This window comes from Chiloscyllium plagiosum, unplaced genomic scaffold (genome assembly GCF_037043375.1).
Source record: "Chiloscyllium plagiosum isolate Xiang-an unplaced genomic scaffold, Cpla_swu_hap1 HiC_scaffold_6, whole genome shotgun sequence".
NCBI classification, from domain to species: Eukaryota; Metazoa; Chordata; class Chondrichthyes; order Orectolobiformes; family Hemiscylliidae; genus Chiloscyllium; species Chiloscyllium plagiosum.
Genome location: NW_028270144.1, coordinates 30,761,274 through 30,833,362, shown reverse-complemented (window position 1 = coordinate 30,833,362; position 72,089 = coordinate 30,761,274). Strand labels below are relative to the sequence as shown.

At 39.9% G+C, this 72,089-nt stretch overlaps 1 long non-coding RNA gene across 1 annotated transcript; it reads right to left on the bottom strand.

Annotated features, from left to right (window-relative positions):
• Nucleotides 1–23,789: 23,789 nt before the first annotated feature.
• LOC148149735 (uncharacterized) lies at nt 23,790–50,294 on the bottom strand. The gene is made up of 3 exons (XR_015757341.1): nt 50,257–50,294; nt 28,098–28,490; nt 23,790–23,818 (listed from the first exon to the last, which is right to left on the bottom strand). It is a non-coding gene; the product is annotated as an uncharacterized LOC148149735 (long non-coding RNA).
• Between the last annotated feature and the right edge of the window lie 21,795 nt (nt 50,295–72,089).

Below are 72,089 nucleotides of genomic sequence, written 5' to 3'. Positions count from 1 at the left end.
TCAGGCCCTTTGGCCCTCCAAGCCTGCACCGACACATTTTGCCTTTTCATACTAAACCTGCCTTCACTAACTGGATCTGTATCCCTTTATTCCCTTCTTATTCATGTACTTATTCAGATGCTTCTTGGATGCTGCTATTCCACCACCAACTCTGGCAGCGCGTTCCAGTCACCCTCCACCCTTTGTGTGAAAAACTTGACTCGCACATCTTTTTTAAACCTCCCGCCCCACACCTTGAACCTGCACCCCTTAGTAATTGAGCCCTCCACTCTGGGGAAAAAGCCTCATACTTTCCACTCTTTCCGTGCCATTCACAATCTTAAAACTTCTATGTGGTCACCACTCAACTTCCTGCATTTCCATGAAAACAAACTCAGTCTATCTAATCTTTCTTCATAGCTGAAATCCCTCATACTAGACAACATCCTGGTAAATATTTTCTCTACCCTCTCCAAAGCATCCACATCCTTCTGGTAGTGTGGTAACCAGAACTGTATGTAATATTCCAAGTGTGCCCTAACTAAAGAAAGTGTGAAGGAGCTCAAATGGGATGTTAGGAGGTCTAAAAAGGGCTATGAAATATCCTTGGCTAGCAGGGTTAAACAGAATCCTGAGATATTTTCTACATATATTAGGAGCAAGAGGGTAGCTAGGGAAAGAGTAGGCCCACTCAGGAATAAAGGAGGGAGATTATGTGTCAGCCAGAGGAAATGGGTGAGTGGGTGAGATCCTTAATGAGTACCTTATATCAGTATTCACCAAAGAGAGGGATGTGAGAGATGTTGAGGTTAGGGAAAGGTGTGTGAATACTTTCAGGCAGATCAACATAATGAAGGACGAAATGATAAGTATCTTGAAATTTATTAAGGTAACCAGGTCCCCAGGGCCAGATCTATCCCAGGATGCTGTGGGAGAAAATAGCTGGGGTCTTAACAGATATGTTTGCATCCTCTTTGTCCTCATGTGAGGTTCCAGAGGACAGGAGAATGGCCAATGTTGTTTCTTTGTTTAAGAAAAGAAACAGGGATAACCCAGTTAGTTACAGGCCTGACATCAGTGGTGAGGAAGCCTGTTTGGAGAAGATACTGTGAGACGGGATTTATTCACATTTGGAAGTGAATGAACTTGTTAGTGATAGGCAACATGGGTTTGTACTGGGGACCTCATGTCTCACCAGCATGATTGAGTTTTTTGAGGTGACAAGAATGATTGATGAGGGAAGGGAAGTGGATGTTGCATAGATGAACTTTAATAAGGCATTTCATAAAGTACCTCATGGCAGGTTGGTACAAACGTGGAGTCTTATGGGATCCAGAGTGAGCTGGCTAGATGAATACAGAATTGGCTTGGTCATATAAGACAGAGAATAGTAGTGGAAAGGTGCTTTTCAAAATGGAAATAAGTAACTAGTTGTACTCCATAGGAATCATTAATGGCACCTCCATTGTTTATAATATATTTATATGACCTGGAGGAAATGTAAGTGGTCTGATTAGTAAGTTTGCAGATGACACCAAAATTGGTGGAATTGTAGATAGTGAAGAGGATTGTTGAAGGATACAGTGGAACTTAGATTTGGGCAGAGAAATGGCAGATTCAATTAATCCTGACAAATGTGAGATGATATATTTTGGGAGATCAAATTTAAATGAGACTTATGCAATAAATGGCAGACCCCTTAGGAACATTGGCATACCATGGGATCTGGGCATAGAGGTCCTCTGATCCCTCAAAGTGGTAACACAGGTGGATCATGTGGCCAAGACGTCATACAGCACACTTGCCTTTGTTGGCCAGGGCATCGAATATAAAAGTTGGCTGTAAAAGACTTTAGTTAGGACACATTTAGAATACTACACGCAGTTCTGAGGGCCACACTAATGGAAGGGCATGGATACTCTGGAGAGGGTGAATAAACAGTTTACAAGGATGTTGCCTGGTCTGGAGGGTTTTAATTATAAGGACAGGTTGGATAAACTCAGATTGTTTCTACTGGAAAGACAAAGGCTGAGGGGAGAGCTGATATAATATTGAGAGTCATAGTTAGGGTGGATAGTCAGAGGCTTTTTCCCAGTATGGAGATGTCAACTATAAGATGACAGAGGTTCAAGGTGAGAGAGGGAATATTTAGGGGAGACGTGTGGGGAAAATTATTCACACAGAGGGTGGTGGGTGCCTAGAATGTACTGCCAGTGGAGACATGTTAGCAGCACTTTAAGATGTATTTTGAAAGACACATGAACGGGGGTGGGGGGGGTGGGGGATACAAACAAAGGGATATAAATCATATTTAGGCAGTAAGTAGCAGGTATAAATAAGGATTAAGAATTGGTGCAGCTTGGTGGGCCTCCTGTGCTATATTACAGTGTATTATATCAACAGATCAGATGTTTGGGTTAGTTTGTAATCACATTGAACGTGGTTGGCACACACTGGTTTGAGGGTGAGTGGCCTTATGAGGAGTGGGGGAAGTGAAATCAATGGGCTGGGGTGAATTCAGTGAGGAAACCTGGGTGGGAGGTGTTGACATTGTGGCAGTGTGGGCAGCCTCCCATTGACACCAGCGACCAAGAACAGAGGCAGCTGCCCCCCCACATCTCTCTGACCAGAAGCTAACAGGGTCCAATGTGCCAGGCTATAGGTTAGCTACAGCCTCTCCTGTCATCTTCCATCTGAGCCACAATATGATGAGATCCTTAAGTGGGCATTCAATTGGGCCACAGATGGGCAGCCTATCTGGTGCCTCCCTCACTGCTCACAAATCATGGCAAGCACCTGCTAATTCTCCAGTGCCCAATGTCAACTCCATTGGCCTGCTTTCTCACATGCAGGGGAGCTTTAATCCCAGTTTGTATTATGAAGAATGTTACAGGGAGACTGACATTCTTTGGGTCTATCTCATGACTAAATGCTTCTCACCACTATGTTTCCCATGGTGATAGGCTAGATTACAAGCATTCCACAGCTCAAAAACTTGCCATTCTCAAATATTACAGAATAGTCAAAGGTCTTTGGTTCAAATGCTGGCTCTTTGCTAACACAATACAATTAAATCCACCAGTTAATCCTTCTCTTTCCCCATACCCCTGTGAATTATTTCCACTTGAATTCTATTGTCCTTGCCTCAGATTTTTTTTGGCTGTTGCACAGTAAGTGATAAAGGTTTGGGGATTGTGACTAAAAAAATAACTTCATTGTTCTAGCAGACAATGGCTGAGAAGTTAAAAGGTGAACTAGATGGAAATAACCTTTTCTTCTCTACCAACTTCTATGTTACTGCATTGAACCATTTAAAGCATGACATAATATATTGGATGTTTCAGTGAAACCATTAAACATAATAATTAGTCAGGCATTCATATCCTGTACCTTGTAATTAGCTCTATTCCATAGTCTCCTTTGGAAATAGTCATCTTTCACATACTGATTGGCAACCAAAATTGTTCATGTGCATTTGTGATGGTTTGTATTGGGCAAGATTACCAGAGGGTGAACATTGAACAGTTTGGAATTTCTCAGTTTATTATTCTTAAAAAGTTGAGATGAGAGACCTTTCAATGCAGGTAGCAGTGGAAAATTGGAATCCACTGAACAATTAACAGACTCTATTGATAACGATCAACAATATTATGAAAAGTAGTTTAAGAATTTTTTCTCCTAAAAATATGTAACACTGTTTCCAAAAGATTTGTTAAAGCACATTATTCTCTCTTTAAGGCAATATGATTCTTGCAATCCCAGTGGGGGAATCTCAATGCCACAAACTCACATTAGAATTGTAGGCCTATGCTGAACATAAATTGCTCACTAATTATCTTAAATGATCATAAAATTACCTGCAGTGCCCACCTGAACATGCTTCAACTGAGAAAAGTTTCCTTCAGGAAACACAGGATCTGAAAATTATCTTTAATGGTTTCTACTGCAATGCTGCCATAGGCATTTGGCATTTTGACTCATGCGATACTGCAACAATGTTTCTCTTGGTATTTAAATTCACTGAATTTAAATTCAGAAGCAGAAGAAAAGATGATGGGTCATATTTGATGCTTGTGAGCTGAACCTTCCAAATATATGGATTGGTCCTCATTGGGGATGTTGACAAATTACTGCTACAAAACATTTTATAATGGTTCATTCAATGATGTTCCTGATTCCATAATGTTCAGAGTCTTATAGAATATAGGAACCAGTTTGTCAGAAATTATTTATTATGTACAATTGGTGCACATCACTGTTGCATTGTTTCTATTTTGGTCTCCCCTTTGATTAAGCTGTGCATATCATAGGAACTTAGCTTTCTGCCTGTTACTCCCATATAGACCAATACTCAGGCGATAATAAACTGCAAAAATAGATTGAAATACGTAATGGAAGATCACTGTCTTAGGTAAAGTAAATATTTCCAGGATTGCTGCAAGGCAAGAACAGAAAGCGCCCCTTCATTTTAAGTTTTGAAGACTGAATGTGCAATTATCTGAAACTGGTGTGTGCAGGTCAGGATTTCTCAGCAAGGTGTCCAAGATTGCTACAGTCTACAAAGTCCTAAGAAATTTCTTTAAAGGACACAGTAACATGATATATTCTTACAGCTCAAATAATGGCAAAACATAAACATGAATGCAGACTGAAATCACACAGAAGATTATCAAGAAACAAAAAAGTACAGAGAAGTTAATGTTTCAGCTCAACGCCATTCATTAGGATTGACAGCAAAGTAGCTGAAAAGTAATACATTGTACATCTGGGAGGAACTTGCACATATTTATGCAGGTGATGCATCACACCAAGCAAACCTCAGAAGAGCCAAAGAAAGAAGGGAAACACTTTTATTTTCACTTAGCATTTAGTGGAGCCAAGAGAAGTAACCATTACTCCTGCTGGCACAATATTACCAACAAGGAATGCTGCTGGTCTGTGCTGGCCTCTGCCAATTCTTTTTTGCCTTTGCCTGTGCTTAGAAGAGGTGGCCATTCAAACTGGTGCAAAGCAAAAGGACACGTTGTCTCTGGAGGTGTGTCAGGTGCCAGGAGCTCATTGCATTCATTAAAGTGAAGACCTTGGCCTGATTTTGGTGAACCTCAGGCCTCGCACATGTGCGTACATGAGCCAACCTTAGAAATATAAATGGAAAATACTGAAATCACCCAGCAAGTCAAGCATCATAAAATTTCAGGTCAATGATCTTTATGAAGTTCTAATGCACATTCATAAATCTAAAGTCTTAACTCTGTCCTTCTCTCCACAAATTCTGCCTGACCTGGAGCACATTTTAAATATTTTCAGTTCTTTTATTTTTGACTTCACTGGATTTGTTTGTATGTAAAATATTGAACATTTTGATTTTTAGTTGGGGACCTCTGTCACCCTTAGAAACATGCGAACATGAGTAGCCTGCTCATAGCCAATCAAATGCTTCAATACCTATTACCCACATTATCATTAATAACCATAACTTTATCAGTCTCTATTTTAAATATACTCAGTGACTGAGCTTTCAAGGCTGCCTGGGTCGAAAATTTCAAAGATTGGGTGGTATGGTGGCTCAGTGGTTAGGGGAGAAAGTGAGGTCTGCAGATGCTGGAGATCAAAGTTGAAACTTTATTGCTGGAACAGCACAGCAGGTCAGGCAGCATCCAGGGAACAGGAGATTCAACGTTTCGGGCACAGGCCCTTCTTCAGGAATGGGAGGAACTTGCACATATTTGTGCAGGCCATTCCTGAAGAAGGGCCTGTGCCCGAAACGTCGAATCTCCTGTTCCCTGGATGCTGCCTGACCTGCTGTGCTGTTCCAGCAATAAAGTTTCAACCTGGCTCAGTGGTTAGCACTGCTTCCTTACAGCACCAGAGATCCGGGTTCAATTCCAGCCTCAGGTGACTGGCTGTGTGGACTTTGCACATTCTCCCCCCGTGTCTGCTTGAGTTTCCTCCGGGTGCTTTAGTTTTCTCTCACAGTCCAAAGATGTGCACGTTAAGTGGATTGGCCATGCTAAATTGCCCATAGTGTCTAGAGATGTGCAGGCTAAGTGGGTTAGCCACGGGAAATGAGTGGTTACAGGGATAGGGTAGGTGCTGTTCCAAGGGCCATTGTGGACTTGATGAGACAAATGGCTTGCTTCCACACTTTAGGAATTCCATGGATTCACAGTCCCTCACTTTAACTTGGCACCAGGAGCTGTTTCCCACAGATACCAAATGAAAACATGATTATTGAATATTTACTAACAGAATCAGATATAATTGGTTTATATACTTCCCTATCACATGTGTAAGAAAAATTCAAAAGTGATCCATTTAAGGAATTACTTCAAAATAGAGTAACTGTTATTATGCAAGGACAATAGCAAAATCAAATTTGGGAAGGATAGCAGATGATATAGGAATCTTTGCCATTTACATAAGGGCACTGGAAGGATGTGATGAAATCAGCATTCTCACCCTCCTGCCTAAGTTTTCTTACTAGATATCACCACTTGTCCATTCCATCCTAATGCAATGTCCTGGCCAATTTCAGAAAAATTCTGAGAAATTCTTCTAAACCCACAAGACAATCAGAGTTCCCAGTGAATCACTGAGGGCCATGGCTCAGAATGATTGGAGTTTTATTCTTACATAGAATGTAGACTGGTAATATTAACACTTGTTGCCCATCCCTAATTGCTCTCGAACTGATTAGCTTTCTAGATCATTTTAAAAGGCAGTTAAGAGACAGCCATATTGCTGAAATTCTGGAGCGATATATATTCTATGTCAGGCAAGAATTGCTGGTTCCTTCTGTAAAGGGCATTAATGAAACAAATGCATTTTTATGACAATTGACAATGCTTATATGGTAAAAACAAGGATTGCAGATGCTGGAAACCAGAGTCTAGATTAGAGTGGTGCTGGAAAAGCACAGCTGGTCAGGCAGCATCCGATGAGCAGGAAAATCGACGTTTCGGCAAAAGGCCTTCATCAGGAATAGAGGCAGGGTGCCTGCAGAGTGGAGAGATAAATTAGAGGGGGGTGGGGGTGGGGAGAAAGTAGCATAGAGTACAATAGCTGAATGGGGGTGGGGATGAAGGTGATAGGTCAGAGAGAAGGGTGGAGTGGATAGATGGAAAGGAAGATAGGCAGGTAGGACAGGTCATGAGGGTGGTGCTGAGCTGGAAGGCTGGAGCTAGGGTAGGTGGGAGAAGGGGAAATGAGGAAACTAGTGAAATCCACATTGATGCCATGGGGTTGAAGTGTTCCGAGGCGGAAGATGAGGCGTTCTTCCTCCAGGCGTCAGGTGGTGAGGGAGCGGCGGTGGAAGTGGCCCAGGACCTCCATATCCTCAGCAGAATGGGAGGGGAGTTGAAATGTTGGGCCACAGGGCGGTAGGGTTGATTGGTGCGGGTGTCCCAGAGATGTCCCCTAAGGCGCTCTGCTAGAAGGCGTCCAGTCTCCCAAGTGTAGAGGAGACCGTATCGGGAGCAACGGATACAATAAATGATATTGGTGGATATGCAGGTAAAACTTTGATGGATGTGGAAGGCTCTTTTGGGGCCTTGGATGGAGGTGAGGGAGGAGGTGTGGGTGCAGGTTTTGTAATTTCTGTGGTGGTAGGAGAGGATGCCAGGAAGAGAGGGTGGGTTGTTGGGGGCATGGACCTGACCAGGTAGTCATGGAGGGAATGGTCTTTGCGGAATGCGGAAATGGTGAGGTCCGTTTGGAGGTGGTGGAAATGTCGTTGGATGATGTGGTTTATGCGAAGGTTGGTAAGGTGGAAGGTGAGCACCAGGGAGGTTCTGTCATTGTTTCCACTCTCCGCACCCCACCACCAGGGATATATTTCCCTGCAGCTAACAATTTGCTGTGCACAACTGGAAATGTTTTCTTTACTCATGAACGGTTCACCTTCCCTGTTAAAGGATCACAGGAATTCTATACTGCCATATGATTCAGTAGTCTCTACCAGAGGACGAAACAAAATACTTCTTGCTATCTAGCCTTTGCCTAAGAATTTTATGTTTATGTCTTCTAGTGCTATTGCTCTCATCTATTCCAAACAATATATGTTATCAGATTGAACCTAGTCCCTTCCTAATCGCAAAAGTCTTTGCTGAACAAAGAGACATTGGGATGCAGTTTCATAGTTCCTTGATAGTGGAGTCCCAGGTAGACAGGATAGTGAAGAAGGTGTTTGGTATGCTTGCCTCTGCTGGTCAGTGTATTGAGTGTACACGTTGGGATATCATTGGTTAGGACATTGGTTTGGCCACTTTTGAAATACTGCATTCAATTCTGGTCTCCCTTGAAAAAGGAAGGATGTTGTTAAACTTGAAAGGATGCAGAAAATATTTACATGGATATTGCTGGAGTTGAAGGGTTTGAGTTATAGGAAGAGGCTGAATAGGCTGCAGCTATTTTTCTTGAAGGGTCAAAGGCTGAGAGATGACCTTTTCGAGGTTTATAAAATCAATAGCAGCGTGGATAGGTTGAATAGACAATGTCTTTTTCCCAAGGTAGGGGCGTCCAAAGCTAAAGGTTTAGGATGAGAGGGGAAATATTTAAAAGGGACTGACAGGGCAAACTTTTCACACAAAGAGTGGTGCGTGTATTGAATGAGCTGCCAGAGGAAGTGGTGGAGGCTGGTACAATTATAACATTTAAAAGGCAAGTGGATGTGTATAAGAATAAGAAGGGTTTAGAGGGATATGGGCCAAATGCTGGCAGTGGGACTAGATTAATTTAGGATATCTGGTCGGCATGAATGAGTTGGACCGAAGAGTCTGTTTCCATGCTGTACAATTCTATGACACTAATTAATGCTAGGAGTAATTAATCAATTAACTACTCTTAAGGCTGGGCATGAATCTGATGGCTATGTTCTGTATTTACCCAAGAGCTTAAATATTCTTCACTATGTGGGGAACTAAACACTGGACACAATATCTGGAAACAGTATCCATCCCAAGTGCAAACATTTCAATGTTGATATTACCTACTGCTCTTTATTTTGCACTTGGTAGTACTTGCAAAGCAGCCGTAATTGGCATCACAACATATTGAGATCATGTGTGGAATTTCCCCATTTCAATACACTAGTTAACAATGAAGGGACATCTGTTTACATGATATAATTCCTCCACCTTATCTAAATTGATTTGCAACACAAAATTTGTTCCAAAACATTTCCCCGGCACATTTTTGCATGATCTGCAAGTTTTTATGTAAGTGAAATGGACAGTCTTGGCATCTGTGATTTAATGCAGTGGTTTGCTCTTGTCTTGACTGACATGGGTAGTGCATGAAATCAAGTCCAGTTATTTCCAGAGCTATCACAAAAGTTAAGAATATTTTAAAAGTGCACAAAACTCTCTGATTTACCTGATTTTCAGACCTTGGTTGATAGAAAGTACACACCAGGTTGTTTTGTACTTTACACAAATTACTAATTATTTTATGTAGTTAGACTCTAGCTACAGGTAAACAGTTATCAATCATCAACATTTAAACTTCAAATAGAACTCTAATCTCCTAATAAGAGATTATGCACACCTATGGACACACACACAAAGGTGGATGGACTAAGGGGAAAAAACACATGGATGGAAGGAAACTGGGACAGCAGTTCCAAAGAATTTACTCACAAGATCTATTGAGTTGGTTCTTGCTCATCAGAAAATTTCTTTATGGCTTTCCTTTACCAAATACTTTCACTGGTTTGCAAGACACACAGGATGGCTGGTTCACTTATAAAATATCTCTGACTTATCAATTAAAAAGATACAACTTTCAGCAATGCTGAAGGAATGAGTCTTGCTTCAGGTTAAAGTGAGTTTTGACTGCAAACAGCAGAGGAACAACTCTTGTGCTGATGGAGATCTAATGACTTCTCTCTGTATGTTGTTCCTAGCCAAAGTTGTTCAGTTACATGAGGAACAATCATACAGTTGTTGCCAGGCAAAAGGCCCCTGTTGTCATAATTGGTCACTGGTCCATACATTGACCAATCAACTTGTTGTTGCCAATCAAAGCTTCACCTGTAATTAACCCATTGGCTCTAGTCCGACTGCAAATTAATCTTCAATTACTGCTTGATCAGACAACTGTTTAAACAATGTTTTCCAAGAGTGTCAGGCCATTGCTTTTCAAAACATGCAGCAATCTTTATAACATTGGTTTTACAAACAGTTCTTTCTCATCTCAGTCCACAATTTTAACAAGCACAAAAATAGATATACATGGTCTTTAAGTTCTGTATAGAAGCAAAGGTATGAAAGTACACACTGATAGGAAAAGCATTGAGGGTGTGGATAAGCAGAAACACAAAATTTACATGATTCCTGATGTAAAATATATGAATATGTGCAGAAACATAAGCTAGATGACGTTTGGGGAATTATAAATCATAGTGCAGAAAACAAAACGAAAGAGGTAACACTAAATTTGTGCCTAAGGATGGTTATAGCTAAAGCTGTGACATCCCGTTCTGGAAATGCACCTCCTCAGACAAAAGTGGAGAAAGCAGAAGGTCAATAACTACATGACAAGTAGGCCAGTGAAAATATTTTCGATTGGTCTGACAAGGAACTAGCAGAGATGCAATGATCCACCTGATCTCCTTCTGTGCTATAAAATTTTATATATCACCTTCAGTGCACTTGCTCTGTCATGTGCATTAACCTAACACTGCACAGTGAGATACCAGTCTACAGTAATTTTAGCTATAGGTGTCTGCACGTACACTATCCCTGAAGTTGTTTGCTCCTTATTATTAAGTAAAGCTGTTCAACTCCTTATTTACATAGTAGGTTATCAAATACAGCTTTTTGGTGTAGTGTCCATGATCTCTCTTTCTCTTTCTCTCTCTCTCTCTCTCATCCTCTCACATTCTAGAGTGGTGTCTTCTCTCTTCCTGAATCAGTCATATGGTCAGTTAAACCATCGTGGTGGGGGGGAGATATACATGAATATCATTATCCTACACTTCTATTGATCAACCTCATGAATCGCGAAAGAAAGACATAAAATTATTTAATAGATTGCAATGGTTCTGAACTTAAACAACAATAGCTGAGCTTTGAGAACAACTGCTTTGTTGTTGGGCATGCAAGGAACAATTTCATTCTTTCACTGAAAGCTGCACACAAATTTCATGGTAATCAATCAGGTCTCCGTGTTATTGGGGTCACATAGCAGTAGTCCCTGATGTTCATAATGTTTTTCCACTTACAGTGGCAAACATACTACCTTGTGTTCTGTAATAGTAGTGAAAGTGAAAGAAGTGGATAATGTAAAGCAGGCAATACCAGGTCAGACAGTGTGCCTGAAAAAACTAAAAATGATTTTCATTTTATGAAAACAAAGTGAAAATCATAGAAGATATTTGAAAGGAAGTAATACTATCACCAATGAACGAATTCTATAGAAGTCAGAGCTAACATCCAGTTGTTGAAACTCATTGTCTGAACTCATTGTTTTTTATTCCTATGAGATTGAACACTTAAGTGACTGTAACACACCTAGACAGTAAACATGCCTGTGGGATCTATTCCCTGCTCATTTATTGTTTCTGCTTTTCCAGACAATCAACTTTTAAGAACCTGTCTGAACCTATGAATATTCTGTGTACACGGAATAGGATTTATGCATTTGATGTTAAATGTAATTTGTCATTAATCCCAGAATCACAATCCTTTCAGTACAGAAAACACACATCTCAGACTAATGCAATGGTTGGCCAAAGGCACATGTATCACAGAATGACTATAATCCCAGGTCAGAAATTGGCTTTTAATGATGGAGGTCAGGGTTGCACCCAATACCAGAGAAAGCTAATCATCTTCTCAACTTCTGATACACCGAGCCTCCAATCACTCCAATCCTCCTTCCTATGCAATTGCCCAATCTACAACTTTTTTTCCTTTAATTTTAATATACTCATTGCTCCACTAACCCCTTTTTCTGTCATTCCCAAACTATGACCTGTTATATCTGCCATTGTGAAAGAGAGCTACAACATTCTCGTACAACATTTCAGCATGTCTATTTTATAATTCTTTTGTGAAGTCCCCTCACATGTTTTATGACATTAAAGGTGCTACAGGAATGAACATCATTGTTGTTAAATGACTTCACAAATCCCAGTCGGTTACCTCCCATTCAAAATCTGAACATTAAGTTCCTTCTGGACATGGAGGGATTTATTCCTTTGGATTCAATTTATCCCCTGGGGACAGATTCCCTCCCTGGTGAAAAAGTCAGAGGCTTGGCCAGTTCAGTTCAACAAACATTTGGCGACTTTTGATTCTTTAATTAGCTTGAGGCAAGCCAGCTGCCACTATCTAGAGAGGAAGTCACACGTCTGACAACTGCAGGCCAAACAAATATCTGACAGCTCCCTGGTCCCAGGAGTGTGGCAGATAATCACTGCTGGAACTGTATCCAGGCCCTACATTGTGAAGCCTTGGAGTTAATGTTCAGTGGAGTGGGCTAGAGGTGAGGGTGGGGTGATGCTTTAGCAGGACCATGCTACAGGCTGCATTGAGAGGGGGCAGTGAGGAGCATGGTCAACAAGGAATGGGACAACGGGGAAATTCATTGGGGGAGAGGGAGAAGGTGCATAGGACCTGGGGCAGTGCACTTCTGATGGACCTTGTGGATGAAGTAGACGTATTCCCCTGCCACTAGCCAATGACCTGAAAGCTACCAGGCAGGGACATTGGGATGAGCTTCTCCTTCTAAATGAAAGAATTATTTTATTGTCACATATATCTAGGAAGATACAGTGAAAAGTGTTTTGTCGCCTTACTGGTTATATCTAAGGTTATAACAAGATGAACCTCCTAAGCGGTCACTATTAGGTCTTTAGGGGTCTTAACAGGCACAAGGGTGGCTGGGTTCCCAACACCTCCCCTGACATTAGTAAAATTACAGCAGGGGCAGGTATATCGGTACACGTAATAGCTCCCAGGTCATGGTGCACAATTTTAGGGACACCTCCCAGCTGCTATCCTACTCTGGAGCAGAAGGCACTGTCAAATCTAGCTCCTGTTACTGTTCACTGGTTTAAAACAAATGAATAAAATGAAATAAATTCTGAGGAAGTGTCACTGAACCTGAAAGGTTAACACTGATTTCTCTCCACAGATGCTAGCAGACCTGCTGAGCTTTTCCAGAAATTTCTGTTTTCGTTTCTGATTTCCAGTATCCGCAGATTTTTCAGATTTTATTAAATTAATCCGAATGTTTCCCAACCAGAAAGCATGGATGGACCAAGAGATCCACTTCCTGCTGAAGTCCAGGTCTGGGGGATGCGAGTCAGGCAACCCTGAAAATCCAGGTATGACCTTCGCAAGGCCAGAGCTGCCAAGAGGCAATATCAAACTGAGGTTGAAACCCAGACCAACTATACCGGCACCTATTGTTTGTAGCAAGGATTACATGACATAACAGGCTACAAAATGAAGTTGAGCAGAATCTCAGACAACAGTACATCCCTATCCGACGAGTTTCATGCATTCTATGCTCACTTTGGATGTAAGACAATAAGAACTAAGAACAGGAGTAGGCCATCCAGCCCTTCGAGCCTGCTCCACCAATCAATAAGATATGGCTGATCTTTTCATGGACTCAGCTCCACTTACGCGTGTTTTCACCATATCCTTTAATTCCTTTATTTTTCAAAAACGTATCTACCTTAGATTTAAAAGCAATGACTGATAGAATGTCAACTACGTCCCTGGGCAAGGAATTCCATTGATTAACAACCCTCTGGGTGAAGAAGTTCCTTCTCAGTTCACTTCTAAACCTGCTTTCTCTAATCTTGAGGCCATGCCCTCTTGTCCTAGTTTCACCTACCAGTGGAAACATCCTACCTATTTCTATTTTATCGATTCCCTACTTAATTTTATATGCTTCTATAAGATCCCCCCTCATTCTTCTGAATTCCAATGAATATAATCCCAATCTACTCAGCCTCTCCTCATAAGCCAATGCCTCAACTCCAGAATCAACCTAGTGAACCTCCTCTGTACCCTCTCCAGTGTTAGTACATCCTTTCTCAAGTAAGGAGACCAAATCTGCACACAGTACTCCAGGTGTAGCCTCACCAGCACCTTGTACAGCTGTAACGTTACCTCTCTGCTTTTAAACTCAACCCCTTTAGCAATGAAGGAAGGTCAGTGAAACAATGTCACCTATCCCAACATTCGTGGAGGCACATGTATCCATGGTCACAGCCACAGATGATAAATCAGCCTTCTTGGGAATGAACCCATGGAAAGCAACTAGCCTGGATGAGCTAGTTTTGAGAGGTTTGTCATGGCTCACATCAACTCCAGCCTACCAAATTGCCTTGATCCATTGCAATTCACCTACTGATGCAACAGGTCCACACCAGATGCCATCTCCCTGGCTCCACACTCATCCCTGGAACATCTGGATATACCAGGCTCCTACATATTGACTACAGTTCCACCTTCAACACCATAATTCCAAGCAACCTCATCTCTAAACCCCAAACCTAGCTCTTGGCCCCCTCCTCTGTAACTGGATCCTTGACTTTCTGACCAATAGACTGCAATCGGTAAGAAAAGGAGACAACACTTCCTCTACCATAATCTTCAAAACCGATTCCCCGCAAAGCTGCATACTCAGCCCCCTACAATACTTCTTAAACAAACACGACAGTGTGGGCAAATTCCACCCCATCTCCATTAACAAGGTTGCTGATGATACCACCATTGCAGGTCGGACCTCAAACAATGACGAGACAGAAAACAGGAAAGAGATTAAGTGCTTAGCAGCATGGTGTGAAGGCAACAATCTCTCTCTCAATGTCAGCAAAACAAAGGAGCTAGTCATTGACTTCAGGAAGTGGAGTGGAAGACATGCCCCCATCTGCATCAATGGTGCAGAGGTGGAGATAGTTGAGAGCATCAATTACCTGTGAGTGATGATCACCAACAATCTGTCCTGGTCCACCCATGTTGACACGACAGTTAACAAAGCACAATAATGTCTCTAATTCCTCAAGAGGGTAAGGAAATTTGGTATGTCCACAAGGACACTTACCAATTTTCACAGACACACCCATAGAAAACATTCTGTCTGGATGCATCATGGCAACTGCTCTTCCCAAGACCACAAGAAATACAAAGATTAATGTATACAGCCCAGTCCATCATGTAAACCAACCTTCCATCCCTGACTCCAGCTATACTTCATGCTGGCTCAGGAAAGCAGCCAACATAATCAAAGACCCCTCCCACGCCAGTTATACTCTCTTCCACCTCTTTTGTCGGGCAGAAGATATAAAAGTTTGAATGCACGCAAGAACAGATTCAAGTTTTCAGACTTTTGATAGATCTTTCAAATGTTAATTCTGATTTCTCTCTCTGCACCTTCTCTGCAACTTTAACATTGCATTCTGCACTCTGTTCTGCGACCCTGATGCACTTTGTACGGTACGATCGGCCCGTTTACCATGCAAAAGAACACTTTTCACCATATCTTGGCACATGTAACAACAATAAATCAATCAGTCAATCAACTCTTGTGTCATTCCAATAAATTTCTTCGGCAGTGTCTCTAAGACCTTGACCCTCTTTCTAAAGTATGGTGCACAGATTGGACACAATACTCGAGCTGAGGCCAAAACTAGTGATTTGCTTTTATACTGTAAAACCCAAGCACCATCTTCCATGCTATGTAAATTGGTGTTCCCTTTCTAAGTTTTGTTTCTTGAGTCCAGATACTGATGAGTATAAAATAGATTTGATTTTGTGTCTCTTTTTAGCCATGTTTAAGACCTGTACTAATCAGTTGTAACAACTGCAGCGTTTTAAAATTTCAGAACAAATCATCCAATTCCATGTGTGATCCCATATTATTGTTTCATTGATGTGGGAATGGATAGTAGTTAATATATTATTGTTTCTTTGCTGTGAGGGATTGAATAAAGTCTGCCTGACTGAAAGATGAAATTATGGATAGAATTGAATTTTCCTCCAGAGGTGACTTTGTTGATGGTGCAAAGTGAGAGGGGGAGTGGGGCATGGAGATTCAATACTGCCTTCTGCCTCTGACCTGATAAAGGCCTGTGGAAGCCCTTCCCATCCTGATGCCAGTTGAGCAATCTTCGGTCAGGGACAGGCATTGTAACAGCAGCAGCCACTACCACCCTGGGGCATGGCCTAGTAATGAAGAGCTACCAGCCTATGTTTGTCTGACCACCTTCAGATGGGTGGGACATCTACCTTTGTAGTACTTGATCCTGGAGCCATCCTGCCATTGTCCAGTCCAGTATTTGGTTAGGCAGGTCTTCCCGAAAAGAAGCAACAAGGGCCTGTCAGTGATTGTCTGCATTATGGCACACCCTGTAATTCTGCACTTGCATACATTACTGCTTGAAATGACAGTTTCAACATATATGCCAGTGGATTTAACCTTGTTGCCAGTAATAGTGTTTTCTTTTATTCTGTGGGCCTGTTTTAACTCTTCTAACAAAATACTGTCAACTTTGAGGCTTCAGATCAAGTCTCCATGCAACAGGTTTCAGGTGATCTGACTTCTCTGTAAAGCAATCTTGACAGATTGTGGGAGCATGTTAATCTGCTGTCATTCTGTCTGACCATTTAACTGTGGATCTGACAAGCAATATGAGCTTTGATGTGATTGAAGTCTAAGTACAGTAACAGGAGCTGGAATAGGGCATTTGGTCTTTAAAGCCTGTTCTGCCATTCTATATGGTCATTGCTGATTCTGTATCTTGGTTGCCCCTTGCTGCACTGTTTGCATAATTATTAACTCCACAGTAATCCAAACATTTATCGACCTCTGTCTTGAATATACTCAATGGCTGAATATTCACAATTTCCTGAGGTAGAGAATTTCAAAGATTCTCCACACTTTGAGTAAAGAAATTTCTCCTTATCTTAATCTTAAATTATCGAACTCTTGTTCTGAAATTTAACCCCTCGCTCTCGACTTCCCAGCCAGAGGAAGCATTCTCCCAGTGTCTACACTGATCCACTTCTTATTGATATTGATATTTTTCAATACAGAATAGTAGTGCAAAACAAGACAACAGGAAATATGTTCATTTTAGTGAAGCCTTTTTCTCAGTTGGTTGTGGTTGGATTGTACAAATGGTTTAATCCTAAGAGCATTCTATTGAGAATGCATTTATACTTTTACATCATGTTTTTAAAGAACTAAAATGTTCAATTTACTTTTTTAGAATAATTAACTAATTTACCAGTTCTTCCACCAATAGCTATTGTTGCCACATTACAAAATAGCATTACAAAATCCTTTCAGTAGCAGAGGGTTTCACAATTCAGTTAATTTATAAGCCAACTATTCTTTTTGTATAATCCAAAATAAATTTGAATATATTTGTTCTATCTCCTATTTGAATTATTTTATTTTAAATTTGATTTAATTCTACTTTCCTGTTTATTGCACCAGTGTGATAATGTAAAATGTAATTTTATTGATCATCCTGGTTTTATACTTATTATTAATTGCATATCAAAGTCAATAGCATTTCCACTAACCTATGTTTCCATTAAAAACAAAATACAGCCATGAAACAGAGGTTCGTCACTAAATGTTGAGGTGACATGAGCTAACCTCATTCTCTAAATATTAACACGCTTTGTATTTTTGAGAAATGGGTGTAGATACTGTGTTTCCTTGCAGTTCATATTCGGAACTTCCAACAAAGCAGAGTCAATGAAATTTGATTCATAGCATTTGTCAGTATTTGTTCTTGTTCTCATTTATGTGAGGCACACTGGGGAGTGAAGCAGTTTTTATTTCTGCTGACAGCTAAGATGTAATGCAGAGTTACCCTATTACTGCCATATGAATGCTTAAGATTGTCCCGATTGAATTTGGCATTTGGGTTGATATAGTGCAGATGGGGATATTGAGAAAGGATAAGGAGTCACTGTAATAAATATGCACAATGGTATAATTACTGTCCAGTTTAGTATATAACTACTGCCAACATGGACTGCCTACTCTGTTTTAATGACCTGTGGTAATGTTTGTCATTGAAGCTTATGATAGGGAGCTCGGTTACAACTTCTTGTTAGGAATTCCAGCTGGTTGTGTTTAGCTGCAGTGGACCCTGACCTTCGACTTTTCAGAATGCAATAGAAAGTTTCAGAAATAAGTCCAAGTTAAATCATTAAGCCTTAAAGGTGGCAACGCAGTAACGACTTTGGTATCTTGTGTTAAAGGAAAAAGGGATTTATTTTGTTTTTGGAGGGTGGAGAGATGGTTGGGAAACATAGATTAGGTTTTTAATATGCAGAAGCCCAGAGTTCTATGTTTAAGTGTCTCTAAACCAAGTCACTTTGAAATTCACACAGGTAGTAGACTGAATCTTGCATCGTTTTGGTCAAGATTAAATTGCGTCGGGTTTATCAGCAGGATTTCCACCTCAAAACTTCACCGAATTTCCCACCGCATCTTACTAAATTTGCTTAATTAATTATCTATCCCACCCTCTGACATCTGTCATGTCTTATTCCAGCCCCATCTTACCACATGCCATTTTCACGATAACCCACTGCACGGTAGATATCCCAGAATTCACTAGCACCCTTTGTGTATGCGCCATCATTAAAAGGCCACTGTGCACCCAGACATCTCTGGAGCTGCCCTGTACTGTTCTTAATATTTACCCTAGCCATGGCAGTCAGGGAGAAATTGATGTCTTCTATGCAGGCCGTGTCTTTGGGGGGCCTACTGGAAAGGATGGTGCAAATGCAGGACTAACTCCTGTCCCAGGACCAGCAACAAACAATACCTGTGTCAGCCTGAGGTTGCCACCCAGGTTAAAGCGGTCTCAGTTGTCTGAGGGAATGCTCAGCACTGCAGGAACAAAGTCATTGGCCTTTTATATGCCACCAGCATAAGTGCTCCCATATTCTGTCCATGCTTCATATTCACTCTATTTCAGCTACTGCAACCAAGGCTCATGCTCACCTAGGCCTACAGCATCTTCTCTCACTCGTTGTCACCCACTATCACATCACTAACCCTGTTTGCTCTCTACACTGCCTAAACATTCGCTTGGAACACCTCTCCAATGAACAGAACACAACAGCTTGCATCTTTCTGAAATTCTGCCTCTCTCTCATATCAGGAGGAAAACAGCCCCCTGTAGGGAGGAAGAGTCCAAATGAATGGCTGGCTGACATTCAGTGACTCACCCCTCATATGGAGAGCATCATGACTCTGACCTCCCTGACTGGCTGACATACGATTTCAAAGCTCCCTGGACTGATGTCAGAGGTCGCCCTTGACTTATTGTGCTTCTGAGTAAAGGCTATCCTTATTGACCTAATGGTGGACTCCCCTCAACTATGACAAGCTTCCTTGCTTTGTGTCTATGTTAAAAGCAAGACAAGAATAGAAATAATATGAGCCTATGGCTGAGACGGAAAAGTGCAAAAAGGCAACTAAAGGCAGTGCAAGACAGAGGTGCCCAGAGCATCTAGGTAGGCTCAGCGTGAGTGAGCACTATGACAGTGAGTGAAGAGCCCCGAGATGCAGTGTCTCTGAGCACTCAGGGTCCTACAGTATGACAATGACAGCTACTTGTGCAACCTGAAGTGCATCATTGATGGGTAGAAGCGTACAATAAGTAGATTGGAAATATGCCGAGTGTTTTTAGAAGCTGCACATAACGAATGCTGATATGCATGGGCCTGAGGTGTGTAGTACCAGTGTCCATTGAGCCCAGATGTTGCTTTCCAGTTTGCAACATGGAGGCGCTTCACAACAGTGAGTTGAGTTCACCTGCATCAGTTTCACGATGAGTTTTCTTGACGACGACATCCAGCTTGTTTGGACAGCTTGGTAAAAGAACTAAATATTAATGAGGTGAGTTGAGCTATCAGCAAGACATTTAACAAACAATGATCCCTTTTAATTGGCACCTCACTGCTCAGAATCCCAGCTTGCTGTTTGTCAAAGCGTAAAAGATAAAGGAAGATGCTCTGATGTCAAGACAGTTGTCACCAGAATCTTGTCCAATTCAACCACAAATCCTGCAATTGCTCGCATTATCCTGTCCTCGTAAGAGCTGCCCAGTGTCTCTGTTTGTTGATAAAGAAGTGTACACACTTTCCTTCTAATGATACACATTATGCTTGATTTCTATTCCGCCATGACTCAGGAATGGCTTTTATGCCCTTTGACACACTTAAATGTACTTGCATAAAGATAGTTCCATTAGCAGTGCATTTGATTTTCATCTCTGATCTTTTCGAAAGCTCATGCTATGCAGGAATATAGAGGCAAGAAACACCAAATTGAACATAACACTGTCAGCTCTAGAAATGCTAGAGACAAATTATGAATGTTATAAAAATTAAGTATTTTTCTCCATCTAGCTTTAGTTTAGAGGTTGTTCTGTTAATAGCAGATAGCTGAGCATACATTGAATGCTGGGTTTGCGTATGTTTAAAATCGTGAAAGGCTTAGATAAATGTAAGAGAAGCTTTATCAGATGGCTGAAGGCTTAATACTAAAAAATCCAGATATCTAGGTTGATAGACAAAAGTATAAGCAGTGACATGAAGAAAATCTTTTTTTAAATGCAACAAAAATTAGGAATTAAAGTGCACTCCTTGACAGTGGGCCTTCAAAAGGGAATTGGATCAATACTTGAAGGAGAAAATATGTTACAGGGAGATGGATAAAGAATGAGGAATAAATGGTCTGCTCCTTAAAGGAGTTAGCACAGATATGATGGGGCTGAATGGCCTGCTTCAGTGTTGTATATTCCATGATTCTATGACAATATTAATTGAATTTTTAATGTGCAGCTTATATGATAAATATTTTCAGATTTTGTTCAGCTTGTCTTCATCGCTACTACTTTGCGTGCAACCAAATATTTCATCTGAGCTGAAAGCTATCTAAGTGGTTCAATTTGTATATGACTGACAGTTCTTTTTTAGTTCAACAGTTCTTTATTAAAATCACAGTAACCGACTTGGTAAGCAATATCTAGAAAACATACAGGTTCCACTGAAGTATCTAAAATAAATGTTCTGGAACATTAAATTTAAACTGTACTGAACCAATTAGTTCATTATTTGCTGTTCAGTGTCTGTTACAAAAATACACTTACTATTTGAAATTTATAATAAGATCTAATATGGCGATGCTCTTTCAGTTGCTGTAGACTGGAGAGGCATCCTATGAAGAAACAACATAATTTCAATAGTTGAAAACAATTAAGCAATTTCCCTCTTGGACATGTTTCCTATCCTAAAATTACCTAGATATCCATGAAAGGAAAATAAAAGCTGAGAAGGACAATGTCACAAACAGGAATAAGAGAGAACTTAAACTCTAATATCCTCCCACATACTCCATGTAATCAGCTTTTTTTTTAAAGAAAGATGTGTGAGTTTCTTAAGTAGTGTTTATGGTCAATTTGAATAATCAGCAGCAACCTTTTTGAGTTTAACGAAGATTGTTAGTTATTCACATGTTCACCTCTAAAATCAAACTCTCACCATTCTCATACACAGCACAGTAAAGAGATTAGTGGACATTTCCAAGCTGCAAAAAAGGATTAGTTTATAAGTCACATGATTGATTCATCCCATGCCAGGCTAGGAAGAAGAGGTTCATTTCCACTTATGAAGTGTATCTGAGTGAATTCAACAAAGTTTTTGCAAGATTCCCTTGAAAGGAAAGATTTTCAGCAGATCACCAACTTAAGTACTTGTAGTCTTTCTACAAGGTGATTGATTTTCTGTATTGTTGGACTTCAAAACCTTAATATTTCTGAGGACAGGGGTTCACATTCCACCTTAGCAGATGGTGAAATTTAAATTCAGAAAAAATCTGGAACAAAAACTGAGCATAATGGTACCCATGTAACAATGATGGGACTGGGACTAGATTGGGTTGGAATATCTGGTCGGCATGGACAAGTTGGACCAAAGGGTCTGTTTCTGTGCTATGACTCTATGACTATGTTGATTGTTAATGTAGGGAAGGAAATCTGTTCTACGTGTGACTGCAGACCCACAGCAATGTGGCTGATGCTTAACTGTTCTAAAGGTCTCTTCGTTAAATTTCAAGCTTGGAGGTGGTAAGTCCAGCCATCCATTGATTTTGAGCTTTGGGTAAGTCCACAAGTAATAGGAAGTATGGATTCCACAACTGGCTTTGACTAGGTGTATCCATTCAAAAGGAGTACTCCACCCACATTCTTTCAATTAGGAACTTTCAGAAGACTTAAGATACTTACGAGAATATAAAAAAAATCAAAATTGATCTTAATCTTGGCAGCTGTCTTAGCAGCCTTTTAATGTCCATTTTATGAAGAAAACACAGTGCTAGAAAATACTATTCAGAATACATATGAATGGCTTGCCTTTACTGGGTATGGAACAAATGTGTGAAACATATATGGGATTCTGGAGCAGTCATAAGGGAAATGTTTGCCTTTGGTAGGATTCTAAGTGGATGGGGCCTGTGATTTGGTAGACTGTGGGATTTGAGATTTTGGGAGATAATTTTAGAAGTCTGAAACTATTCGACGTAATCTGAGGAGTTGGCATTCTGAGATATGACAGCTTTATCTCTTGATTCTTAGACATTATTTAAATATTTCATTGAGATAGAAAATTATTTGAAAACTTCCTAGAGATTTTTTTGTAACTGGCAAATTCAAGCAATCTTGCACTCATAACCTTTTGTTCATTTTTTTTAACTTCAGAAGAATGCAAAACAGAGACAACTAGAAACACAGGGCATGGGATTGGACAGAGCGAAAGAGGGAAATGTTTTCCTCGTCAGAAATTGAGGCACAGAAAGAAACAAAAAGCAGCTATAGTAACAGCATCAATTTAATTATGCTATAATAAAATATAATAAAATATGATTTTTTTTGTCTGAAAGCTTATTTCTCATGGCTTTCTTAAAGTTCAACCAAAGTAAACTTTGAAAACATTTCAGTTCAACCAAATTAAGTATGTTTGCTTCTGAATAGCTGAATATTTCATCTATTATTTATTTTCAGTCAGTTATATAAATGATATCAATTACAAAATAAGCATAGACATCAACTACAGTGTAAAATTCATATTCACATTTAAATATCTTCCATGTTGTGAAGACAATTTAAGTGTTCTCAAGAGTCCAGAGTTTGTCCAATTGTGTGAGATTTTCTTGAGATCCTGTCGTTTGTTAAAGTTGCCAGTCTGCAACTTTACCTTTCAAAGGTGGCAACCCAAAGCTCTTTCAGTTAGATAGATCCCAACTCTCTTCAAATCCCTTGGATTGTAACTCTCTATCGCCAGTGCTCCAAAACATTGAGAATCCCTTTGATACTGTTAGATTCTGGTCTCCTCACTTGCTGAGACTGTACACCTATATATCCTATATTCTCCATATTGCAGACCCTTGACATTCTTGTTCAGTATTTTTAACCCTTGGGCTCATCAACTCTTGTACGGATCCTGCTTTCTGTCTCTCCATTTCCAGCAACACATTTTTCAAACTCCAGGAACTATCTCCCAAATGATCTAATATGCAGTCATTCCCATCAAAACCATAAATCTCCATTCTCAATGTCTGGAAAAAGATTGCAGTTCATTTAAAACCAGCTATATATTAGTTTCAAGAAACATAGGTTATTCACATAGCAAACAAATTGTCATGACATATTCCAGCATCTCGCAGCACTGCCTTTATTAATTCATTTAGTATATGGTGCTGCTGTGTTCACTGTACTTTATCCAGTACTTACTCTTAAACAAAGTAAATCGTCTTCTACTTTCTAATGTTGTCTCTCTTCTGAGTGCACCTATCATAGGAGAAAGAACTGAGATTGGTGGACTGGCCATTAGGACCTGTCTTGATATTATCCCTCAACCATCAACAAATCATATAGTCATTATGCTGTTTGAGACACCTTACTCTATGCAAATTCGTACCATATTTTCCACAGCAGTAACTACTCTTCACAGTAACTACTCTTCAAAAGTACTTAATTGGCTGTGAACTACATTGAGAGCTTCTTAGGTTTGCAAGTTGCTTAATCAAAGCATGAGATGGAATAGGTTCCAATCTGTCATATTCCTGGGAGAATGTAGCCTGAACACCACTAAATTTAAAGTTGTTTTGATAATAAGTTGATAGGAGATGCATTTCATGTATGTAATAGAAGTTTGGAGCTAGTAAGTGTTTAGAATTCTGCTTAGAAATGAGATTGAATACTGTATTCAATTTAATATGAGATCTTATTGATTTTAACATTTTATTGTTTGCACTATTCTAAATGTTATATACTTCCCTCATTTTTGCTGCTTAAACTATATGTTTGCACAGCCTTTATAAATAATTCTCTGCATGCCAATATTTCATAATGAATAACCACAACCATCATTGATAATTCAGCATTGATGTGAAGTGACACAGTGGATTTTGGAAAAGGGAAAGGAAAATTACAACTTCTGAAAAGAGAACTAAAAAATACTTACATCTATATAGCTCCTGTCACAACCTCAGCACATTTTCAATGTCTTTTAAAGACAATGAAGTACTTTTGAAGAGTAGTTACTCTGAAACTGTGGCAGCCAATTCATATATAACAAATCCCCATAAGGTAGTGATGGCAAGAAAATTTGTTTTGGAGATTTTGACTGAGGTATAAATGCTGGCCAGAAAACCAAACAGAACCCCTTTCAAACATTTTATGTTTTATGTCCTAATGAGTGGAAAAGAAAGACCTTGATATAATATTTTATCCAATAGTGTAGCAGTCCCTCAGCAATGCACTGTCAGCCGGGATTATGTGCTCAGAGTCTCTGGAGCGTGGATTTAGCCCACAGTTGACTGACTTGGAGACAGAAGTGCTACCAACTGAGCCACAGCTGACACCTGCTGTACCATATTAGGTTTTCATATTTTTTCTGTGACATCTGTGAGTATTTCTTTTGAAAGATTGTTTTAGGATTGAATATTACAAAGATACAATTTCAGAAGTATACAGAACCAGAATAAGTATCCAAATTCATAGCACTCTAAATCAACTGGAAAATTCTGGCTTTTAGAGAATTCATTCTCAATGTCCTTTTCACATCCAACATTAGATTACATCCCTGAATATCAAAATCAATTTTGGGCAGCCCTGCTCCCTCACAGGACCACGGACCTGGGTTCAATTCCACCCTCAGGCAACTGTCTGTGTGGAGTTAGCATATTCTCCCTGCGTCTGCATGGGTTTCCTCCTGAAGTCCAAAGATGTGCAAATTAGGTGCATTGGCCATGCTAAAGTGTCCAGGGATGTGTAGGCTAGATGGATTAGCCATGGTTAATATGGGGTTATAGGGACGGGGTAGGTCTGGATGGGATGCTCTTTGGTGGGGTGGGTATAGGCTGAATGGCTTGCTTCCATGACGTAGGGATTCTAAGATTCACAATGAACTTTTTAGCTGAGTCAGTACAAGTCTTGAGCAAGAACAAGTGATCATATATCTGATATTTTTCCCATTACAATAATTCAGAAATCTGGATCAATCCTTCATATAACTTGCATCTCTTGGAGTAGTTTTCGCATCACTCTAATCGATTTTGATGGACATGGTGCTAATGAAGTTAATCCTCTGGATGTATGAAGTTCTTTGTGAGGGGAAATGGCCTATGCAGGTACTGCATCTACGATTTTGTCTGATCTTGCCATGTGTTGCTAAGAAAAAATTGTTTCGGTCTTATCATAGTTTCACAGTAAAATGTAGGTTTGAATATGATTGTTCAGTAATGTTAAATGTTACATGTTAACTTACATTGAAGTTACATATTAAATTTCACATAAAATATTGGAAGAGATTGTGCAAATAAAAATAATGGTGGAAACTTCCCAGACCCTGTACGATGTGGGCATTGCTGAGGCTGTTAGGAAAATAAGGTGAGAGTGGAATGAGATTCCGGAGGTCAAGAGGAAACAGTCCAATTAGCAGCAACCAAGCTTTGAACAGTGAGATGAAAATCTTGCTAGTGAGTAGAAATACACCTAATTACCGCAATGTGCATACATTAACATATCATTACCTCATCACGTCTCCATGAAATGCAGTTTCCCATTCTCCCACCCATTGGATAAAAACTAGACTGTGTCAATTCCTCACATAAAAGCACAAGCGGGCACCTGGTGAATCCAGCTTGCCACTTAGGGAGTACCTGTCCATGGACACTAGCACAGGACCTCATCTATGACACATTTATTATATAGTTTTGCATTTCTGTGCTTCACTTTGGAGCACACTGGCACCAATCATTGACAGCTTCTTCCAGGCAATTTGCATCTAAGAACACGCACCCAGCTCATGGACTGTCGGGGAGTTAGATAACGTTATCAGCAGTCATGTGTCAAGTGGTGGACATGTTGTATATGACACCATGCTATGTCAATCTCACAGCTGTACCATGTGCTTGCCATATGCACAGAAAATACACTGCATGTGCTTCAAGCAAATGGCCATATCTCAAAGTTTAAGGGAAGTTGTCCTCAGTACAGTCAAGGAAGACACCTTCCATCAGAAGACCTGGCACAATAAGTCAAGTCAAGGGCAGAGCTGCTTTCAGTTTAGTGGTTTGGACATGGTCTGCCAGCTGCTTCAGTTAAGGAGTCCATATCACAAAACAATCTGGGGAGTGACCCTCAGTCAGCCTTGTGGGTCCATTGTAACCGGTCTGGGGAATTGTTAGGGGTCGCACAGAGATCACTCAAGGGGTAAGGAGAGTACAGGCAATCTATCCAAGTTAGTTAAGGGTTAGTCTCTGGGAATCTGCCCACTGTAAGTGAAGGAGAGGTTTTTAGGCATTACTTCTGTGGGAGGAAAGCTGGGAAGCTCAACAGTGAGGATCAGAGACTGCACTCTGGGATGCAACAGGATAAGAATGTGAATAGGGTGGAATTCAACATTTATTGGGGAGAGAAACAACAGAACATAGGAGGAAAAGATCAATGCAGGGATTGGGGGATCATCAACAGTTAGCACCACCCTGACTTTGATGTGAGGGTCAGTGCACTACAATGTCTGGTGTGTCTGGGGCTCAAGGGATTAACGATGGAGATGAACAATTTAAGAAACAAGTCAAGTGGCAACTTGGGGGAAGATCAAATGCAACTGGGTTTGACAGAAGGGGTTACCTAGAAAGGGATGCAAAACTTTGACGGTGTCATCTATACTGAGAAGCTGACTTTGTGACTCATACCAAAAAGTCAAATTGTTGGTTGTAATGAAGGGCTCATCATGAGGAGCAGATGAGGAGTTTAGGTCTGTCCTTGATAAAGTTTAGAGGGATGAGGGGGAATCTGATTGAAACAGAAGCTTGGATAGAATGGACTTGGAGAAGATGTTTCCAGTAGGAGAGACTGAGAGCCAAGGACACAGCCCCAGAGTGAAAAAGCAACCCTTTCGAAGTGAGATGAGGAGGAATTTATTCAGCTAGAGTGGTGAAAATGATTGCCACAGTGGCAGTGTAGGCCAAGTCATTGAGTGTATTAAAGACAGGGATAGATATGGTCTTGATTAGTTCACTACAGGGAAAAGGCAGGAGAATTGTGTTGAGAAATATGTCAACCATGATCAAAGGCCAGAGCAGACTGGATGGGCCTTAAGGCCTAATCCTGCTCCTATATCAATGATCTTAAAATTAACAGCCACAGGGCTGAAGTTGACAGGCAGACAGAGGTGGAAGGTCCAGGCATCTCTCTGGAGTATTCTGTAAGGTCACTTCAGGGTGTTTGAGGGGGGCAGGGGAGCAGACTGTGTATGGTTCCTCCTCTGACTGGCTGCCCAGTGGTAGCACTCTGACTCCTTGTTGGTGAGGTCAAGGTCTAACCTGGAGTGAGGTCACTTACTCTCATCCTCCTATTGCTATGTCTTTGATGCTGAGCACCAATGGCTAGAGCAATGGAGTGCAAGTCTGTCCATGTATCCAATGGATCTTGATAGTGCTGGACTTGATTCTCCAAGGCAGTTACCAACCTGTGGGTGGAGCCAGCCAAACGCTTACCCGCCAGAGGCAGCGGATCCCAACTGGATCAACACAGTCGTCCAATCATTGAATCAGTTTACCTTGTGCCCAGTGCAGATTATCCTGCCTGCTGCCCCAGTACTTGCTTGTGCATTTGTATGAGTTGTCTGAACTGCTGACACGATGTGAATGTCTCCTGCTGGGAATGAGCAAGTATCTGGTTTCTGGCTGTCCTCCATGTGCCATCGACCTGAGTGTTTCTTCTTCATCCAGCTGTAGAGAAGCGGTAGTGATGTTGCCACTAGAATATGCTGCACTCTAATCCAGAAAGCATATCCACTGGGATGTCAGCATATGAGCAGGTGGAGGGTGCAGGAGGCAGCCTTGTCAGTACATTCTCTGTGAGACCTGTGACTTCTTCCTCAGCAGTAGAAGAAGAGATTACTTGCAGGACTGCCCTCTTGATACTGAAGACTGTGAAGAATCCACTGATCCTTACAGGAGACAGGAAAAGAGAATGAGTTTCAAAATTGTGGTAGACGTTTGGGCAAGTTACGAATACCTTCACAGTGATGGTAATGAGAGAGTAGCACAGCAATGGACAATGATTCTTACTTTCATTTTTTTAGATTAGATTATCTACAGTGTGGAAACAAGCCATTCAACCCAACAAGTCTACACCGACCCTCCAAACAGTAACCCACCCAGACACTTTTCCCTTTGACTAATGCACCTAACTCTATGGGCAATTTAACATGGCCAATTCACCTGACCTGCACATCTTTGGATTGTGGGTGGAAACCGGAGCACCCGGAGGAAAACCATACAGATATGGGGAGAATGTACAAACTCCACACAGACAGTAGCCTCAGGCAGGAATAAAACCTGGGTCCCTGGTGCTGTGAGGCAGCAGTGTTAACCACTGAGCCACCGTGCTGCACTGTGTTGAGATATGGAGGTTTCACCATCACTGCATGAGCAGTTGTGATCCTCATCAGCAAAGTCAAGAATCCAGTTTGTGGGATGGGCACCTCAAGAACTAGTCTGAATCTTTTTCTCCTGCAATAAAGTAAAAGATCAGTAATGCAAGAGAACTTGGAATAGATAAGAGTGAATGAGGGAAGATACTGCCTGCAATTTGTGAGTAGTAAATCATGAGCCATGATGGGAGGTTGGTATAGAAGCAAAGGTCCATTAAGTGTGAGGCAGCAGAGAGAAGATAGTAGCACTTAACCCCGTGGAGCAGAGAAAGGTATTGAATTACATGTGATATTGTTAGATGTTCAGCCATACAGTGGAATCACAACTGATCCCAATGCCAATCTTGGACCACGTTGGTGATATCTGGTGGTATGATCTCCTCTACTGGTCCTGAAGGAACAGTATGGCCCTCCTCTGCAACACCCCATCTTGGAGGATCTTTGAGTCCTGTTAGTAATCAGGGTACTAGGTTGCCTCTGCCCATCATTTCTGTGGCAATTCTGCAGATGAAGGAACCATGCAGATCAGCTCTGGAATAAAAGTGCTTGACCTAGTGCTCAGCAGGTCTTTAAAAATGGCAAAGGGAATCCTGGGAAGGTGCTGGAAACTTCTGCCACTAGCAAGAATTCTGGGTGCCATAGAGGCATGGTGCATAGGTAATAAGGTAAACCTCAGAGAATGGCCTGGGAAATCTCACTCGGGTTCACAAAGAGGAACCACTCATGAAACTTGCCAAAATTGATACTTAGCCAATTTCTGGCAAAATTCAATCCAATACGTTCAATCCTTGTTTTTTTTTGAATTACCCAAGAGCATGGGGAGACGATACTTCCCCATTGCTTTCTCCACTGCAGTACCTTGGCAAATCAGATCAGCACTCCTCATTCTATATTATAATTATAATTGTTTGAAATGGGGTATTCTTGCACTTTTCTTGACCAGTGTGATAGGGTTAGGGCTTGTTATTACATCTCTTTTTCAGCAAGATTCAAGATCTGTACTATTAAGCAGCTGAATGTCAGTTTTGTATGGTATACTGTGCTGTAGTAAACTATTGGATGTTTGCTATCAACTCTAATGCATTGGGAGTATACTAGAGAATCACTGAGATTGTCATTGATCTCTTTTTAACAACTGATGGATTGGGCTTTTAAATTCTGCGGCATGGCACTTGCATAGAACAGGTGTTTCTATACCTAACCATATCATCCTGTATCCTTTAAATCACATCACTATTGACTGGTTGGGACGGGTTATTGAGATTAAATTTGCAATCTAAAAAAGTGAAGTGCAATCATCAAAACTGTAGAGCGAAGATGTTATTCTGTGGATTAAAGAAGTTCAACTCTCAGCTGGGTAGCTGAACTAGCAATCTTAAATGCAATGATGGGAAATACTTAACTTCAATATTTTGCTTGACAATTTTGCTATGTTTTCTGTCCCTTTGAGTGTTTTAATCTCTTAATGCAAAGTAGAACACCTGCCAGAGTCTTAAATTTGAGCTCTTATTAGCCAAGAGATCTATCCAACTAGCCCATCAGCCATAAGATCCATCAGTCTTTAAGATATAGGGATACAAGTCTGGAATCACCCTAACTGTGAAACTCATATGACACATTACTTTGTTGCGTAGTTGGCCAAATACGTTATTGATTTGAATGCAGCATCCTGCTAATGCAGCAAATCTCTCATCGTACAGCAAAATAACAATGTGAGATGGCTATCTTCACCTGCTGCTCAAATCCTTGAGATACTCCCTTCCAATATAATCTAGACCTGACTTCACACCTTTAAGATATTTTCTTTGAGAGATCCTTTTACAAACTCACTCATACAAAGCTCAATAAGTCCCATAAGCCTCCCTCTGACCTTCAACATGAATTCTATTGCAAAAGTTAGTGAGATTTTAAATTCTTCCAAGAGAATAATTTCTTTACAAGCTTTACACTTGACATTTACTTCTAAGCTATTGATCGACCTTCCAAAATTAATTTGTTCTACTGTTTCAAATTTGTTATATGTTTGCCCAGGCTGTTTCATCAAATTTTGAAACTTTTGATTATATGCATCAGGAGCTAACTTATATGCTCCCAAAATAGCCTTTTTTAAAATAGGGGTCATAATCCATCGGAATTTCCTTTTACAGTGATGCGTAAGTCTCATGAGTTCTACCTCCACATACTTTGCATGGGCAATGCCCATTTTTCTGACAGTCACAATTTGATTTGCTATATCCTCAAATTATGTAAATTATGTATTCTCATTCTCTTCCATAAACTTTGGTAGGACCTGTACAAGCTTAAACATTTCTTTATTGGGCTTTAGATTATTATCTCTCTCTTTTGAATACCTAAATCAAATCTTTGTCAGGGAAGGTGGTGGGGTAACAGTAATTTCACTGGAGCAGCAATCCAGAACCCCAGGACAATGCTGTCATGAATATGAGTTCAAGTCCCACCATGGCAGATGGTGAAATATGAATTCAATAAAATCAGAAATAAAAAGCTGACTAATGGCATCCATGTGACTGCTGTTGATAGTCATAAACTATCACTGATCTCTGTTAGGGAAGGAAATCTGCTGATCTTTAGTCTGCATATGACTCCAGTCCCATAGCAACATGGTTGATTCTTAACTACCCTTTGAACAATTAGAGTCTGGATGCTCAAAATCCCATGAAGAAATTTTTAAAAAATCAATATGCCTATTTTTCTTCAAGCTCAAGTCTTTTTATCTGCATTCTTTTTAATTACAATGTTCTTCTTTCTCTATTTCAAGCTGCCTCAACCATCTTTCACATTCAAATTGCTTAAATGTAATTGAACTCTTGCTAACTTGCTTAACCATTTAATGTACCTAGTCCCTCTTGTATTTCCACCAGTCTCTGGTATTTTGCTAATATTCCTACTGCCTTTGCATTCTTGCCTTTGATAGGCAATTTCACCACAAAGGAGCCAAACATCAGACAGCTCGCTACCAACTTAATGCTTTTTGCCTGATTGATTTCGATTCATGACAAAAGTAATTCACAACAAGTTTTCTCTCTAATAGGAAATAACCCATTTATGGTAAACAAACTTAGTTTTTTAACAAATGGGAAAAAAAGGATTACGAACTTATTACAATTTAACTTTCTGTTAAATAGCCCTTTATATCCCACTCATGTATATTTGTGAACAAGACAGAAAGTCAGGTATTTGACAGGTATATAAACACAGATAGAAAAACCAAAATGAAGTTATTTCTTACAATTCTTTTGAATGTAACAATGATGGCACAATTCTGTCTGCAGAGCAATGGTTGATCTTTAATTTATTAGAAGATCAGGTAGATCTAGGTATTTTGTTATATTAGGATTCTTTCTTTTGATTCTCTAGGTTTTCTTGTCTGTTCTTCACACAGCGAGAAGGAAGAGAAATGTTCCCTGTGAACGTCTCCGATCACACTGCATTGACAAGTCAGTAACAATCCAAAGGCTGTTGCTAGGCTGTCATTGCTTAACTCAAAAACTCCTGTGCCTGTGTTTCATAATGCAGTAGGAGAGAGTGAGGTCTGCAGATGCTGGAGATCAGAGCTGAAAATGTGTTGCTGGAAAAGCGCAGCAGGTCAGGCAACATCCAGGGAACAGGAGAATCGACGTTTTGGGCATAAGACCTTCTTCAGTAACCTCTCTGCTTTAAAGAGTAGCACAGTATTTTATAAACCTACACCACACAATCCCACTTGATTTTCAAGTTGTACAGAGGGAATTAAAAATCTGGTATTTTTTAGATTGAGAGAAATGTTCGACTTCCATTTTCAGTTCAATGTCCCAAAGGAAAAATATATCATCAGGTTCACTACCTTTATTCCTTCTCCATCTTTCAGTATCATTGGTTTCTTTTTAAACAATGGGGGAATTTTCATAATTGCTTTATTGCTGAAGCCACCTTCAAGGAAACCTTCAGTTTCATAGCATTTTTAGTCTCAATAATTGTTAGTTCAAGCCTATCCTAGGCAGAAATACTGAACCATTATCTGGTGAGGCACCTCACACACATTATCCACATATCCAGACAGTATACAAGGAAAAGCTCAGCATGTAAAAGAGCATTTGTTTCTACTGTCTCTCTCTCTCTCCCCCCCCCCCCCTCCACCCCACTCTATGCATGCAGCTTTTATTATTGCCTCTTTTGTGTCATAACAGCCACTCCTCATGTCAACTTCCCTCACATGCTGTCCCTGATATATGATCTTAAACATTCTTCCGCCATCCAACACAGCAATAAAATCAAATTCGATGCACTGCCTTCGGCAATGATTTGAAACTAGAGAACTTCTTCTGTCCTTCTTTCCACCTTTATTATTAAGCTTTTGAAATCAAAACTTAGCTTCACGCAATTTCTGTTTTCTTATTTACATTTTTTTTCTTTTAGATATTGGCAATTTTCTTCATTTTGGTTTCTAACCGCGTATATCAGCAAATTCATTGTTGAGTAGCTCCAGTTCCTACAGAGTTCTCAGACACAGCTAGCTTGAACAGTCCAAAAAATAATTTGAGCATAATGACTATCCTCTTTTTAGCAAACAACCAGATGGCACAAGACTGGAAATATTCCCAGGACAGATTTCCAGATGTACCTGCAAAAAGTTATTTTGCAAAGGAACTGACAAATCTGAACTTGATACCATATAACTTCAATAGTTCTGGTCACTCATCAGTCTGAACATTTAACTTTCATGATATAGTGTATTGTACAATTCAAGCATTTTGGCATGAATAACAAAAGGTTAGATAATGTGAAATCTGGGATTCACAACAATTTACTATAGTTTTAGGTCATGTGTCAAACCAGCTCAACCACATACACATTGTACTTAATGGGAGTAACTAAGGTGACTTTTACAAATCAAAATTTACCCTAAATATGCTTTGGAAAGGGAGCCTGCAAAGTTTAATGTTAAGACATATTGACAATTCAGATTCATAAATCATACTTAGAATCATATAATCATAGAATCTGTACAGCAGGAAAGCAGGCTATTCAGTCTATCAAGTCCATTCTGACCCTCTGAAAAACATCCCACTCAGACCCACAACCCCTCCCTGTGTTTCCCATGGCCAACCAACCTAATCTGCAAATCCCTGGACACTGTGGGCAATTGAGCATGGCCAATCTACCCCTCTTTGGATTGTGGGAAAAACTGGAGTACCCAGAGGAAACTCATGAGGTATGGCTAGAATGTACAAATTGCACACAGTTGCCCAAGGATGAAATCAAACACAGGTCACTGACAGTAATAATTAATTCCACAAGTATTTAAGATTGGTGGGGAGGGGACAGATGTTGTGCACAAAATGTTGTGAGATAAATGGGGAAATTGACTGAGGGGAATTCCATAATGCATAATCTTTCAAATTGCATAAGAAAGGGGGAGAATGTGTGAAGTCGAAACTCTGAAATTCAAATCAGCAACAATCAGGCACTTGAGGTCCTGTGAAAGGAAATGGAAGTTGGAAAATGTGTGGTGTACAACAAGAACAGTGGGACAATGGTGCGTTATACTAAATCAGGGGCCTGTGGAAAGGGGACAGTTTATAACAACAGTAAACTTTCTGTTATCAGTTATTGTTGTGGAAGCAGGCAGTGGGTTTCATGGAGGTGAGCATTTGGATTGAGAAGCTGAAGAAATTGCATAACATTCTACGATCAGAACTAGAGAAAAGTGGGCAGAGTCGACATCAACCAAAACAATAATTTCAATGCTGAATAAAATTGATGTGTTTGTGTACTGAATATAAGAAAGGAATTTGAATGAGAAAAGGGAAGTGAGAAGAGGTCATTTATAGTGGAGAAGGGATTTGATATAAAATTATAATTGAGTGTAACGATGGGAAAACAGGAGAAATTGTTGGCAGAGAGGAAGAGAAGATTGTGTTTTAAGTAACCAAGCTGAATCTGGCATTAGACAACCCAGTGGACAATATTTTGTTCTGCAGTTTTCAGATCTGAGGTCCCAAAAGCAAACAGACAGAGTGATATGATTAGGAAACCATGACAAATCTGCTGAAGGTTTCAAAAGAGAAGCAAACCCAGCTGTTTAAAATATCCACTGGAAGAAAAGTGATGTTAAAAAATACAATGAATCAGCAATCTCCACAAGAGGCCAAAATAAGAAATCGAAAACAGAACTCAGAGTGTACTGACCCTGCAGATTTAGTGCTATTCATTTACTCTGTTAGAAAATATTATTTGCCTATAGTCATCTATAAATCAGCACTCGCATGTCCCATGTTATTGCTCACAGTAACTGAAAGCATGTGCTGTTTTCTCATAATAATACAGGCATTGTTACAATCTCCATTGAGACCTAGAAAATGTTAAGAGGGATGAACTTCCCAGTGACCTGCTCAATGAATCAAATAAGAAGATTTCATCTTCTAAGATTTTTACTCTAACAAGAAATTAAACTCAACTAAATTTGACTAAATATTTCTCAGTCTGCAACTAATACTCAGGACTAAAAAAAAACATTCCCTGGATAACTACTTAATACAGTGTTCATACTATGTTTATATGCTCCATCAGACTCTCTGCAGAATTGTAGTCTTATGAATTAAGTCCAAAGCTCCTCATAGCTTTTCCAAGATCATTATCCTTTGCTTCAGCTGGGGGAATTTTCCAGGGAACCATTAGAAAAAAGTTCCATTTCAACATACCTTCTAAACACATGACCACTACCATTTAAAGTTATCACAGTTTTACCAGAGCATAGGGCTGCTCTCTCATTAGGGAGAGATGACTGGTGGTGATTTAACCTGAGGGTTACCATACCTCAGGCAAGGGCATTGAAGAAGAATCCTTCATGGTAACCTCAACCAGTGCGGGAATTGAACCCCTGCTGTTAGCATCATTCTGTATCACAAGCCAGCCATCCAGTTAAACTGACCACTTTTACCTGTACAATAGCAACATGTGTATGGTGTCGCCTTTCATTCTCTCTCTAGATTTGGAATTAAATTGCCATTCTCACATTGTCACTGGAACTTCCTTTTTAACAAAACCTGGTGGTGTACCCACACCCAAGAACTGTAGTGGTTAGCTCATCACCAAAATTCCAGGGCAACTAGGAAGGGGAAATGAATACTGGCCTACCCAGTGAAGTCAGTATTCTATGAATGAATTTTAAAATATTAAATAAACTTCCTGTTACAAGTACCCTCTTGTGATTCCATGGCCTTCAACTCATCACAATTCATAATTCCTTAAAATTGGGTTCTATCTTTAATCATGTTATCTAAATGTAATATATTAAGTGCATGGACTTTGTTTACTTTGAGATTGTTGGGATGTTTATTGAAAGTTACATTAATATATACAGTAAAGTGATCACCAAAGGCAGGCTGTGCCTCGAGTGCTATAGAGGAAAGAGCTTGGGTACTGTGACAACATCTGGATACTTAGTTTATTTGCATGTTGAACTCTTAGAGACTTCAGCCAAAGGTGATAGATAAAACGTCCCCCTGTAAAATTTGCAATTTCAGAAGGAGGTTGATATATCATTTTTTTGCAGTTCGCCAACTCTTTCATCTCTTATCATGTGTGACCTTCCAGGCATGTGGATTTTGCCTTTGATTGTTCTTGATCTGCAGACGTGTTATCCCCAATGTGTTGGTGACTGACTTAGTTTCACTCAATTTTTCACATCTGGGTGTGTTCCTTCCTGTTTGCTCTGCTCAATTGGTGTACTTTATACTTCACTTCGCTGGCTGTTCCTCCTCACATTGCACCAGGAGATGGTCTTTATTGAGTTGTAAATAATTTGCAGTTTTCCCAAAGGATAGGTTCCATACTTTGAGTTGCTTCAATGGATTCCCACAGTGTCCATGAGGTCCGCTGCCAGTTTTGTCACTCTCTCCTTTGCTGTTTATGTTGCATTTCTCTTGAGGCCAGCCTTATTAGATTAGATTAGATTAGATTAGATTACTTACAGTGTGGAAACAGGCCCTTCGGCCCAACAAGTCCACACCGCCCCGCCGAAGCGCAACCCACCCATACCCCTACATGTACCCCTTACCTAACACTACGGGCAATTTAGCATGGCCAATTCACCTGACCTGCACATCTTTGGACTGTGGGAGGAAACCGGAGCACCCGGAGGAAATCCACGCAGGCACGGGGAGAACGTGCAAACTCCACACAGACAGTCGCCTGAGGCAGGAATTGAACCCGGGTCTCTGGCGCTGTGAGGCAGCAGTGCTAACCACTGTGCCACCGTGCCGCCTTATGTTGCAGATTCTTGAGCTCCTTTTCATATTTGACTTCAATGACTGAGCCTTTGCTCAAACTGCATCAAAGGTCTTGATGCTCCTTGGAGTTTGGCCGAACTGACTATGCTTTCAAGGCACATGTCCCCAGGGATGGACAGGCTGACTTTGGTGTTCCACAGGACATTCTGGGACTTCCTGGGGAAGACCAGGTGCGGTTCCTGGGGAAATGTTCAGCAACCAGGAGGTACCTGTCTCATGGTCATTCTAATGCCGAAGAGGGCAATCTCTGCCTCTTTAAAACTAGCATCTAGCTTCTTTCCTGAGCACGGATTCCATAATATTTGCAGTGCCATGTCCCCTCACCTTAACACTGTGCTGGACCAATGTTGCACCTTGACCAGTCCTACACAGACCTGGGCTGAAGTACCCATGACAACATTCACCTGACATGGGACTTGAACCATCATTCCCAGTGGATTTGTCTGATCGCTGCCCTTCATGTTCTTTGATCAGGAGAAGGCATTTGACTGGAAGGACCATGGATATTTATTCAGGACTCTGGGAGCATTCAGGTTCAAGACACATTTCATCTTCCAGGTCCAAATTCTATATGCCACCAGAATGTCGAACTAATGTTATTGGATCCTGGACAGAACCCCTTTGTTTTGGGAGAAGAATGCTACAGGTTTGGCAGTTGCATTCTATTTACATTAATCCATTCCAGCAGCTCTCCTGGAGGTCATTGCCAGGTTTGGCCGCGGAGGGTTTGAAGTCCTTTTGGCTTACACTGACGATGTGCTCATGTTCACATACCCAACTGACTTGTGGAGACAGCAAGTGTGCCAAGAAATGTGCACCAGGGCATCGTCTAAAAGGATCAACTAAGAAAAATGTTCTGGACTCCCAGTCGGTCAAAGGCAGACAGATTCCTTGCCCAGGTCTTTCAAGTGGAATGTAAATTTATATTAGAACCATGGAGGAATCCTGGAGACCAAAGTTACACTAGCTAAGGCTGCTGGTCAGTACTGCTCCAAGTTCTGTCCTACAAGGGTCAAGTATGTCATCAATGTTACCATATTATAGTACCAGTTGTTCATTCAGATCTGTCCCCCAAGAGTTTGTCATAAAGTTACAGAAGACTCTCGCAGACTTCTTCTGCAACAAAAGGCTGCAATGGGTTACTACTGAAGTTCTGAGTCTCGGAGTTAGTGTCTTCAGACACAGATGATGATTTTCCATCTTTAGACCTTACAAAAATCACTTACATAGAGCCCTCTCCAAGATGGCGTGCCTAATGTTACGCACCAGGCCTGACCCCCTCAAAATATATTAAGGAGCTAGTCCAGACCCTAACTTTTCTTAATTTACAGGCGGACGTGAAGTAAATATTCCAGGTGTGATGCAGCTGATCAAACCACTCGGCTTTAAGCAAAACAGAATTTATTAAACAGTACAGTTGAAACATGAACAAAAGAAAATAGAATTTAGAATAACTTAACTATTGGAAAACTTAACCGACCCAACACAGCAACTTAACTAAGGAGCTGTTCCAATTCCCGTATCATTCCATAAACCCACGCCTTGGCAAAAGGTAAATTCAAACCCAAGTTCTTACAGATAGGAGAGATTTCAGACAGGAATGTCATTCAAGAATCATCTGCTGAAGCTTGGAACCTTTCTCTGGACTGTAGACACTTCACTGCTAAAACTAAACCAAACTAGAAGTAGCTACTGAACTGGGAGAACTGACCACTCCCCTGCCATTTGGCGACTCTACCTTTATGACCTCTTTTGAAAAAAAACCCAAGGACAACATTACCTTTTTAAAGTCACAGCATCGTCACACTAGATGATTCATTTCTTCTGCTAAGTGCATGATATCGTTATGGCATGCCATCCTGACATGCCTTGGTGTCCTAACTTTCCATCAGGGAGTGGGGGAGGCTGCAGATAGAGGGGTGTCTACACAAGAGTCATCCCTCTTACCATCAGGGAATGGCAGCTGAGGGTCTGCACACGGTAGTGCCAATGCAATCACAGGTTAAGTCAGTTCACAGAGTACCTATATTTATTGCATCTCGAGAAACACATTGCTATGTTTATACTGACTGGTATAGGCCTCAGGCCTTCTTCTATTTTATTTGGAAAAGGTTGTTGTTAAATGTTCAGTTGCACCTCAGTTCCATGCTCCAGATTTTTACACACCTTGTGCAGAGAGGGGCAGTCAGCGCAGAGGACCTCATTATGAATTGGCGCTAATCTCACAAGATTGAAATCCAAAGACCCAGACTAATATGCTGGATACAGGAATGCAAATCCCACCTCAGCGGCTGAAGGAATATAAAATTTATATATCTGGAATTGAAAACAAATAACAATAAGTATGAAACTGTGATCATTGCTATAAAAAAGTCATGAATGGCAGTCTCTTATTCCCCTGGTCAAAACTGTGCAGAATGCTGATTATCATCATCTTTGAACCATTAAAAAGACAGTTAAAGCAAGGCAGTTAAGCGCTGTTAATTTCATGAATATATGTCTGTACTCAGCTTGTGTCCTTAGGTTCCATGGACATTATGAGTTAGGCTTTTGGAGTAGTCTTGATGTCAACCTGTAAATATATATTTGAGGAGTATAGTGAATAGAAAGAGGATTGGCTTAGAATGAAAACATTGTGACACTTGTTTGTCATAATTATACATTGATTTGTATAATGATGACAAATAAGATGGGCATTTTAAAATGAGAATCCTTTCCTATTCACTTAGATATATGAATGTAGAACCAACTGCTTTAAAAAAATTTACAATCTCTATACATTTGAGAATTTTGAAAAGGTATATTTAACTTGCTTTATGCATCGCTACCTGGCTCTTTAGCTTTTGTTGTAATTGCCTCCATTAATAACCAGTAGCACATCCCAATGCATCAAAGCTTTTCAAGAGGGGACCAAATTAGAAGAAGACATTATTTTGAAAATAATTCCTAAATTACCAAGTGTCTTGTCAGACCTGCTGTCAATTTCAGCTTCCACTACATTAGGAAGGTGTCACTTGGAGAAAGAAACAAATGGCTCCTCAGATCAATAGATAAAAATATTAATGACCATATGGTTTAAAACTGCTGGTGCTTCATATAGGACCTCCTGTTAAGCTTCCTTGTCAGCTGCAAGCTCCCAAAATAGATTCAGCACCTTTGGTTTGATCAGACAAATGAACTGGAGTAATATTGTTTCATGTACCGAACAACAAAATCCCTTGGGGGAGAAATCAAAGTAATGATTTTTGCTTTAAAATTGAAATGCAAGTCAGTGAACTAGAAAGCAGTATTGCATTATTTATAGATCACTGATTATAACTGACACACAGTTTCTCTTTTTGACTAACTTCATTGACATATGAGAAAAAGAGATATTGAATGCAATCCAGCACTGTTTTTTTTTGTGTAAGAGCTATCTGGAAACAAGGCTGTCCCCACAACATTATTGACCACAGTGACTAGATGGACAAAGCTCCACTGGGAGCCAGTGAAGTTTTGATTCCTGAATTGAAGTGATTGTGCATGTTAGTGCAGATGAGCCACTGTTTGAGTTGGCTTATTAAGATAACCAAGTAAATATTATACTGTGGTTAGCAGATCAACCTAATCCATTTGGACAATAATGCACAAAGAGCCACTGCAAGGGACACGCATATTGCTGCATGCAACAAAATATGACATCAATTTGTAAGGGGAAGGAAAAAGATACAGAAGGAAGTTTGCTGATTATTTTATTGACTGAAGTTCCTTTATTTTTCAGTAGAATAGTTTCTATCTCATAAGCCAAGTTCCTATATTCTGTAGAAATCTTTTCATTTAAACTTGTACTCTGCTGACTGATATACCATTTCAAAATAATGCTCAAAATCTAATGCAATTTTATTTTATTAAGAGCTTTTATCAGTGCTAACAAGCAGGTAATTATACTTTTGGACAGAGCTCTTGTCCATATTAACGGGCACATAAATATATTCTGGATAGAGCTTTTGTCAGTGTTAATGGGCACATAAATATATTTTAGACATGAACTCCAGCAACATAATTATGAAGTGAGTCCCATGAAGAAAGACATTTTTAAGATTTATTGCAAATACAATGAAGTGTTTTCAAATGAAACATTCCAGGCTGCGTATTCTCAATTTACTGTAACAAGCCTGTCAGGCTCCCCACATCTCACTGAAATCTAATTACTTTGCAAGCTCAGTCAATTTTAGATTCTGCTTTTGGTGGATGCTACTGTTGAAGGGGTCACAGCTATGTTACCTGATGGGAAGCACTCTGCAGTTCAAGGCCATTACTTCAAATGGTAGTGAAGCCACTGAACAGAGGACAGTTATTTTGAGAATTGTTTTAATTCTCCAACGGGTACAAAGAATTTTGAAATGGGAAATTAGCAGCAGGGCTTAACACACTGCACATTTTCTGATTCACGAACCAAAGATGAAGGCCTTGAATGTTCTTCCCTAATTCCCAAGAGCAGAGGCAAAATCTTGTTACAGATGGTGAAAGATACACATTTTAGATAACACTAACTCTACAGCAACGAAATAAAATGCTGATATGCAACTATCAGTTGGTGACTGTCCAATTGTTGATGGCAGAAGTAAATGTAACTGGTAGTCAGTAACATGGACACAACCATTCCCTTGTCTCTCCCAAGTCATAATTCAAATGTTTTTGGGAACACAGTTTAAGATTGGATTCTTTGATCTAGTGGGTTAAGGCTGTACATGGGAATTGGCTAAGCTCAGTTGCTGGATTGTCAGTTTCCAGAGCAGTGTGATGCCAACAGTGTGGGTTCAATTCCCATAACTGAGGTTACCATGAAGACTCTCTTTCTCAACCTCTTCCCTCGCCTGATGTTTGGTAGCCCTCAGGTTAAATCACCACCAGTTGCTTCTCTCAAATGTGAGAGCAGCCCCCATGGTCTGGTAAAACTACGGTGACAGAACAAGGCTGTACATGAGTTAAGATCAACCACCTAGCGTTGATATAAGGATCAGGGAAATATTGCACGACCATTTCAAAGGCCAACCCAAGGTGACCTATTCAGACACTTTTAAAAACTAGGACTGATTTACGGAGCAAGATTTGTTGCAGATGTTTTTAATTAATCTATTCACATATGTTCACACATGACTGGGACTTGAACCTATACCTTCTAAGCCAGATGTAACTACATGACCATCACAACTCAATGCTCTGTTGCAGAAACATGGAGCACTGAGAGATCAAAATGAGGAGACCCTCCAAAGTGGTCACAAGCAAATGTTATCCAACAAAATGCCATACCCCAAAGCTATCCCTTCAGGTTGGCTGAGAATAGAAATTACAAATTAAAATGAATAAGAAATGAAGTGATCGCAAGAAACATTGCAACACCCTTAAGCAGACATCTGTCAGTGTATAGATTAGCTCATACATGGGGAAGCTGACTAGAACATATTACTCACTCAGTTAACTGCAGTAGGACTTCTTGTCACAAAACAAATGGAGAAATTAGAAGTTAGTGGTACATATAAAGTGGCTTGGCCACCCATAGCAGAAGAACTAGAATGTATACACTGCCCTTCACCTCAAGGAATAGAAATAAGGGACTTTGAGAATGTGATATAAGCTCAGTCTTGAAGAAAGGCAAGAGGACTCTTATAGTTTAGTGTTCCTACCTCTGAGCCATTGATTCAAGTCCCACCTGCCCCAAAGATCAATAATAATACCTCAAACAGGTTGATTAAAAAAACATCCAGAAGAAAAACACAGAAGCGTGTAATATCTGCTCTACGTCACGGAGTCAAAAACCTGTTTATGTGTTAATGATCAATTAAACACAATTAACAACTGATGTCTTCCCAATTTTCACTCCTATAATACATGAAAGATTACAAACAACCATCTGTTTTCTCCTGAAGGTTAAGTTACACAGCTCCCAAAAATGGATGCAGGTATTCTAATGCAAAATTAATCTAAATGCTTTAATTGCAATACAGACAGTACATCAACCCTATGCTGCCTGCTCCTATGAATGATTTCTGTCACAGCCAGCACTGTTAATTGGTTGCATGCATTAGCTGCTGGTCCAATATAGTAAGTTGCTAGTTCCATTTAAAGTTAGTGTGCACATCTTAAAGGGGAGGTGCAAAGTGGCTGGGGCAGAAGTATCATGCAGGAAGTAATCTGTTTTGGGAAAACGGTGAAAACATTTTAAGCCCGGAAGGCATATCAATACTTTCACTACTGCAACAGCCTAGGTTGAGGAGTTAGATATGAGGAGAGATGCTCTCTATCTAGAAAAGGCCTTCCAGTCAAACATAGTCAAAGGCCAGTGAAAGTAGATGGCCCTGAAGTGAGGGTGGGGAGTCATCTCTAGGAACCAAATGCTGAGAACATGGATCCAAAGCCAGAAGATATTCATGTGGTCAGGGAACAGGAAATGCATCTTTAAATGTCATATACCATCAGGATCAACACAATTTGCCACATGCCTGTCAATCACCCAGTAGCAATGTGGATCAGTAACCACTCACACCCAACATTCGTATGTCTCACCTCACCTCACAGTTAGCACACTATTCAACCATGACAGTCACACCCTCACATTGTTCTCTCTTTCAGATGAAAATGCTGCACAACTCAAGGCAGAAATTACAATTATTGGGAAAGGTGAATCTGTACATTTAAAATTCTGTGGAGAAGATATTACTGGCTATTATTGAAACATGCGATGTTGAAGCTACAGCCAGCAACAAAAGATTAGGCCACCAAAGCTGATGATACCCTCGTACATGACTGTCATTTTCACATCCCACTATCTCCTCATCTCATATTGTCTTCTAACTTCCAAGCTGCATGGTGGTCTGTCCCACCAATACCCTGGACATACCTTTACTCTGACTCCATATTATCCTTGTTTTTGGGGATTGGCTGCAGATTTAGCAGTGGACACCATTTGTAACTGGCACTGCTGACACTAAAGAAGGGCTAATAAATCATAGATTGGGTTGAGATATCTGGTCGGCATGGACAAGTTGGACTGAAGGGTCTGTTTCCATGCTGTGCATCTTTATGACTCTATGACTCAATAAGTCAGATAGGCTCGAAGGTGGAACATCCATTCAGGTAGGGTGCTCATCTTATCCTGAAACAATTAAGTCAATTTCTATCATAAAATGGGCACAAGAGCAGATGCCTGTTTGGCGGATGAGTTCCCAACTGAACTTTTATTCAGTGGGTATGTGCAGAGTATAGTGTTGAGGGCAGTCAGAAGGGAACATTTCCAGAATCCACAGTAATCTTCATGTGCACTTAGAAGGAAAATCTTTCCTTTATACCCAAACATTCACTGCCAAATCCCCTACCTGACTCAGAGAAGCAATTAAATCAATAAAGTAAATTGCGAGTTCTTTTAATCTTCCTCAGTACATTAAACTGTTTAGTGAGCTAATCATATTAAATTGTTACAATCATTTCCCATAGCCTTTCTCACAAGTGAACAACTTTATGTATAGTTGTTGTGAATTGAACTACAAATTGATTTGCAGTAGAATGCAAACTTAGATTTGGTTCGAAGTTTATACCTTTGCAACATGCTGATCATGAAACATCCAGGTGAGTTTTAGGAGAGGAGAGGGGCAGAGTGTTTGCATCGCTCACCCACCCCTTAGCAGGACAACCAGAGTTGCACTGACTAACATCCAGCACTGTCCTGCAGTCTGTCCGGGCTCCAGGTGACATAGAGGATTCAGGCCAGCTTTGTACCCTCCAATAGCTGGAAGTCATAAGCTCAATAGCTGCTGATCAATGCAAGAACTGAGAAATGGATGGAGTACTGCAAAGAGATCCATGGATGAAGAAGTTATTAGAGAGAGGTAAGTCCAAAGCATTGAACGGGCAAGGAGCTAGCAACCTAGGGAGGGATGTGATGGGGATGTGGGTTCATTTTGCAGGCCTGGCAGGAAGGAGCAAATTGGAGATAAAATTATAGAGGCCTGTTCCTTCACCACAATGTACACAGGACACATTGAAATGAAATGTGCCCTCCATTCGATCCCACCTTTTAACCAGTTAGATTAAATAATCTGGCCTTTCCACTCCTGTCCACCTATACTCATTGATTGCATTATGGTGGGGCAGCATAACATTCGGGTTAATTGATTTTTTAAATTAGCACAACTACCCTTTTTATTCCATTTTCAATAGTGGGCATGCTCCCAGTCTTGACATCAACTGATTCACTGTAATGTGGGGGTGGGACAGAATGCTGATGGGCTAGCTACTCATCATATCTTACATTCCCATCCATTGAAAATCATGCATTGTGGTAGGGATGAGATGGAGCTATAATCTCCAGCCCAGATCAGTCTCTCTCTCTCTCTTTCTCCACGGATGCAGTCTGATCTATTGACTATTTCCATTTTTACAGATTTTAAAACAGTGCCTTGATTGAATTACTTTTGTAAACGGCACACAATTAATTCAGGAATAAAACGCAAACTCTAAATTTATTTCTAGACTTCTATCAACTGAAATTCGTATTAAATACTGTGTAGTGTCAGAATTGGAAGCAAGTCACTAGAACAGAATATTTTAAATCGAGGAACAGGAAAGCAAAAGACATTTGAAGCAAGAAGGCTGACTTCCTCCAGCTCCATGTTCTCCCAGATGGCTAACCAGATCAAATACAAATCCTGTCTTGTTTAGTTTGACTTAATCCTGCCATGATAATTTGCTGAAAAGTAAATTCAAATAGAATATCCAACTGCTAAAGCTCAGTATCACAACTGATGTACCATTCTTCAAATCAATTATTTAAAATGCCCCACTCACAGCAAAACTCATGTATGCAGCCAATAATTGAAAAGATGAGAGAGTGTTTGAGACATGTATGAGATTATAAAAGGTATAAACAAAAGAGCAGTCGAAACAGAAATGAGCTCTTCATACCCTTGAGCCAGTCATACTATTCAATGAGATCATGTTTATCTGTACCTGAACAGTAATTTTCTACCTTTGAAGATATTTATACTCTTAGCTAATGACAATATATGTACCTCCATCTTGAAAGGTTCAATTGCACCACTCCCCACAGTTTTTAATGGGAGACATTACATTCTGTGTGGAAATGTGCTGCCTGGCTTTTCTCTGAATAGCTTAGCTCTCACTCTTAGACTATGTTCCTCAACAAAGGACACAGATATGGAGAAACTATCTTCAAATTCTTTTGACATTTTAAACACATTGATCACGACTCAATCCTCTCTGCTTAAATTAATCAAGCCACGATTATGCAATGTTTCATAATTTAACACTTTCAATGCTAGTATAGACTGGTAAAACAACTCCATGACAAACACAACTTTTGGGAGGACCACTGTCAAATCTAAATGCAGTTTGCCAGGTGAAACCTAACCACGATGTTATAAAACTGAAGCATAACTCTCTTCTATTCATATTCCAACATTGGCTGACTAAAGAAATAGAGTCATAGAGTCATAGAGATTTACAGCATGGAAACAGACCTTTGGGTCCAACCTGTCCATGCCGATCAGATATCCCAACCCAATCTAGTCCCACCTGCCAGCACCCGGCCCATATCCCTCCAAACCCTTCCTATTCATATACCCATCCAAATACCTCGTAAATGTTGCAATTGTACCAGCCTCCACCACATCCTCTGGCAACTCATTCCATACACGTATCACCCTCTGTGTGAAAAAGTTGCCCAGTAGGTCTCTTTTATATCTTTCCCCTCTCAACCTAAACCTATGCCCTCTAGTTCTGGACTCCCCGATCCCAGGGAAAAGACTTTGTCTATTTCTCCTATCCATGCCCCTCATAATTTTGTAAACCTCTATAAGGTCACCCCTCAGCCTCAGCCGCTCCAGGGTAAACAGCCCTAGCCTGTTCAGCCTCTCCCTATAGCTCAAATCCTCCAACCCTGGCCACATCCTTGTAAATCTTTTCTGATCCCTTTCAAGTTTCACAATATCTTTCCAATAGGAAAGAGACCAGAAATTACACGCAATATTCCAACAGTGGCCTAACCAATATTCTGTACAGCCGCAACATGACCTCCCAACTCCTGTACTCAATACTCTGACCAATAAAGAAAAGCATACTAAACGCCTTCTTCACTATCCTATCTACCTGCGACTCCATTTTCAAGGAGCTATGAACCTACACTCCAAGGTCTCTTTGTTCAGCAACACCCCCTAGGACCTGTCAGAAAGGCCACAAACAGATTCATTCAACTTAAGAGGGAAGCTGTATTTAGTCCTAATGGACTGATATTCAAGAGGAATTGAAACAGCAAATCTTCATTCAACCACAGCAGACTCTGGAATCAGAGCAATTCATTATTTCTGGGAAGATATTATCAGATAATAGAAATCTCAAAACGTGAATGAAGATTTTGGAAAGTTTACTTTGGAGGCAGGCACCATCCAAGAGATAGGTTCTCCAATTTAACCTCAGTTGAACAGAGAGACAAATGTTTAATCAAGACTGTGAAGTCACTAATGCATACGAATCCAGATAGGGAATTAACTCTAATCAAGTTCAGAGCAACACCACTGAATAATGGGCACTTGTCAGTGGAATTGTTAATGTAGTAAAGATTAAAAAATGAATGTACAAATTTTAGAATGTACAACTTCTCACAGTAATGAAGAGGTAAAACTCTGGAGAAGCACCAAAGCAAATAGAAACAGCAGAGATGTTAAAACTCAGGGCAAAAACTCTAAAAGCTTAAAGACAGATAGAAATGTTGGTTAAGAGACAAGAAGTCAGAAGCCACAATCATCAGACAAATAGATCAACTGGAACCTTACATTCTCAGAACATCTGAAGAAACATTCAAGAGGAACAGGAAAGCATTGATCTTACTCAAATCAGGAAATGAGGCAGAGTATGATGATCACAGAATATGTGTCAGTCATACCCATGCTACATCAGATAGTGTACCAAATGGTTGAATTATTGCAAATATTATGACACCATCACCATTGAGTTGAACTCAGACCAGGACATCCAGTCAAAGTTTCAGAGAGTCCTGTGAAATTTGTTGCTTGGAAGGAGAAAAGTGATAGTGATCTCATTGATAATGGTAATAATTATGTTAATGATTCCAAAGTCTATGTAAGTAAAAGTAAACTATTGGAATAATGTAGACCAAGTAGAGAGAAATTTGGGGAAGACTTGGTTTCACAAGGTTCATATAAATGATGACACTATACTAAAGAATTACATTGGATAATCTATCTAAAGATCTAAATGAAGGAGCATTACATTACATACAAAGTTGAAGAGTCTTAAAGATAAGAAGCAATCAGCTTTACAGACAGTGTACATGCAGACACCACAACCCAGGATGTTGCCTTTATCATAATGTGCAATAGCAGTGTCAGCTTTAAGCACAAGGTAAAGCAATAATCACTTTCTGTCCTTTTTAGTATAGAGTCTTTTATACTCTTGAATACAAAGATATCTTTTACTCCAAGACCTCACTAAATATGAGGTTTGGGGAACATCACTTGTTATTTCCTGCCAATCAGAATACTTATATTTTACCCCCACTTTCTGTTTCCGACTTATTAAATGATGTTCAACCCCAGGCAAAATGTTCTCTCTATTCCCTGCATTCTCATTTCTGCTTGTTATTGCACTTGTGAATTTTTATTGAATGTCTTTTGAAAGTCCATACTCACATTGGCCCATTGTTTATGATTAAAACAATTGTGAGGCTACCAGCACTCACCATTATTAAAGATTAATTGGACAGCAACAGGTGGGAACAAAATACATGGATAAAGCAGAAGACAGGAAGTTTTTGTCAGAATTGTTCTGTCGCTCAGAAGTTTTGTAATGTCACTGAAACTTGAATTCAAACTCATGAAGTTATAATGTATATCTACTGAACATACCAGAGTGAGTTAGGGCTAGTCTATATAGGAAATTTCTTGTTGCTGAGAGGGAGCCATTGGCGTCTGGTTTTCTCTTCCTCTTATGTCTCTCTCCATCTGAGGTTTCCCTGATGCTCTAGAAGTGTGGCATTCCATGGTTTTACAAGGGATTTGCTCACAGGAGAAAGTGAGGTCTGCAGATGCTGGAGATCAGAGCTGAAAATGTGTTGCTGGAGAAGCGCAGCAGGTCAGGCAGCATCCAGGGAACAGGAGAATCGACGTTTCGGGCATAAGCCCTTCTTCAGGAATTTGCTCAGCAATTTACATATACAGTCACCTTTTGACTGTATGTCTTATTTTATAAAAACACGTGCTGTAATTGAAGTCCATTATATGTGGGAGTAATACAAGTTAGATCCATTGTTATGTAAATATAAATTTACCACTGATCACAAATTCTGTGTGCATTTTCTTATCTTTCTTACTTCTCTATTAATCATTTCCTCAAATATTCAACTAAAATAGTCTGACATGACTTATGCTTGACCAAGGTAGATGTTTTAGATCAATTCATATTTATTCTTAATCACACTGTCCTCATGAGTGATTCTAACTCTTTCCTCATATCTCAGTGTGTGTGTGTATACACACCTATATATTCAGTTGACCATTTGGTTTCTGCATTGATCCTATTGAGAAAAGAGTGTTCCCATGCTGCAATTAGACACAAGCGTCTGTGTACATTCAAAAGCAGCTATCAACATGTGAACAATCTATTGATTTCTCTGTCCAAATTCCCTTTGTGCACAATCAGATCTTCTACAAGCGTTAAAAATAGTAATTGGCGCGTATTTTCCTGAAATAAACATACAGTATTTCATGACTATTTTGAAAGGCTGTCTCTAACAAAGTTGAGATTTATGGCATGTAGCATTCCATGCTCCTAAGTTTATTTTTTTTTAAAAATATAACTTTTCTGAACTACCTCATCTGTTATATGTCTGAAACCAGAGACTCCAAGTCTAAATGCTTCTCCTGTGAGAGTCATTTGTATATTGGGAAAACAATGAAGCAGTACAGCAGAAGACTTACCCACTTCAGTGCTCAGAGCTTGAGACGACTGAACCACCCTCGACAGCATTTTGCTAATTATTCCCAGGCAATTATTGTGGTTTTATGCACAATCCTATAAATTGCAGTCACCATACGATAACCAATGTAAGTGATTTATGAAATGGCAGCAGTATGACATCACTAAACAGCTTAAGGAAAGCTGTGGGTTCAATAAGTGAGAAATGATGAGCATGCATTACAACAGATGGCAATGAATAAGTTCAAAGTGAAATTTCCAAATCTCTGATTTCAAGTCAAATCAGAACCTTGCTCACACACCCCTAATTGGTAGCACAATTGATTGAAGACATATGTTCTGAACTTACCTTAAATTATGTAAAGACTGGAACCCGACAGCTTCACGATGTGTTCTGCACAGATTTAGACTCCAAAAAGGGAAATGATCATTGGAACTCAGCATCAGTCATTTTTCTTATGAACATGATTTTTCAATTTTTCTCCAGTCCCTATTAATTAAGGAAAGCAAACAAAATTATACAAAGATTATCATTGCTAAACAAGCTAATTTCTGCCTCTAGTCTGTCTTGTATTAATGTCAGCAAATTCTGTAAAAAGGCATTTCACACTTGGCTTTTTCTGAAAATTACCACCCATTTTGGAGTATTAAGTGTTGTAAAATGTATTCGCAATACATGCAGACTTAAAACAGTTGTCTAATATCAGAATTTTTCAACCAGAAACTGCTTATGCTTTTGAAAGCCTATTAGAAATTCTCTGAGCTGCATAGAGTCAAAGGGTCATAGAAGTGTACAGCATGAAAACAAGCTCTTCGGTCCATCTTGTCCATGCTGACCAGATATCCTAAATTAATCAATTCCCATTTCCCAGCACTTGGCCCATATCCCTCTAAACTCTTCCTATTCATGTATCCATCCAAAGGCCTTTTAAATGTTGTAATTGTACCAGCCTCCACCACTTCCGTTGGCAGCCCATTCCATATGCACATCACCCTCTGCATGAAAAAGTTGCCACTTAGGTCCCTTTTAAATCTTTCCCCTCTCACCTCTAGCTCGGTAGTCTTGGACTCCCCTACTCTGAGGAAAAGACCTTGGCTGTTCACCCTATCTATACTACTCATGATGTTATCAACGTCTATAAGTTCACTCAGTCTCCGGTGCTCTAGGGAAAATAGCCCCAGCTCATTCAGTCTCGTCATATAGCTCAAAGCCTATAACCCTGGCAACATCCTAGTTAATCTTTTCTGAATCCTGTCATGTTTCATAACTAGAAAACCAGAATTAGTTTTTGTCAAGGGGTGAGGTTGAAGCCTCCAAAAAATTTTACCCAACTTTTGTCCTCAAGAATTATATTGCCATGCAAGGGTACCAGACACTATCTTAGAGAGAGAATTAGATTAGATTCCCTACAGTATGGAAACAGACCCTTCGGCCCAACAAGTCCACACCGACCCTCTAAACAGTAACCCACCCAGACTCATTCCCCTACCCTATATTTACTCCTGGCCAATTCACCTGGCCTGCACATCTTTTTGGACTGTGGGAGGAAACCAGAGCACCGGGAGGAAACCCATGAAGACACGGGGAGAATATTCAAACTCCACACAGACAGTCGCCTGAGACTAGTCTCTGGCGCTGTGAGGCAGCAGTGCTAACCACTGTACCACTGTGCCGCCCACTTATCACACAATATCCAATAAACCTCTTCCAGGTTCAATTCCCACCTCAAGTGACTCTCTGTGTGGAGTTTGCACATTCTCCCCATGTCTGCGTGGGTTTCTTCCGGGTGCTCTGGTTTCCTCCCACAATCCAAAAAGGTGCAGGTTAGGTGAATTGGCCATGCTAAATTTCCCATAGTGTTAGGTGAAGGGGTAAATGTAGGGGAATGGGTCTGAGTGGGTTAAGCTTCGGCGGGTCGGTGTGGACTTGTTGGGCCAAAGGGCCTGTTTCCACACTGTATCATAGAACATAATTCTTCTTACCTCGTGCAATATGCAAGGTTTAGAGTTAGGAGGTCTTTCTTGACTATTCTGATCATTGTTGCTTCAGAAAGCTGTCTTTCTCACTGGAGTCACAGAAACATATTTCAACTGTTTCACTTAAAATCTGTAGCTGCTTCCATTAAATCATTCTCCTCTGTACCAGTCAAGTTCATCGCTGCTTTGCATTTCAACAAATCTGAATCTTTCCATACAATATCTAGTAGAATATTAGTCAAGCAATTTTGACCAAGTTAATAACAAAAATACATATCTCACAGTAGCACATGCATCCATTGAATTGCCTTTTGTGTCATTAATAACTTCAAAAACATTAAAGCTTTAAAGCTTTGGCTTAATCTCAAAATTCTAAATTTCTCCTGAACATCGATAGACTCTTAGCATGAGCAGTGTGCAGATGATCCTTTCCTGAAAATAAATTCAATGCGTCTATTGTCAAAGTAACTTGAATTTTGCTGGAAGATGAATTTGAATCATTAAGGCTGTTGATTAGCTGCTGTCTACCTCAATTGCTGCGAGCCATTTTATCTTAATTTTGGCTCTAAATTCTATTATAAATCTTTCTATTCCAAGAAAAACTCCAATTTGTGAGCCCAATTAGTTTTCTTTTAAATAAATCAACGAACTTTTTAATCATTTATTAGGTCATATTTGAGAGATTATGGAGACTTATAGCTAATAAAGTACATATAAATCAGTAATCTCTCAATGGTAACCTTTGTACTTGAAGAACTTAACACTAGGAACTCACTGAATGATGACAGACAGTGCTATTTGCACAGTAGCCAATAGGGAGCACAATTGGCTCAAATGAGTAGGCTGAAAGGCAAGTGGTGGGGGTCACCTGATGTTCCAAACCTGATTTATAATGTAGCATGATACAATAAACCTGATATCACAAGATTACCAGTTTGCAGCCCATTTGCAATACGTGGAGAATAAAATGAGATACGAAGGCAAACTGATGAAAATATAAAGGAGGATAGTAAAAGCTTTTTTAGGTATGTGAAAAGAAAAAAAAAGGTTCAGACTAAAATTGGGCCCTTGAAGACAGAAATGGGTGAATTTATTATGGGGAACGAGGAAATAGCAGAAGAGTTGAATAGGTACTTTGGATCTGTCTTCACTGGGGAAGACACAAGCAATCTCCCAGATGTAATAGTGGCTACAGGACCTAGAGTAATGGATGAACTGAAGGGAATTTATATTAGGCAGGAAGTGGTATTGGATAGACTGTTATGTCTGAAGGCTGATAAGTCCCTGGTACCTGATGGTCTACATCCCAGGATACTGAAGGAGGTAGCTCTAGAAATCGTGGACACATTGGTAATCATTTTCCAATGTTCTATCGATTCAGGATCAGTTCCTATGGATTGGAGGGTGGCTAATGTTGTCCCACTTTTCAAGAAAGGAGGGAGAGAGAAAACATGGAATTATATAGACTGGTTAGCCTGACGTCAGTGATGGGAAAGGTGCTGGACTCAATTATAAAAGATGAAGTTACGATTCATTTGGATAGCAGTAACAGAATAGGTCAGAGTCAGCATGGATTTAGGAAGGGGAAATCATGCTTGACTAATCTTCTGGAATTTTTTGAGTATGTAACTCTGAAGATGGACAAGGGAGAGCCAGTGGATGTAGTATACCTGGACTTTCAGAAAGCCTTTGATAAAGTCCCACCTAGGAGATTAATGAGCAAAATTGGGACACATGGTACTGGGGGCAAAATACTGACTTGGATTGAAAATTGGCTGGCTGACAAGAAGCAAAGAGTAGTTATAAATGGGTCCCTTTCAGAAATAGCAAGCGGTGACCAATGGGGTACCACCAGGTTCAGTGCTGGGACTGCAGCTGTTTACGATATACATTAATGATATAGATGAAGGTATTAAAAGTAATATTAGCAAATTTGCTGATGACACCAAGCTGGGTGGCAGGGTGAAATGTGAGGAGGATGTTATGAGAATACAGAGTGACTTGGACAGGCTAGGTGCATGGACAGATACATGGCAGATGCGGTTTAATGTGGATGAATGTGTAGTTATCCACTTTGGTGGCAAGAACAGGAAGGCAGATTACTATCTAAATGGAGTAGGTAAAGGGGAAGTACAATGAGATCTAGGTGTTCTTGTACATCAGTCAATGAAAGCAAGCATGCAGGTACAGCAGGCAGCAGTGAAGAAAACTAATGGCATGCTGGCCTTCATAACAAGAGGAATTGAGTATAGGATCAAAGAGGTCCTTCTACAGCTGTACAGGGCCCTGGTGAGACCGCACCTGGAATATTGTGTGCAATTTTGGTCTCCAAATTTGAGGAAGGACATTCTGGTTATTGAGGGTGTGCAGCGTAGGTTCACAAGATCAATTCCCGGAAAGCGAAACATTGGAGCGACTGGGCTTGTATACACTTCAGTTTAGAAGGATGAGAGGGGATCTGATTGAGGCATATACGTTTATTCAAGGATTGGACACTCTGGAGGCAGGAAGCATGTTTCTGCTGATGGGTGAGTCCAGAACCAGAGGACACAGTTTAAAAATAAGGGACAGGCAATTTAGAACAGAGTTGAGGAGAAACTTCTTCACCCAGAGAGTGGTGGGTGTATGGAATGCTCTGCCCCAGAAGGCAGTGGAGGCCAAGTCTCTGAATACTTTCAACAAAGAGATGGATAGAGCTCTTAAAGATAGTGGAATCTAGGGTTATGGGGATAAGGCAGGAACAGGATACTGATTGTGGATGATCAGCCAGGATCAAAATGTTTGGTGGTGCAGGCTTGAAGGGCTGAATACCACAGACTATCAGCAAAAATAATAAAAAGAAAGCCCTTCCTTGAACATCCCAGTTATCACACCTTTTTCACATCCATGTATGGAATTTTATTTTTGAAGCAAATGCTTTGTAATTGTTTTAGTTACAGCCAAGTGAGAAGAAGTGAACTGGTGCCCCATTTTTAACCTCCTTTCTTGGTGTTTAAGAAAGATCAAGTCCTTTCTAGCACAAAGCTACAACTTTTTCCACTTAAAATACAGTTAATGCCTCTTACTGTAACTGATATGGAACCAATCGCAATGTGTTCTTCAGTTCACAATTTTATTACCTACCAGCCCTAAGAAAGATTATAAAGATGTAAGTCAAGCATCCATCCAGCCTTTGTGCAGTCACTTGATCCCTCATGCAAGCACACACACATATACACAATCAAATAGTTATCAAAGCAAAGTACAGAGGATACTGGAGATCTGAAATAAAAATGACAATTTAAAAGCAAGTGTGGCAACATCTGTAGAGGGAGAGAAAAAGTGAATATTTCATTCTAATATGACTCTTCTTTGGAAGTAAAAGATGCTGGAAAAACATGAAATTTATGTTGCTGACAAAGGGGAGGAGAACAAGTTAGGTAGACAGAGAGGGTTCCCAGAGCAAAAGACAACAGAAGTGCTTATGATATTAGAAGAATAGTATAGATGAAGAATAGGTGTTAATAATAAAAGTGTGACTAATAGAAAATAGGTCAGCACTGCAGAAAGCAAACCTATGCCAACAAATCTGTGGTGAGGGGTGGTTGAGAGGTGCAGAAGGGCTGTAATCAAAATGGAGCACAGTGTTCATGGTCTCAAGTTACTGAATCTGATGTTGAGTTCCAGCAAAGTGCAAGGTAAACTGGAGGAAGTGGACCTTAATTTCTACTGAGGCACTTTACAGCCTTCAGGATTCAATGTTGAGTTCAACAACATCAGATATTAACATGATGTTCTATTTTGATTGCACCACCTTTTCCCGCCACTGCTTTCTGTAGAGTGATGGTCATTCTTAAATATGGCTGTTGATCAGGTAAATTTCGGTCTTTGTTTGAATTGATTCTTTACTTCAAGCTTTCTTAGTTTTTCTATCTTTTATTTTACCATGGGGTGGGTGAGAAAGAGAGAGATGATTCCTTTTTGTCTGCAGGTTCTGGACATTTTTCACTCAACACTCTGCAGTGCAACCAATCAGATGGTTGTTGTCAAGCAGAATTTCCTTAAGTCAGAAGAAGAAAGTGAGGGAAGAAATTGAAGGCAATAGTGAGGGAAGATGGTAACACTCAAGCTCTCAGAGTCGAGAAGGTAATTGACCTCCTTTCTACTTTGCTGTGCACTTTCTCAATGGCTGAATCTGAACTGATCTGGGTGGCAACCACAGACCAGGCAGGTGTCGTAGCTTCCCCTGTATGTTCTGGGGCAGGAGAATACCTCACATTTGGACCACTCTATCCAACAGAACACTCAGGGCCCTGTCCACAAGCTGGGATACAAATTTATGCTTGTCTGCCATGTATGGTGCAAATGACAGAGTGGTTCCAGACCAACAGTGCTTGTCAGGGTGCACATTGGCCTTTAAAGATAGCACCAGTGCCAGGAATGCCAATCATTTCTGGGCATCTGGGTAATGGCAGGTTGTTCTGGGAATCACACCTGACACAGAATGGTGCAAGAATCAGGCAAGAGGACCACCATAGGGCTGGGGTGCATAGTTAACGAGATGAGTTTGGTGAGGTATGGCAAGAGATCGCTCCAGTCCTTGCGGAGTGAACTCCTTTATAAAGCGAATACTGATGTTTACCCAAAAACTGTAAGATTCAGCCCATTACCCTGAAATAAATATATAGTGAATAATGCTGGTGCACAAAATGATTTTGTCTCACGGAGCAATATAAAAACACCTCATACATACAATATAGTGTTTAGCACAGTCTTCTTCATTGCCACATACAGAGACACATTTTGGGAGAGAAAGAATCGTACAGATGTACAGCACAGAAATAAACATTTATAAATTTATCTTTTAATCTATACTCTAATAATAGAACAGTTACACTGCATTAATGGAAAATAAAGTAGCATGTAATTAGAATATTGATTTATCTGGATCTCTTTGGATGTATCGAATGCACTGCCAGCAGTGGTAGTAGAGTCAGATACATTAGGGACATTTAAACAACTCTTGGATAGGCACATGGAAGATAGTACAATGCAGGGTATGTAGGTTGGTCTGATCTTAGAGTAGGACAACATCGAAGGGCCAAAGGGCTGTACTGTTCTATGTCCTAGTACTAAGATAAGAATGATGCAATTTTTACCATGACAAAGGTGTGTTAGCAAGGCACAACACCACAGTTCTCTCCTTGAGGAAGTTTGGCTTCTCAACAATGGTAGCTGAAACTGCTGCCCAATTTCAAGCCAGTAAACGATGATTTTAAATAAGGCAATCTAAATCGCGGAACCTAGTGTATATTCCTGAAATTTAACTTTCTGTGTGAAAAAACTGAAAACATTTCCCAAGTTAAGGTTTATGTACACTGGAGTCAAAGAGTTAAATAAGAGATCATGGTTAGAATTTAAATGTTCACTGTCATGGAGGGGATATTAATAGGGGAGAAGATAGCTAATGGCAAATGGCCACCCCAATTAGGTTCATTGTGGCAAAGTTCACAACCCACTCCACTGTCAATTTGAATATGATTCCGAAAAGTGGCACCACAGGGATCTTGCCAGCTGGAGGCAAAATCCATCATCTTAATGTAATACTGCCCCTTATTCCAATTTCAAATCAAAATTGCAAAATAGTTTAATAGATTATTTACCCCTTCTCTACAACCATGGAATATAACTTTTTACTAATCTGCTTCCAAAGTTCATCAATTTACTGTAAAAGTATATTTCACTGCCAAATCAGATAAAGTGACAAAAATGGTGTGCAGCATAGTGTCTCAGTGGTTAGCACTGCTGCCTCACAGCACCAGGGTCCCAGGTTCAATTCCAGCCTCGGGTGACTGTGTGAAGTTTGCGCATTCTCCCCCTGTCTGCGTGAGTTTCCTCCCACAATCCAAAGATGTGCAGGTCAGGTTAATCTAAAATAAATGTGGGATGGAGGGCTAAAAATTAGGTGAGAAAAGACCAAGCATGGTTTTAATGTTTTAAATCTTCAGCAACAAATGAAATCTGAATAACTGAGAATCCATCCTTACAATATTTAATTTTTCGTGCCAGAGAGTTCGTTTGGCAGTATTGATACGGTATTTAACTTACTGTGCCGAGCTTAGTTCACATTTAACTTGAGAATACCATAGCATCTTGCCATTCAATACACAGAGAACCAGAAGAGGTTGAGATCCCATTTTCATAACGCTTATAGTGGAGTGATGGAATATGATCAGCAGCTTTTGAATATTCAGTTGTAACCATGCACCTATTGCACCATTTGCAGATAAAGAGCAGAGAGTATTATTTACACCTTCAAGTCCACAGAGGACCTCAAATCTGAAATACACATTACTATCCCAGATATTGGTACCCTCCAGAACATATGCAATAGATTTTTGAAAAGTGTATTTGATCCAGTACAACCTATGTATCATGCCATATACTTTACAAAGATGGAATTTACTTCCACAAAACCCACCAGTTCCATTTGACAATGAGTTACTGGCAGTTTCAAAATATACAATAGCAGAAATGTAGGGTTGAAGAATCAGGAAGCTCCATAGTATAACTCTGTGACACCATTTATGCCCAAATCAATATCATTACTTACTGGCTGTACATGATCAAACCATTCAAAAAATGAAGTATAAACACAACCTAATTAGACACTAGTAAAGCTTCCCAACAGACTAACAGATTCAACTCACACAAGCATTACAGATAACAGATTCTTCCTCAACAAAACCCCAAGTGATATCATCACAACTGCAGTGATGTGGACTACAGACCTGTCAATTGTCACTCTTTGTAAGTAAGAATCTCTCTTTCTCTTTTTTTAAAAAAGTGCCTGATTTAATATTTGCCAACAGTAAAGAATAAATATTGTTCCAAATTTTTAAAATTGGTTCATGGTTTGTTGAAGTATAATACTGAATAATTCACTACTGTTGACAAAGCTGAGTGTCAGGCCTCTAATCTATAATCAGAGGCATTGCCTGAAACATGATGCATAATGTCATGTTTATCGTCATGAATATAGTCTGTATATATAATTAGGAAGGCTTCTTAGTTAAACATTTGGCACATGAACCTAAATGAATGTTGGAAAGGTGTGGGAAGCCTAGGGCAGTGGATCCCAGATTTGAAAGAATTGACCAGATGGAGTTTTTTCTCTCTCAGGCAAGTTATTTTGAGATGAAATATGTTAAAAGTGTTTAAACTGCTAACAGCTTTGTACAAATTAGATTTACATTGAATTTGTGTTTTGTGCAGATTAAGGACTCTCATCAGCAACCATTTTATACACAAAGATATTTTAAATGATTGCCTTGTTTGTCTAGCAAACAGTTACTTGACATCACAATTCTAAAAAGTACCTTGAGTAATTTCTGATATGTTTCTCTGCAAGATAACAATGACTATGTGAAAGAAATCACCTCTCTTGGTCTAAGAGTACAATATTTTAATTTCTCAATTCATTACTTTTGAACGTTTGGAAAACCATTATTGAAAATTTGTTCTTGTTTTCATTCTACTGCAACATGAATTCCAAAGATTGTTTTGTGGAAACACAATTCCAAGGACATCATAATTGATTAGGTTATTCGTAAGTGTCAAATGGCATGAGGTGGGAACTATGAAGGATGGCTTGTTGGTGATTCACAAGGCTTTCCCAATTATTAATAAATGAAAGCATCTATGGTTTCTTCTTTCGGGCAGCATGAAGGCTGTTTGTATAAATTTGCAATTGCATTTAGTGTGTGTTAGTTCATACTGGGAATTCAGATTCAGGGTTAGCAGACACAGCAGGATTTCTTGTTCATTACAATATGGCAGAAAATGCACTTCAGGCTTGTTTTAACTGTGTGCTCATCGTAATGGGAACGCAGGCATCTGTTTAGTGGGGCCTTTTTATTCATCATCTAAACACCCGATGTGCAAATTCCTGAAATTCAGCAAAACCTGTACGGACAAGCTTCCATCAGAAGTGTCTTATTTTGTTGCACATTGGAAAGTCAGATTGCCTTTCTCTTCACTCTGATAACTTTTCCTAACATTATGATTCCACCACATTAAAATAAATACCTACAAACCCATTTTGGTATCCCAAGCATGTTTCCTAGATATTGAAGTGATAAAGGAAAAAGCTGTCAGTGATTCCTGAGGATGCAGTGACTTTAGAAACTAATGAAAAACTCTGTCAAGTTTTGAGATAAGATCTAAGTTCCTTGCCTAAGTATGTTGTTATCTTAAACTCAGATTTAGGATGGGACAAGCACTTAGAGGTAGACACAGCATGTACATGATGGGCTGAAGCCCTTATGGACATTTTTAAAATTCATTCACAGAATGTGAGTGTCACTGGCTGGACCAGCTTTTATTGCTCATCCCTAATTGCCCAGAGGGCAGTTAAGAGTCAACCATGTTGCTGTGTGTCTATAGTCGCACGTAGGCCAATTCAGATAAGGCTGTCAGATTTCCTTCCCTAAAGGACATTAGTGAAAGAGATTTTTTTCCCCTGATAATTGGCAATGGTTTCATGATCATCCTTGTAACCATTCTGTAATTTTATGATTTAAATTCCGTCTTTATTAGCTCCTTTGAAGAGAAACAACTTAAAAATCTGTTAGTAAGATCCAGGGCACTTCAAAATGACCAAACATTCAGTGGAACATGTTTGGAAGAGTGCCCCTTCATAAGGTATGAAGCTAGTTCCAAAACTAAACAAAAGCATTTTAAGTCAAGAAATGGTAATGGCAACCATGTCCTTCTCAATTGAGGCTAGCATGAGCAACTCTATTTTCAAACACAAAGTGCGAAAAGATTAAAGGCCTTGTTTTAACAAAGTCTAACATTACAGCAATGTTATTTCTCAGAGATTTATACATGAGATAGCAATCGTCTAACAGAGGGGAACAGTACCAAATTCCAAAAACTGCAGCATGTGCTGGCTTTTCCTTTTCAATTTACACTGTAATACATTCATAATCTAACTTTTCTCCCTGTAGAGAAACACAGCACAGTCCTGAAGTATCCTGGTGATCAGACGTCATTTACTGAGGCCCAAGCATAAAGACAGACATCTGATTCTCATTATAAATGTGGTATTAGGATCTACCTCAATACAACAAAAACAGTCAGATTGATTTATGTGTTTTAAAATTAGCAGCTGGAATAACAAGGCAAGAGAGCAGAAAACGTGACTATTTCTCAAGTTGTTTTTGCACCAGTCTTCCAAGAAACATACATGTTTAAGTTCATTTAATGTTGTTTTTTACCCCATTGTCTGTTGTTTGCCCCTAGTTTACTCCCTTCTTTAATTCAAAAGTTTGGCAAAAGGCTCACAATCAAGGGTGGCACGATGGCTCAGTGGTAACACTGCTGCCTCACAGCATCAGGAACCTGGGTTTGATTCCACATTGGTTGACTGTGTGGAGTTTGCACATTCTCACTCTGTTTACATGGGTTTCCTCTGGGTACTCCTGTTTCTTCCCACAATCCAAAGATGTACTGGGTAGGTGGAATAACCATGTTGAATGCAGGGTTTGGATAGAGGGTGGGTCTGGGTGGGATGCTCTTTGGAGGGTCGGTGTGGATCCGTACTGTAGGGATTCTATGAGTCAAGGTATTCTGTTCGTACACAGAAAGATTCATCACAGAGAACACTGCGACTGAAATTAGTACTTCCATCAGCTTCATTGAACAATGTATCCATTTTACAGGCGCTAAAGACATGCCTGGACACCCAGTGCAATGGCACACCTTTATTATTACTCTGAAGTACATTTTCTGCCATATCGATGTAGACAAAACAATAAATGGAAACTTCTGATTTTAATTCTAAGCATGGTGGGTGCAAGAATGCATGCTCTCCACCCACCTCAAATGGGGGAGGCCACCAGATCATACGCTAATGACAGAACACAAGTGGTCACCTGGTGTGGATCACTTCCTGGGACAGCGATGTCACGACCCGCCTTGAAGCTGAGAACAATCGGAGGCCAGCGGCCACCATGAGCCACTTCAGTGTCTGAAACTGATGATGGCATAGCAACATGGAACTCCAGGAGCATAAGGCACAATTGGTCATTTTTCATGAAGTCGGGCTCATAAGGAATGGGGAGGATGCAGTCGGGGCAAGTCAGAAGTAAGAATTTCAGCAGTCACCTCGTAGACTCATCATCCATGCTCTGATGACTGCCTTGGACAGATTGAGGACCCCAAGAGGGTAGTCAGCCAATCATTTTACTGGTTGGGAAGGTTGCCAGTGTTCTCACACACTGGAATGAAGTTAATTGCAATGGCGACATGAAGTGGCCCCTAAATGATCATTCATTAATGACTTAAGGATTTCAGTTGTTAACAGGGAAGGAAGATCTTCCCATCGAAAAGATTCCTGTGGTGAAGGCACAGGAACCTGAGGTACATATCTCCTCAGTGAAAGCCGAATTGATTAACTTCCCATCCTGTTACCTTTCCACTGCTTCTCAGGAAGGAAAGATAATGTCCAGGGCCCAATCCTGAAACAAGCATCAGCATCCTTGCATATTCCATTTAGGGCTCTTGTGCTTTTTTATTGAGGCCTCACCTGCAATATTTGGTTACTCTCAACACAGCCAGTCTAATGGTACTGTTGCCAAATGTAAACCGATAGGTTAATACTTAAAAAAAAACACTTAGCATCATCCAGGGCCATCCCGGCTGAAAAGTTTTCCAATTAAAGACACGACTACCCAACCACCAAACCAACACCACCTACCCTGGTCCCATGCAGGGACTTATCCAAGGGCTAGTAATAAGAAGACCCAGAACTTATTACTAGAGTCATAGGGTCATACAGCATGGAAACAGACCCTTCAGTCCAACTTGTCCATGCTGACCAGGTATCCCAAATTAAACGAGTCCCATTTACCTGCATTTAGCCCATATCCCTCTAAATCTTTCCTATTCATGTACCTGTCCAAATGTCTTTTAAATGTTATAACTGTACCTGCATCTATCACTTCCTCTGGCAGTGCATTTCATTTATGCACCACCGTGTGTGTGAAAATGTTGCCCCTTAGTCAAGGAATACATACTATATCACCCTAATGCATTAACAGGCATTGTGGCATCTTCAAACTGTTAGATTATCCCTCTTATACCAAGTCCAATTCATACAGTATATCAAAAAGATTGGTGATCCTAAAACTAGCATGAGGGACTAACCATTCTGGATCATTCACCATTACTCTTTGCTTTCTGTTGTGGTCAATTTTACATTAGTTCTCCTTGAATCACAGGTGTTTCAACTTTGCAAAAAAAAAAGCACTTTGCAAAATCTTTTGAAAGTCTATGTACACATCCTCAACTGAACTACATTCATCACCCTCTCTGTTATTACATTGAATAATTCAATCAGGTCTATGAAGGGAATTAAGCTACAAATGCTTTTCCAAAACTATAATTTGAATACATCTTCACAAGGTTTCCCTGACAAACAAATGCACCTTCACAGCCCATTATAAAACACATTTCCATCCTTTATAGTTCAACAAGCTGTTCACAATGGTGAATAAACAGGGTTTATCATTATTGATGAAACTTAAGCACAAAATGACTAGAGGCCATTTAGTCCAAAAGATTGTTCTACCATAAATTATAACAGACTGTACATCATAATCTTTACACTGTATATTTAATCTTAAAATAAATTTATAATATAAATAAAATTAAATTAAAACATATTCAATCTTAAAATAAAATTAAGTATAAGTCTCTCCATACATTAGCATTGCTGAACATAAAGCCTCATGGAATAGTTAATTAACTCTAGGCTACAAACGTCAAGCTAATCTCTCTCTCTCTCACACACACACGCATATATATGCACACACATGTAAAATGCCCATAGCTGTATCATAAGATACCTGAATAAGTTGATTAAAAATAGATTTTTAAAATAGATATTTTAGTTGAATAGAAGAAATTTGCAGTGCTACAGTGAAGTGGGAGCAAAGCAGAATAATTTGGAGAGCTCTTTCAAAGAGTTAGCATAGATAAAATGGACTGAATATCCTCCTTCTGTGCTGTATTATTTTATGATTCTACAAACATTACTGCTTCAGATGAAGTATTAAATCAAGGGTGCAGGTGCCTCTTCCAATAGCAGGGAAAGACTTCATAGGGCCATTTGAAAAGGGAGCTCTCCCAGCATTTTACTAGACATATCCATCAATTACCATCACAGGAACAGACTAACTGCTCATTGATTTCTGATTTGTGTACAAAGTGGTTGCTGAATCTGCCTATATATGGAGGTATTTCATCATTTCACGGCATTTCTGTAACAAGTTGAGATGTTCTCTAAGTGCAAATTGTACTTTCTACTGAAGCCCCTCTTTGAATAAAGTTTTTTTTTTAAATAGAGTAAGTTCTTTGAATAAAGTTTCCACAAAGTGAAACATGAGTTCATATTGACTAAATGGTTCAAGATAAACTTGAATACCTTTTCGAACAGTAGTTGGGTTCACATCTGATAAATCTACCAGAGGTGACTGCTCACAGGGGAACTATGTAGCAAGTTAGCATCTTCAGCAGAGAAGCCTTTGGGAAAACATACAACTTTAATAAAGGAGAAAGTGAGGGCTGCAGATGCTGGAGATCAGAGCTGAAAATGTGTTGCTGGAAAAGCGCAGCAGGTCAGGCAGCATCCAAGGAGCAGGAGAATCCAGGAGCAGGAATTCCTGAAGAAGGGCTTATGCCCGAAACGTCGATTCTCCTGTTCCTTGGATGCTGCCTGACCTGCTGCGCTTTTCCAGCAACACATTTTCAACTTTAATAAAGGACCCTATTCTTTGCACTTGTACAAAACGTCATATTTACACTGAAACCTAGAGTTTTATTTCCACTGAAACCAAGAGTTTCTTCGGTACATACGCTCAATGATATCAGATCCTTGAAATTACAAAATAACATTGTAGCTAGAATCAGATTGGTCAGAGTGTTGCCATGGAAGATCTAGGTTTTAGAGTAGAGTCATAGAGATGTACAGCATGGAAACAGACCCTTCGGTCCAGCCAACCAGATATCCCAACCCAATCTAGTCCCACCTGCCAGCACCCGGCCCATATCGATCCAAACCCTTCCTATTCATATACCCATCTAAATGTCTCTTAAATGTTGCAATTGTACCAGCCTCCACCACTTCCTCTGGCAGCTCATTCTATACATGTACCATTCTCTACGTGAAAAAGTTGCCCCTCAAGTCTCTTTTATATCTTTCCCCTCTCATCCTAAACCTATGCCCTCTAGTTCTGGACTCCCCCACCCTAGACTTTGTCTATTTATACTATCCATGCCCCTCGTAATTTTGTAAACCTCTATAAGGCCACCCCTCAGCCTCTGACGCTCCAGAGAAAACAGCCCCAGCCTTTTCAGCCTCTCCCTATCGATCAAATCCTCCAATCCTTGTAAATCTTTTCTGAACCCTTTCAAGTTTCACAACATTTTTCCGATAGGAAGGAGACCAGAATTGCATGCAATATTCCAACAATGGCCTAACCAATTTCCTATGCAGCTGCAACATGACCTCCCAACTCCTGTACTCAATACTCTGACCAACAAAGGAAAGCATACCAAATGCCTTCTTCACTATCCTATCACTATCCTGCGACTCCACTTTTAAGGAGCTATGAACCTGCACTCCAAGGTCTCTTTGTTCAGCAACACTCCCTAGGACCTTCCTTTTTCGAGTCAGAAAGTCATATAGCAAGGAACAGGCTCTTCAGCCCATTTTGTCCATGTCAACCAGATTTCCTCAACTGAACAATACCCACTTTCCTGTGTTTGTCCCATCTCCCTCTAAACCTTCCTATCCATGTATCTGTCAAGGTGTCTTTTAAATGTTGAAGTTGTACCTGCCTCAAGCACTCCTTCTGGTAGCTTGTTCCAAATATGCACCACCTGTGTGTGAAAAAGGTATCCCTCAAATCCCTTTTAAAGCTTTCCCCTCTCACCTTAAACCTATGGCCTGTAGTTTCAACTCCCCTAGTCTGGGGAAAAGATATTGGCTTTTCACCTTACTTATGTCCCTCATAATTTTATAAACTTCTATAAGGTCACCCCTCAGCCTCCTATGGTCCAGGGAAAAAGCTTCCAGTTGGAGTAACAGGTAGGTAGGCTATGTTTGCCTTTATTGGTCAGTGCATTGTGTATAGGAGTTAGGTCATCTTGCAGCTGTACAAGACATTGCTTAGGCAATGGGAATAACTGCGTGTAATTCTGGTCTCCCTGTTACAGGAAAGGTGTTGTGAAACTTGAAAGGGTTCAGAAAAGATTTACAAGGATATTGCCAGGGTTGGTGGGTTTGAGCTATAGGGAGAGGCTGAATAGACTGGGTCTATTATTCTCAGAGTGTTGGAGGCTGAGGGGTAACTTTATAGAAGTTTATAAAATCATGAGGGTCATGTATAGGATAAATAGACAAGGTTTTTTCCCCAGGGCCGGGGAGTCCAAAACTAGAGGGCATAGATTTAATGTGAGAGAGGAAAGATTTAAAAGGGACCTGAGGGACAACTTTTCCATGCAGAGGGTATATGGAATGAGCTGCCAGAGGAAGTGGTGGAGGCTGATACAATTACAACACTTAAATGACATATGCATGGGTAAATGATTAGGAAAGGTTTATAGGGATATGGGCCAAATTCTGGCAAATGGGACTAGTTTTATATCTGGTCGGCGTAGACGAGTTGGACTGAAGGGTATGTTTCCATGCTGTATATCTCTATGACTCTATCCAGCCTCTCTTTGTAACTCAAACTTTCCAGACTTGCTCACATCCTTGTAAATGTTTTTTTGCCCTCTTTCCAGTTTAATAATATCCTTCCCACAGCAAGATCGTTGACTCGATGCACAGTTCCACAGTGATCTCTGGTAGATTTATCAGATGTGCACCCAATGAGTACCAATTAGCTTGTTTTTGATAAAATCAGATTTTGGAGTTCCCATCATGTAGAGATTAGATCAGGTAAGAAAAGGTCTGTTTTCAGTCCATTGCATTTGCATAACGTTATGGACTAGGCCAGATCCCTCAAAACATTTCAAGAAGGTAGCCCAGACGCTAACTTTGCTAGTTGTTTTAAGCAGATGGAGAGAACCAGCTGGTCAAGCCACTTAGTTTTAAATAGGACAGAATTTATTTACAAGATTACTGAATGAAACACAAACAGCAGAAAACAGAATACCAAATAACTTAACCTCTCTGAAAACCCAACAGATCATCCCAACCCAATGATGCTGTACCAAATACGTGCAACAATCCCCATAAACACCCCTTGGCACAAAAGGTAAAATCCAACACAAGTTCTTACAGGAGAGAAGTCAGAGAGTGAGTGAAAGCCTGGGCCTGCTTCTTTGGGTCCAGCAGCTCCTTTTTCCACACTACTGCTAAAAAAAACAAACCAGAGTAGCCTTGAGCTGGGAGAACTGGCCACACCGCTTTCATTGTACAAGTGCTTTTTTTTAAACTTGAAAGCCTCTGCCTGAGGCAGTATCTGTGAGTTATTATCAAATTGGTCCTAAAACCCTACACTCCAAACTTTTTGGAGTCTCTGTCATTTACGACCTGTCTTAAAAAACAAGTATAGCATAACCTTGTTAAAAGAGCTGCTTTGTCACAATAATCAAAATATCCTTGAAAAGAAGTAAGGTACCTCCTGGACATGTACCAGAACACTTCTGGAGGAGGAAAGCTGCCCTTTATTGAAAATAAAATGCCCTTTGGAGATGTAAGGCATTTTTGTGGGATTATGAAAAGTAAATATGCCTGTACATGGGAGTGCCTAAACTCATTATTCATTCCTGGGATGTGGGCATCGCTGGTTGGCCAACATTTATTGATTTGGAGGTGGTGGTAATGGGCGGCCTTCTTGTATTGCTGCAGTCCTTGGTGTGCAGCAAGTTACACAGCCTTATTGGGAAAGGAGTTACATGTTTGATTCTGTGACAGTGAAGAAAAGACAATAAACTTCCAAGTCACAATGTTTCTGGGTGTGGAAGGGGATTTGCAGGTGGTACTGCTCTAAGCATATTCTGCCCTTGTCCTTCTAAATGGAAATGGTTGCAAGCTTTGAAGGTGCTGTCAAAGGAGTCTTGTTGAGTTACCGTGCAGCTTGTAGATAGTGCGCACTGTCACATCAGAATAACCTCTCCAACACTAGATTTGATTCTGCTGTTGGACAACATTCACGAAATAATCCTGGCTCTACTAAGAATTACAATGGAATCCAATTTAAGATTATCAGTCAGGCTCGTAGCATGATTAACTTGTGCGTTCTAGAAGCAACACATATTAACATACAGGACCCTGTTCTTTGCAAGTAAAAGGAATACATCATACTTCTTCCACTGAGGAAAGGGTCACAAAGACTATAAATCCCTGCTTCATTCCCATGCAATTCCCAGACCAGAGATTTTTGTTTCACTAATTGATATTGACAGTTAACTGTTCTCACTGGATCTTTGGTCCAATCAATCACCCTGCTCCTTGCGGGCTGTATGAATTGACATTCTATTTTTAATTTGGTTTCTTGCATGTAAATCCTCAAGCTTTAACTTGAGCCTCTTTTTAGTATTTTGTTTTCTGTATTACCAAGCAATTATTTCTACCCTTTAAATGCTTTAAAGCTCGTTGATATACATCACCAAGCCAAAATGCTGAGTGCAGTCTGATCATTTACAATATGAACAGTATCCTCATATGAAGTGCATGAGCAACATTGGACCCAGAAGAGAACTTGGCAGGACTCTTTTAATTATTGTTTCTCAAACAGATCTTTTTCCAGTTAGCTGCAGGGGCTCAATATTGTAAATTCAAATTACTTTCAATGCACTTAGGTGACTTGTCTGTAACCCTCACAAGCCACAGATATTCTACACACAATGTCTATGCAATTTTATAAATTGCTTCCCAAAATCCGAATAAATTGTATCCTTTGAATAACCTCCTGATGAAGTTACCATGTCAAAATTTATAATTAACTTAGTTAGGCGGCATATCTTTTTCACCTTTCTCACTGTTAGGACCTCTGAATTCCTTAAATTATTAGTATCTGAACATTTTCCCCATACTTTAGGCTGAGCTAATTAGTCTACATGTTTTAGATTCAAGCGAAATCTATTCCCCTATGTTTATTTTAATGAGATTTCCAGGAATCTGACATCTGAGAGTTGGCTCCCTGTATTTCTGATATTAAATCACTATTTCAAAGTCTGGTATTCCTGGGTGTTATGACTTTTTCATCAGGTCACCGCAGATTTAATAGCACCAATTCCAGAAATCTGTTCAAGGTCAGAAAGTCCTTGAACAAAGTTGTCCAGAAGGCTACAATGTGGCCTGGTTTCTATTTTTATCCCCAATGTCAGTTTGAATCTGGTACCAAGTCAAGGAGGTCTTGACGCAACAGTGATGTCATCGAGAAAGGTAAACTGCCAATGACCTAACAGTATTCTCACAAGCAGCAAATCAGGAAACCTAACTCAGTGAATATCTTTATTTTTGATTTTAAATTTTACAAATAGCCAAATAAATTATTAGGATAGACAAATCGGATAAACACAATCCAAAAATAACATTAGCAAAGTATAAATGAAGAGATTTGACATTAAACAAATAAATTATTGTTTCCGAGCCGCAGCCTATTTAGCAGTGATTACAATGCAATTAGGTTGTTAAAAGCCCAGTTACAGACCGTTCTACATGATAAAATGTTTTCAAGGGCTTTTGCCATGAGACTAGTTGCACAACAGTGGATATTTCTATCCATTCAATTATTGCATTCTTCAAGGAAGTGTCAAAACCTGCTTGGGTGAGTGCACTGATATTCAGCTCCACATTGTGCAAAATCAAATTAAACCACCAAAAAGTCTAATTCACTTGACAGAGTAGGAAAGAAAAATCAATTGAACCAGGTCCTTTCAGTAACAATAAAAATAATTATATTTGTTGTAAGACACAACTTTAACAAGATAGGCAAAAGATTTCTAATTTAAGCTTTACCTTTTTAAAATTCCCCTACACAGACACAAAAGCGAAACAACCAATGACAGGGATATTATCATTGGAGAATTAAAAGGGTCAGGAAAACACTTTCTGTATCACCAGCTCAAATCACACAAAAACGGATGGGTTGGTTTCACAATCCTTTCACTTCTCCAATGATATCGCAATACTATATATGTAGTGTTGAACCCTCTTTAATTCATGTTCATTTGGTCGGTTTTTATTTCTTTGTGTTTTATAAGTATTTCTTTCAGCATCTCGGAATGTAGCTTCCTGCTGTTTTGACAGCAAATTGGAGGAAACAATTGGAGAAAGGGACAGGGAGATAAATAATGATAGAGCCAACTTCTGGAGGTTTCTGTTTTCATATTCCTCTCTCTGTGTTAAGTTGCAGCCTGACCAATCAGAGTACTGTTACTATGCTGAGCCCTCCTGATCCCACAATAAATGGTGCCAGCTCACCTGGACTCCACGTCCCAAAATAAGAATATTGATCTGCTAATTTCATTTATTCCACATTGCAAACAACTTGTTGTTCTTTTTCCTCATTTAAAAGCCGTGTCCATTTTCTCATTCTCCCCTTTTCTTCAGTCCAAAGTTCAAAAATATAAACTTACAGAGGGGAACACATCAGAACACACATCTCTGAATGAGAAGAAAAAACACTGACAGCCATGTGTACTTCCATGTTTAACTGCGCATATCCAAACTCTAGAACACAATGTCAGCTTCAGAAGACTAATGATAGTTTCCCTATTATTACGACTGCTAAATCCTGGTCAATGTCTGAAACTGGCTTCTGAATTATAATTCATGTTCCTCTGGTTTCCATATTTTCAGAGTTCCTTAATATATCAGCCAAACTTTGCTGAAAACCTCACTTGTTTCCTTCAGGATTCTAGAGGATGCTATCTAACTTAAACATCTTAGAAGTTAAAAATCACACAACACCAGGTTATAGTCCAACAGGTTTATTTGGAAGTACTAGCTTTCGGAGTGCTGTTCCTTCATCAGGTAGCTGTGAAGCAACTTGATGAAGGAACAGCACTCCGAAAGCTAGTACTTCCAAATAAACCTGCTGGTCTATAATGTGGTGTTGTGCGATTTTTAACATTGTCCACCCTCGTCCAACACCGGTACCTCCACATCTCAGAAAATATTTGACTTTGTAATATGTGCCAATATCAACACAAAATGCTAACACAGCTTAAGACAATTTCACTCAAAGCCGAGGATAATTTACTCTGTTATTCAACCACCCACCAGCAGTGTTCTGCATTAGTAATGTGTACAAAGGTGCATTTGAACCAGGAATTTTGAACACTGGGTGTAATTTTGACTGTGGGGATAATGGAAAAATGTTGATTTTGGATCAACCAGCCATTAAGCTTTTCACCTGACCGATTGTCTCAATACCACTTATTTTCCACAATGCGCTAATGTCAAAACTAATCACAAAATGTGCATCCAAAACCAGACGAATGACTAAAAATAATTTGGCAGATTCTCTACAGTCATACCCAACAGCAACCTTAATCCTAACATCAATCAATAACTCAAATGTCTACCAATGTACATGTTAGGAAGTTTCAAGTTAAATTTATAGACAGGTTTGAGTGCATTTCTGTTTACTCCCTGGCATTGTGAAATTCCATAGGTATTAATGTAACATCTAAATTTTAGTTCAAGGTGATAATTGTTCTCTGCAGGCTTTCTGATCCAAGGGAGTTTATCTCACTCAGTAAATCTCCTGCGGCTCAGCAGCTCACCTTAGTTTTAGGGACTCTCGATGATCTCAGTGACATTTCGAAGTGTAGTTCACAGCTTGAGTCTCCC